At 49.0% G+C, this 53,068-nt stretch overlaps 1 protein-coding gene across 3 annotated transcripts; it reads left to right on the top strand.

Annotated features, from left to right (window-relative positions):
- Positions 1-399: 399 nt before the first annotated feature.
- On the top strand, positions 400-47,950 carry STON1 (stonin 1). 3 transcript variants are annotated; one of them, XM_062209416.1, is made up of 4 exons: positions 400-460; positions 33,128-35,095; positions 42,115-42,317; positions 45,115-47,950. In XM_062209416.1, the coding sequence occupies exons 2-4, from the start codon at positions 33,175-33,177 to the stop codon at positions 45,187-45,189; spliced, it is 2,199 nt and encodes a 732-aa protein (XP_062065400.1). In that variant the 5' UTR covers positions 400-460; positions 33,128-33,174; the 3' UTR covers positions 45,190-47,950. The 3 variants fall into 3 exon arrangements, with proteins under 3 accessions (XP_062065400.1, XP_062065401.1, XP_062065402.1); XM_062209417.1 differs by having other exon boundaries at positions 433-516; XM_062209418.1 differs by lacking the exon at positions 400-460 and adding an exon at positions 22,592-22,748.
- The last annotated feature ends 5,118 nt before the right edge of the window (positions 47,951-53,068 follow it).

Here is a 53,068-nt window from a genome sequence, read left to right on the forward strand (position 1 = left end):
CTCCTGATTCCACCTTCCTGCTCGCTGGGAGACAGCAGGTGACGGCTCAAGTGCTTAGGTCCCTGCCACCCACGTGGGATAGCCGGCTGGAGCCCGGCTGCCCCCTAAGGCCCAGCTGCGGGCGTTTGGAGCGCGCCCTCCCCCGCTCTGCTTCTTAAATCAGCAATAAAACTTCTGAAAGAATAACTCTGCCGTCCCCTTCACTCATTCCCATACACGCACACACCCTGGAGGAGGGCAGCCTCTCCCCGTCGCGGGGTCTGGAGCTGGAACGTGGAGAAACTCGGGGGCCCCGCGGGAGAGGGAGAGAGTGGAGAAGGGAGGGCCGGGGCCGCGGCGGGAGGAGTCGGAGCCGCCGCCGCCCCCTCCCCGCCCCGCGCCGCGCGGCCCCGGCCCTCCCCCTGCTCGTCCTCCCGCAGTGGACGGCGGCGGCCGCAGCCGGAGCCCGCAGCGCTCGCCCGTGAGTGACCAGCCCGCGGGGCAGAGGCGGGGACGCTTGGGAGACCCCTCCCCAGGGTGGGTGCCCCCCCAATCCGCCGGGAGAGTTTGTGGGCGGGGGCGCGGGCCCCGGGACTCTGGGCACCGTGTGCTGCGCCCCATCTCCCCGCGAGCCGCCCCGGACGCGCCCCGGGGCCTCGAGGGGGTGCGCCCTGACGAGGCTTGCCGCTCCTCGCCTGGGCCCTGGGGCCGCTGCTGTGTGGCCTGGGTCCGACTCGAGGGTGGAGGAAAAACAAGAGAGATGAATCTAGGCGCGGGTCGGTGGCTGGGGGGGGGGGGGGGGGGAGTGCTCGTCTAGACCCGTGCGCGGTCCGCGTCTTCCCGGTTCTCGGCTGCCACACTTGGTCCTTCGTCCTCCCCTGGGGGGCCCTGGACCGCCCATCCCCGGCACCCTGGTTTTTGTCCTGGTTCGCGTTGTTCGCTCTGCTGCGTGCCCCCACTTCCCTGCGAGGCGCGTGTCCCCCAGGCTCAGACCCCAGCTCTCGGCTGCTGCCCGGCGCCCCCGCCTCCCCGAGGGGCCACAGCCGCCACATGCACCCGGGTCTTTTCTGCAGGAATTTTGTTCCCTGGCATATGGTGTCCAGTCCACAAGCTAAACCCTGTGGGTGCAGGGACAAGTGGAAACATACTTCTGTTTGCTTTTTTGTTGGTTTGGATTTTATTTTTTTTTTTAAACCTCTCCAACTGTGCTTGTACTAGTAGTGACACATCATGTAGTTAGCCTTTGTAATTATGAAAGGAAGAAAGAGGAAACAAAATGATAGAGAAGGCATGCTTACGAAAAATGCCCTGCAGAACCTGATCTTTGGAAAGACTGGATTCAGGCCACGCTGAAGCCGCCGCGGCAGCTCACTGTAGCGTGTTTTCCAACTACCCTAAACAGGCCAGCTCAGCCTGCTCCAGGCTGCAAGTTCCAATTTGCCTGACTTGTGCCACAGCCCTTGTTGGCATTCCCTGCCTGCTCAAACCCCTCCTCTCACCTCTTCTCTCCAACCCTCCACCTTCCTCCCCACTCCTCCACTCCCCCACTCCTCCACTCCCCCACTCCCACTTTGTCTCTCATAAGCAGGAGTTGTGCAAACAAGGCAATGGAAGAGGGACCACGGAGACAAAACAGCCTGGCTTATTTTAACCCTGGGGCTGTGGCTGCAGCTGGACTCTGATTGGGTGGAGGAGCTGTTTGGTTCACTTGTGTGGTTTTTGTGTGGGCTCTGGTTAGGGTGGAATCAGTGTTTCCATGACAGGCTTGGTTCTGAGGCTGCTCAGAGCAGCTTATTCACTCTTGGATGGGTCTGGACAGATCAAGTGTGGAGTCTGGAGGGTTCTGTTTCGGTATCCATCTGGGCTGATTTTGCATACCTCAGCTCTATCAGACGCGAGCAGCCTTAGGCGGGATTGCTTCCTGATCGTGGAAGAAAACCCTTCCCGGAGGAGTGAGCTGTGCCGACAGGGTGGCCTGGTGTTGAGCTGTCGTTTTTAAGAACAGGCATCTTAAGAACTGGTTGCAACAGATGTATTAGATCAGATCTGAAACAGTCTCGTCAAATGAGGTATTCGGGACCATTTGAAATAGAGTTGTGAGAAAAGTAATTTCAGCGCAAAGAAAGTTTATTTTGAAAAGGATGTGATTATCTTCTGTCCACGGATTCAGTCCCACCCCATCTGACCCCCCCACCCCCCCCACCGGCCCCCGCTGAAGGTTTACGGTGGTCTCAGAACATCAGTGATAAGGAAGTGTTGTGCCTTCCGCTGCTCAAGTTTGTTTGGCCCTGCTGCTTAGAAAAACAATGTATTCAGATAAAAATCTTCAGTCTCTTCCTCTTCCTGGGAGTTTTTAAATAGTCCAGCCTTACACTGTTGGGACAGCCTTTCTGCCTGGGCCAGCGTTTGCACCACCTGCTCTTGAACTGGGTGGTCTGCTTCAGTCACAGAGGTGTGCTGGGAGCCCCATGGTCGCCTCTCCACCCCCATAGTGAGGGCCACAGAGGGCCCCTGACCTCAGGAGCGAGTGGTGCTGATGGGAGACGGAGCCTGCGTCCCCAGTTGTCACCTGGATGGGGCAGAAATAAGTGAAGTGTGGGAGCTGCTGGGGGAAGGAGGGTGGGAGTCATTAAGAAGTAAAATAACTTCTGTGGCCCTGAAAATATCATATTGTACAAGAACGTAGAATTACGTAGGACACAGGGTATGCAGTTGAATTTAAAAAGCAGGTTATAAAATAGCATCATTTCACTCCTGGAAAATACATTAAAATATCTGAATTATGTGCACCAAAATGGATGGTACAATTATATCATCCATTTTTTAAAAATTTTCTTTGTGCTTGCCTGTATTGTTCAACTTTTTTTACAGTAATAATATCCAACATTTATTAAGACGTAAGCACTTATGGGTGGTGTTTTATTGAAAAACCTCTTTGAGGTAAGTACTGTTATTATTTTCATTATGGAGATTCAAAAACTAGGATCAAAGGGGCAGCATGCCCAAGGTTGCGTAACTCCTGAGTACTGGAATCAGGTCTTGAATTCAGGTGGGTGTAGGTGCCGTCTGTACATCTCCATCGCCACTGTCCACTGTGTGCAGATTGCTGTTCTAAGTCGATAGAAAAGGGGATGGGAAGTACTTTATGCTTTGGTAAGAACTGGTATTTTCATTACTTGTCAAATGCCCTGCCTGCTGTCTTCTTGTCTCCCACTGGCACTTCTGTTTGGGAGTCCTTGAGAGCCGGTCAGAGGCGGCTCACCTTCTCCTGGTGAGACGTATCCAGGATTCGCAGACAGCCTGTAGATCCAAGAACCCCATGGTTTTAAAAGTGGATCAGCGGATTATCTTCAGAGCTGTGCTAGTGTGGGCTGTCATTGTTCTTCATGCTGTCAGGTGAGCGTGACAGGTGGAAAGACCTGGGGAGAACTCGTGTCCAGCTTCCCACTCACCTGCATCATATGTAGACTGTCAGGGCAGCTCAAGGGGCTACTGTGGAGCGAGAAAGACGAGAAGAGAAGCTCATTGTGAAAGCACTGAATAATAAACTGCTTCTGGGAGCCTGGCTGTGTAGGTGATTCTGAGCATCTGTAGGATTGACTGGTTCGTGGAGGTGGAAACATCCGTGTGTGTGCTCTTGGGGACAGTGCCAGCATCCTGTACTGCTGTGTGCTCTCACGGGCCGCCAGCCCGCGAAATCATCTTACCCCGCCTTCTCCTGGGAAGCTTGGACTTGCTAGCCATTACGATTACTTTTATATCTTTTGGGAATTTCTTGGCCTTCCTGGAGTTTACTAGTTCATATTATTGTTACTTTTTCTAATTGTACACACACACACACACACACAAAGTCCTGTTTATTGAGATTGTGATATTGGGTCTTCTCACCCTGTTTTTATTCAGAGGAGTGATAACTGGTGATTTCTCCTATGAATATCTTATATCCTGTTGCTGAATTTAATTCCTATAGATATTGTTGCTAATTTAGATGATCTCCTTTTGCTTATTTTATTTATAGAACCATGCCTGATATTTGAATTTTACCCCAGGATCCTAGCTGGCTTTTCTTATTAGTTCTAATAGTCTGCATGTAGATATTCTTGAATTTTCTGTGTAGACAATCACAAAATTACAATCCTTCATCAGAAATTGTCCACTGATGCAGGGTCTTAGTCCACCCATACAGGATGGACTGGGTCCGAGGAAAGGTGAGTGCGCCGCTCGCCCGTTCCCCAGCCTCCCGATCCCGGAGACAGACGCAGCGAGGAGCCGAGTCTAGTAGCAAGGACTCATTTACTTTGTGTGTAATAGTACCTTTTATAGCACAAAACTGCAGAGTCATTGGGGCAGGGCTAAGGACCAACCAATCACTTAAAAAATCACCTTATGGGGGGATTTCTATAGGACTAGCCCTATGTCTATACACTTGTTACTAGTTTTGTTACCTCCCCTGATGTTGCGCAGCCAATTAGTTTTAGTGGTAAACAACTTTGGATACCGCCCATCTTACTTCCTCTGGGCGCCATCTTACTCTGCTCCACGGGCTCCGTTCTGCGCAGCTTGGGCGGGGGCACCTGGGGCAGCTGCGCTTGCAGAGCCCTCCGGGCCGGGCCGGGCTGGGTCGGGCCTGGCCTGGCCTGGCCGCGCCTTGGCCGCACTCATGCCCCACACACTCCTGTGACTCCTACATCTTTTTCTTGTTGCATTGGGTCGGCCCTCCACAATGTTTGATAGTTACAGTGATGGAGGGCACCCTGGTCTTCTTACTGCCTTTGGTAAGTGCTCTTAAAGTTCCCCTGCTAAGTCTGCATTTGCTTACAGTTTCAGTAGATGCTGTTTAGAGATTTTATTAATAATTTATAATTATTGATTATAAATTAAGGAATTTTCCTCCATTCTTAATTTTTTTTAAAGATTTATTTATTCATTTGAGAGGCAGAGTCATAGACAAAGGGAGGGAGAGACAGAGAGGTATTCCGTCTGATGGTTCACTCCCCAAATGGTTGCAACAGCTGGAGCTGGGCTGATGTAAAGCCAGGAGCCAGGAGCTTCCTCCAGTCTCCCACGTGGTTGCAAGGGCCCATGGATTTGGGCCATCTTCTACTGCTTTCCCAGGCCATAGCAGAGAGCTGGATCGGAAGAGAAGCAGCCGGGGACTAGAACCAGCATCCATATGGGATGCGAGCGCCTTGCAGGTGGAGGATTAACATACTGCACCACAGCATCGGCCCTGCTTCTTCACTTTCAATCCAGTTTTCTGCTAATGTGCCTGGGAAGGCAGTGGAGGATGGCCCAAGTCCTTGGGCCCCTGCCCCCAATTTGGGAGCCCAAGATTGAGTTCTTGGTTCCTGGCTTGAGCCTGGCCCCACCCTTGTGTTGTGGCCATTTGGGGACTGAACCAGTGGTGGAAGATATTGAGATCTCTGTGTGTGTGTGTGTGTGTGGCAGGGGTTGGTGGTGGCTGTCTTTTCCCTCTTTCTGTCACTCTGTCTTACAAGTAAATAAGTCATTTTAAAAAGCTTGATAAAACTCATTGTGAAATCACCTGAACTGATGGACGATTTAATGTCATGAATGATTATTGATGAATGCGGGTTTTCTGTTTCTTCCTAACACCACACTCAGTGATGTGATGACGCAAGATTGCTTTCTGCAATCTTGTGGAGTTCAGAATCTACTACAGAGACTCTCAAGGACCATGAGTAAGTGAACACACACATATTCAGTCTTGGACCTGAGACGTGCTGCTACTGAGGGATGCAGGAGCGAAGAGACCTGGGTACCAACGTGCGCCAACACCACCGTCACAGGCCCTGCAGCCTTGCTGTGGTGCTGTGTTCTCTTTCTGGCCACATTTTCTTGGTCTGGAAGAGATCTGAATTTCCCAGATTTCCAGTCTTCAGTGCTGCCCTTCAGGTTCTCTGGGGTAGATTGACATCTCCATGGGAAGGCTGCAGAAAGCACGGTCACATCCTCTCACCGGGGAGTGGTGTGAGCATCCAGCGTCTCTGTGCAGACACGCCCTGTGGCACGCTTCCTGTTCCCCCGGGTGTGCCGATGGTGCCGTCTCTGCTGGGCAGCGTGTTTGCTTGGGTCTCCAACAGCGCAGAGGGGTTTTCATTGAACAGTGGATTCTTGTGGCCAACACCATCCCTGGGATAGAAACTATGAAGAGCAGCAGAGCCTGCTTGGAATAAAGAAATCTATAGAAAGAGATTTTCCTCATCTCTCCCAGTGAACTCTGTTCTTTTAAGGAAACTGAACCAGCGACAGTCCTTGGCCTTGCCCTCTGGCCCTAACTTCAGCCCTGAGTAATAACGGAAGAGAAATGGGCTTTGGAGTCCGGTCCTGGATGCATGGCCTGGGGCAAGTTGTGCACCACTGCTGAGGCTGAGTTTCCTTCTCTGTAAACCAGTAGGAAGGGAAATCTCCCGCAAAGGCTGTTGTGAAGATTGAGCGAGGTGGGGGCGGGCATTTGGCGTGGTGGTTAACACGCTGCCTCGGACACCTGGGTCCTGTGTTGAACACCTGGTCCTGGGTTTGAGTCCTGGATCAAAGCTGATGCCAGCTGCCTGCCAGCATGTGCCCTGGGAGGCAGCAGGTGGTGGCTCGAGTACCTGGGTCCCTGCCACCCACATGGGAGACCCAAGTTGAGTTCCTAGCCCCTACCCCTGCCTTGGCTTCAGCCTGGCTCGGCTCTAGCTGTCGTGGGTATTTGGCGAGTGAACTAATGAATGGGACATTCCTCTCTCTTAGTTGCAAAAAAAAAAAAAAAAAAAAAATTAGTGAAATAATAGGAAATTGGCCGATGCCTCAGCTCACTTGGCTAATCCTCCGCCTGTGGTGCCGGCACCCCCGGTTCTAGTCCCAGTTGGGACGCTGGATTCTGTCCTGGTTGCTCCTATTCCAGTCCAGCTCTCTGCTGTGGCCTGGGAGTGCAGTGGAGGATGGCCCAAGTGCTTGGGCCCTGCACCCGCATGGGAGACCAGGAGGAAGCACCTGGCTCCTGGCTTCAGATCGGCGCAGTGCACTGGCTGTAGCGGCCATTGTGGGGTGAACCAATGGAAAAGGAAGATCTTTCTCTCTGTTTCTCTCTCTTTGTCTAACTCTGCCTGTCAAAAAAAAAATAATAATAATAGGAATGCATGCTGGGCATGTGTCAGTGCTTGCAAATGTTGGTCTTTTCCAAACATCTCCCCTCCACTGCTCAGATTTTCAATTAGGGATTGTGTTTCAGAAGGTCTAATCAGGGAGACTTCTGGGAAGAGGCAATGGGTATACCTCCTTTTTTAAATTTTTATTTATTTGACAGATAGAGTTAGAGAGAGAGAGAGAGACAGAAAGGTCTTCATTCTGTTGGCTCACCCCCCAAATGGCCGCTATGGCTGGAGCTACGCCAATCTGAAGCCAGGAGCCAGGAGCTTCCTTCTGGTCTCCCACGTGGGTGCAGGGGCCCAAGCACTTGGGCCATCCTCCACTGCCTTCCTGGGACACAGCAGAGAGCTGGACTGGAAGAAGAGCAACTGGGACTGGAACCTGGAGCCAATATGGGATGCCGGTGCCGCAGGCGGAGAATTAGCCAAGTGAGCATGGCACCGGCCCCAGGTATACCACCTAATAGCTTATGTTTTCTTGGTAACATTTTAGATTTTTCCTGGTTGAGTCTCCGTAACATTTGTGTGTTGCCATTTTGTGGCCTTTTCAGTCTATTGCTGGATCTTTCTATAGAATAACGATGTTGTTATGTAAGGAATAAATAACGTCTTAACTTTTGAAATCATTCTCTGCTTTATTTGTTGGTGCTCTGGTCCTTTAAGGGAGACAATGCCCTTCATTTCATTATTAAAGATAATGTTTGAAATGCAGAGACCCCAAGATGCAACTATTAGAGCTCCTTCTGAAGACTCTGGATAATTGAGTAGGTTGGGATAGGACATCCACAAAGAGGAGGTGGCCGCAGGAGATAAAAGAACTGCAGGTATCGCTTTAGAGTTTTCTAAGACATAAAATCTCCCTATTTTACAAGAATCATTTACCCGAGTCCTGTGGAATCTGCATTTGGCTCAGAGTGCGTCACTTTTTGCAGGTGTCTTAGAAATAATAGTAATGATGATAGCTGTGACTGTTCTTAAGTAGAGGGAAAGAGCGTGCTGAAAACGAAACCTGATTGGACTTACATATGTGCCTCCATATAAATCTCTGTGGCTCAGGGCACGAAAACAGCTTTTCCATTACAGAGCGAAGCCACGAGTCTCACGGAAGCAGCGTGGAGAGTTTAATGTAAAGCAGCCTGGCCCAAAAATTCAGAGGCGGGGCTGCGCGTCGGGCTGCGTTCATTCCTTGGACTATTTTTTTCCTAGATCATGGTGGCTCCTATTTGGGACTGGTTTGGAGGGCCTGGGAGATAGTCATTAACGCTGCACACCTTGCTTTTGTTGGCTTCAGTTTAATGTTACCACAAACATGGAGAAATGTTTGCATCTCAAATCTTTGCACCTGAGAACCTCCCTCAGTGCGGCTCCAGGCCTGTTGCTTGTTTGTGGCTGGGAGCCGAGTCCCGAAAATTTTGTGAAAAATCCAGCAGCTCTGTAAGTGATGGTGTCGGTGGAAGGTGCCCAGCTGGGGTCATGCACATGCGCACACTGGGTCAGGTGCTCCGCATTTTCAGAAAAATTATCCTGTTAAAAAAAAAAAAAAGTGAAGCGGCTTTGCTGGGAACCAAACTAGGTGGTAAAGTCAGAATCCTCCAATTCCAAAAAGGCTCAGGCTTGGCTCAACCAGCATTTTCCCCTGGTAAGGAAAGAAATGATTATTTTGGGTTTCGACATCATCCTCTTTATGGGTCAGCTTTGACTATCAACTCCCAGAGCGTGGCTCCATTGCACACCTAATGGGGTTTCGACTGCTTTAAACAGCCCACAGCTTGTAGAGATCTGCCTACTTCTCGCCCACGTGGTCCCACTCCGGCTCCCGCCAGATGTTCCCGCTTAACGGCTCACACATGCACTTCCATGTGGGCCAGCCCTGCTGCAAACCCTCACCACGTGTGGCCTGCTTGTGCCTGCGTGACCAGAGGGGCTGCCTGCCCGATTCATAGCAGGGCACTGGGTCGACTCCTCCAAGTGGCCTCTGTGTGTGGAGCATGTGGGATCTCCCCACCTGAGACAGAGCTGGCCGGCTGCTTTCCTGGTTTCCTAGCCTGCCTGGAGCTTCAGCCTGTGTTCCCGGGTGTCACCTCTCCTCCCCTGGCACTTGATTTGTGTCTCATTTGTTGCCTCCCTTGGGCGCGGCTTCCTGGGCTATGACCTTACTTGGTGGAGGACTTCGCCCCAGGCCTCTTTCCTTGTGCACTCAGTCACTTTCTGATCAGTGGCTCTGTTTGAGACTCCTGCATCTCACAGTGCTTGTGACCACGGGGCCACCAAGTTCCTGTGGAGAATGATGAGAGTGGTGGCTCAGTACTGCAAAGCTTTGGGGAAGTTGCCCTGTGCCCGGAGAGATGTATGCACAAGACAATTTCTCTCCCCTATTTTACACCTTAAAAATAACCGTGGGGGTGGGATTTGGCCTGGTGATTACGATGCACACGTTCTACATCTGAGTGCCTGGCTTGATCCTGGCTCCAGCTCCTGACTCTGGCTTCCTGTTAATGCACACCCTGAGAGGCAGCAGAGATGGCTCAAGTAATTGGGTTCCTCCCATGCTCATGGGAGACATAAATGGAGTTTCCAGCTCCTGGCTTCAGCCTCCAACCTAGGCTGTTGCAGGCATCTGGGGAGTGAACCAGGGGTGGGAGCTTTCTCTCTCTGCCTCTCAAATCATTTCTTTTTTTTTAAAGTGCACATGAGCAGTGCCATCAGATTCAGCCCTGGTTGCTTATCCGAATCCTGAGTGTAGCTTCCTATCTGCTTTGCCTGCCTTTGGTCTTACCAACCTCCAGTTTGTCCTTTGCTCTGTCACAGTTTACTTTCTAAAATTCTGATTTGCTCCTGTTTGTTTTCTTTATTATAATTTTCATTACTTCTCATTTCCTTTGGGATAAAACCAAACTCCCCAGCAGGATACAGAATGGCTTCTAGGACCTCACCTGGTGCCTCACCTGTACCACTTGCAACAGTAGCTCCTGGCTCCTGCTGTGCCTGTCCACCTGCAGGTCAGGCTCGGTCCTGCCTGCCTGGCTTGGCACACACACTCGTCTCTCTGCATCTTGTTCTGCCTGATCATTTATACCAGCCTCCGAGATTCAGCTCGGAAGCCTCCTCTACCCGGAGCCCTTTGCAACCCCTGGGACCAGCTGCCCCAGCACCCTTAGGGCAGCGACACCCACCCATCTCAATCGGGCATCTGGCTTTGAAGCCCCCAGAGCTCTGCCTTCAGCTTTCCCACCTTAACATAGCATTTGAGGATTGCCCCGCTGGGACAGAGTGCGCTGGTGGAGTGCACTGTGGCTCTTCACCTGCAGCAGTGGGAAGCGTAGCTTTCAGAGTGCTCAGTTACCATTGTTGAATGAGTGCATGCAGGCATGAAATAAGTCACACACGTGCACACTGCGGGGTCACACTCCGCGAGGCTTAGGTCCCTCTGCAGAGTTTCATACTAGACTGGGAATATTCAGAAAGCACATAGTAGGTGCCTTGTGAATGTTGAGTCTGAAAATGAGTGTACAGGTACGCACACTGTGCGACGTGCCCCGAAATGTACTCAGAAGAGAGGCCAGAGCTGGCCTTGTTTGCCCTTGACTGCAGTGGAAAGAATGTAGAAGTGGGGAGTCAGAGAGGTCAGGCTCTCTTAGCTGTTCCCTGCTAGCATTTTGCCTTCCTGGACTTCCTGTGCTCACCCGTCCAATGAAATGCTAGGGAAGAGAACAAGGAGAAACAGCAAGGCCCGCTGAGCATTCCAGCCTCATGCAGCCTTGGCCTGAGACAGACAACCAGCTGCTTTCCATTAAGTGCCATGCACTGGGCACTTCTGCTTCTTTGGCCTTGTCATGGAAATGCTCACGACGAGCCCTTAGCACCAGGCAGGGCAGCCATGCCTAGACCAAGAGACTCAACTGGGGGCAGGAACGCAACACCTGCTTACAAAGCAAACTCAGAGGCAAGGGGATGAGACACCCTGAGGCAGGCAGATGCAACGGTCAGCATCCTGGCAGCCTGGGGTTCAAGCTGGCCCGAGGTCATCAGGAAGGAAGCCTGCCCCAGGCAAGTGTGGGAAGCCCCAGTGCTGGTCAGGTTATCTGAAGGATGCTCGGGGAGCAGTGTTACCTGGAGTCCCCCAGAGCCTCGATGAGAGCCCCAGGAAGCTAATGTGGGGTTAGGAGAGAGGAGTTTAATCCTGTCCGGATGATAATGAGATGAACTCAGGAAGCAATGAGGTCTCCATTGCTGCAGGAGTTTACATGGCAGCTGGGTAATCCCTCATCAGGGATGCTGTGTTAAAAATTCCTAGATTGTGCAGGTTGGATAATACTGTTTCTAAGAGAAACACATCCTTGCTTCTCACATCCTCATGAAATCTTTGTGTGTGTGTGTGTGTGTTAAAGATTTATTTATTTAATTTGAAAGGCCAAGTTAGAGTGAGAGAGAGAGGGAGAGAGAGTATCTGGAGTTGGGCCAGTCTGAAGCTAGGACACACTTCTTCTTTTTTTTTTTTTTTTTTAAGATATATTTATTTGAGAGGTAGAGTTACAGAGGGAGAGACAGAGAGATATTCCATCCACTGGTTCACTCCCCAAATGACCACAGTGTTTGAAGCTGGGCTGATCTGCAGCCAGGAGCCAGGAGCTTCTTCTGGGTCTTCCACGTGGGTTCAGGAGTCCAAGGACTTGGCCATCTTCTGCTACTTTCCCAGGCCATAGCAGAGAGCTAGATCTGAGGAGGAACAACCGAGACTAGAACCGGTGCCCATATGGGATGCCGGCATTGCAGGCAGTGGCTTTACCTGCTGTGCCACAGCGCCGGCCCCACCAAATCTTGCCTTGGTCAATACTTTGCCATCTCGTGGCTGTGATCACAGGTCACCCTGCTGGCCTGGGAACCCGCCTTTGGGAGCTACAGTCTTTGTCCCCATGAAAGCTGTGTTCCCTGAGTTGGGCCTCTTTGGGGATGTCCGCGGCTTGAATGGCAGTGGGCCTGTTCCTTCCTCTCTTGATCCATGCTGAGCTGTGAGAGCACAGAGCCGTGAGCCGTGGCTGTTTCTCGCCAGCGCGGACCCTCTCGGATGATGGGAGACTTCACTTCTTCCCTTCCCTTCCATCTGGCTCGGCCGCGGCCTCTGGGCTGAGGCTAACCTGACTCTCACGTGTGGGAGACTTTCTGAGCTGGAGGCTCCCCTGGCATTCCATCCTTGTTTTCTCCTATCCAACATGTTTGCTTTCTCTCCCTTCTTTCCCCCTTTTATTTGTCTTCTTTTTTTTTTTTTTTTTGACAGGCAGAGTGGACAGTGAGAGAGAGAGACAGAGAGAAAGGTCTTCCTTTTGCCGTTGGTTCACCCTCCAATGGCTGCCGCGGTAGCGCGCTGCGGCGGGCGCACCGCGCTGATCCGATGGCAGGAGCCAGGTGCTTCTCCTGGTCTCCCATGGGGTGCAGGGCCCAAGCACTTGGGCCATCCTCCACTGCACTCCCTGGCCACAGCAGAGAGCTGGCCTGGAAGAGGGGCAACCGGGACAGGATCGGTGCCCCGACCGGGACTAGAACCCGGTGTGCCGGCGCCGCAAAGCGGAGGATTAGCCTAGTGAGCCGCGGCGCCGGCCTATTTGTCTTCTTAAAATCTGTTTTTTTTCTACTCTCCCCGCTTGCTAAAAACTGCAGTATTTTCACTTGTGCAATGATTTTCTTTGCAAATTCTTTACCCTCCTGGCATCCTGCTGAACAGGAATGTGTAAGCTCCGTCGTGCATGTGAAGAAAACGTTCAGAGAGGTTAAGCGACACTTGATTCACTGGCAGAGCCAATGAGGCCGGAATCCGGGTTCCGGGGCTTCCCTGCCAGTCTCTGTCCTGGAGGTCACACTGCCTTTGCTAATGGTGCTGGAGTCACAGAGCACATCAAGTTCCTTTGTGTGTGGTCATCACACCAGAAGAATTCCCCCCAGGAAACAATCCCAGGCCGCCGGAGACTCACAGTCTGAACCCACAAGAGAAACAAGAGCAACAGAACTCACGGGTTCGTCGTTTTCACAGAAACTTCCAAGGCCGTTGCCTTAGACGATGCCTGCCGAGGCCTGAGGTGGGAGAGCCGTAGGACTCTCCTTGCACAGCTGAGGGTCAAGGAGGGAGTCCAGGCTGGAGAGGTTGGCTCCTGGTCCTCACCTCCTGTGTGACCTTGCTTCAGGAAAATAAGGTGTGTGTGTGTGTGTGTGTGTGTGTTTCCCTACTTGATGTCAAGGTGGTAGAGACCCTGGGGGCAGACCTAGGTTATGGTGTCGGCAGTAGGTCCCAGGTGGGACAGGGTTGGTGAGCAGGCTCCAATCCTTGGGATCAGTCCCACTCCAGCTGAGTGGATTGGGAGAAAATAAATTTCCAGAGGAAGGAAGGGTGCAGGCCTGTGGAGCACTCGTGAAGCCCTAAGGGAGACAGGCCTGGACCCAACAGATTCTCTAGGTGGGGATTCCACCGTGGAGAGAGACCTGCTGTCACCACGTGGGAGTCTTGTTGTAATCTTTAGAGCTTCTTCTGGATCTCCCACATGGGTGCAGGGGCCCAAGGACGTGGGCCATCTTCTGCTGCTTTCCCAGGCCAAAGCAGAGAGCTGGATTGGAAGTAGAGTAGCTGGGACTTGAACTGCCGCCCATACGGGATGCCGGTACTGCAGGCAGTGGCTTTACCCGCTACACCACAGTGCCAGCCTCCATGTATGTATTCTTATGTGCATATAGATATGCACATAAACCATGGGAATACCTACTGTTATTCTCCAATCTATAGATTAGGGAACTGAGGCTCAAAGAGGAGAACTGGTTTGCTCAAAGTCTCATCGTTAGAAGACGAGTCAAGTACAAAGCCATCTTTTCTGAGTACTTTCTCAGGTGCTTGTAGCTGCTTTCCACATACTAAGCAGGACCTAGACTTCAAGTGTATGCCTAGAAGAGGCATAGAAACTCCTTCAGAATTCTTGCTCAAGGTGTCACTTGGTCTTTAGAGGCTGGAAAAGGTCCACGCAGAGTTGACATTCACCTTGAGTTTCTTTTGCTAAACTTCCAAGTGGGCATCTGTATGCTTGGTCTAAGAAGCAGGGACAAATCTTCTTAGACCTGGCATCGGTGCCCTGGTGCACACTGACCGGTCCAGCACCCTGGTTTTGGGGGCACTTCCAAAAGTTCATGGAAAATGGAACTAACAGATCAATTCATTTTGGCCCCCCCCAAATTTAAATTTATGCATTTTTTATTTCCAAAACATGCATTTCCCATGAACTTTGTACAGATTTCGTGGTTGTGGCCACGTGGGACAGTGCAGCAGGGAGACTGGGTTGTGCTGTAGACAGGGGTTTCTGGGTGAGGCGGTTATGAGTGGGAGGGCTGGGATGCAGGGAAGTCAGCTACCTGGGTTCCCCTGCAGTGAAGAGAGGCCGCTGTTCCCAAGCTCTCAGAGCTCAGGTGTGCTGGTCAGCTCACCATTCAAGTCCCCTCTCTACCTTTGGCCTGTCCCAGGACCAAGGCCAAACCCCTCTGAACCCTGTCCCTCCCTCTAATGGGTACATGAGGCTCTGCTGCCCCTGTGCCCTGGGAATTGGTTGCTAACAAACTGAGCAAGGCTGATCCCTGTGAGACCTCATCCTGTTGGCCTGGCCTGCTGCCCTGCACACCTTCCCAGCCAGGCCTGCAGCCCTCCAGAAGGCGAAGTCTCTGCTCCCAGGTGCCTGTCTGCCTGGGTCTTGGCAGGTGCGTGGGTGGCGATCCTAGCTGTCTAGCTCAGTGTCCTGCTGTTGCTTTCTCCGCCTTTCCTGTCCAGCTAGAAGCCTTCGCTCCCTGTACTTTTCTTGGCACTGTTCTGGCCCTGTGGGAAACATGTGAAAAACTCTGGAATGAGTCAGAACCTGGCAAGAGTCTCAGCTACCTTTACCAAATGCTGATGGGACTCCCAGCCCGCGGCCTACATCACAGCTGGAAAGCAGGCATGAATCAGATCCAGCCACTCTCTGTTATGGGGTTGCGCCCTGCCTAGAGTGAAGACACTAGGAGACAGCCAGCCTGATGTGACAAGTGCTGTCTGGAGCTCCAGCCTGGATTCCTGACCAGGCACCAACTTTACCTCCCTGGAGGTTGAGTGCCCTGTGCTCTGTGTTTCTGCCAGACTCCAGGCCGTGGCCTCTGCCTGGGGGCCTTGCTCTGCTGTCACATAAATGCGTTGCCCTCTGTCCCCATTCTCCATTGCTAGAGAATAACCACTTCAAGTTCTTCATCAAGAGATGAATGGGCATGGCTGGCACTGTGGCACAGTGGGTTAGGCCACTGCTTTCAGTGCTGGTATCCCATGTGGGCACCCATTCGAGTCCTGGCCATTGCACTTCTGATCTAGCTCCCTACTAATGCACCCTGGAAAGAAGTAGAAGATGGCCCAAGTGCTTGGGCCCCTGTACCCACATGGTAGGGTTGCAGCCATTTGGGGAGTGAACCAGCAGATGGGAGCGCTCTTTCTCTTTCTCTCTCTCTCTCTCTCTCTCTCCATCCCTCACTCTGTAACTCTGCATTTCAAGTAAATAAATAAATCTTAAAAAAAGAAAAAACAACAAAAAAATAAAATAAATGAAAGACACAGAGAGAGATGAATGGATAAGCAAAATGGTAGTATATCCAAACAGTAGAGTATTTTTTTTTTTTTTGAGCTTTGTTTATTTATGTGAAAGGCAGAGTTACAGAGAGAGAGGGAGAGGCAGAGAGAGATCTTGTATTCGTTGGTTCCCTTCCCAAATGGCTACAGTGGCTGGGACTGGGCCAGGCTGAAGCCAGGAGCCCAGAACTCCATCTGGGTCTCCCACGTGGATGGCAGGGACCCAAGTACTTGGGCCATCTTCTGCTGCCTTCCCAGGCACGTTAGCAGACAGCTGTGGAGACCTCACCCGGAAGGACCTCTGTGTTCTCTGAGCAGGAAAATGAACTCTGGTGGAGAGAGGAGCGTGGGAAGAGAGAAGAGCCGTGGGAGTTGTCCCATGGAGACCAGCCAGCACCGCGGAGGCTGGGTGAGCCCTTTTCTCTGCTGTGCTGGATCCCTAGGGAGTTTGTTGGTCTCACTGGGCAGTTTGTGCAGAGGCACCTGGATAGCCATGGCCCTAGGAGGGGCTTCTTGAGGAGTCTCGGAGTTACTTCAATTAGAATCAGGATTGGGAAGAAGAAGAGAGTGGGAGAGGGAGAGAGAGATTAATCTTCCATACCCTGATTCACTTCCTAAATGGCTGCAATTGCCAGTCTGGGCCAGCCTGAAGCCAAGAGCCAGGAACTTCATTTTGGTCTCCCACATGGGTGGCAGAGGTCCAAGCACTTGGGCCATCTTCTGATGCTTTTCCAGGTGCATTAGATGGGAGCTGGATTGAAAGCGGAATAGCCAGGACTTGAACCAGTGCTCAGATACAGCCAATACTGATCTTCTACAACTGGTTTGTAAATAGGACCTTAATCAGTGATTAAAAAAAAAATTTCCCTCATTTTGGAATTATTCAAATTGTTATATGTAAGAAATCTTTAGGGGGTGGTGCTGTGGTGCAGTGGGTTAACGCCCTGGCCTGAAGCACTGGCATCCCATATGGGCGCTGGTTCGGGACCCGGCTGCTCCACTTCCTATCCAGCTCTCTGCTATGGCTTGGGAAAGCAGTGGAAGATGGCCCAAGTCCTTGGGCCCCTGCACCCGTGTTGGAGACCCAGAAGAAACTCCTGGCTCCTGGCTTTGGATTGGTGCAGCTCCGGCCATTGCAGCCAATTGGGGACTGAACCATTGGATGGAAGACCTTTCTCTCTCTCTCTGCCTCTCCTCTCTCTATGTAACTCTGACTTTCAAATAAATAAATAAATCTTTAAAAAAAAGAGAAATCTTTAAAAAGTTCATGGAAAGTACATACTAAGAAAAACTAGACTTGGATTTCAGCAGATGAAAGCTCTCTCTCTCTTTCAAAAGATTTATTTGTTTATTTGAAAGTCAGAGCTACACAGAGAGAAGGAGAGGCAGAGAGAGAGAGAGAGAGGTCTTCCATCTGCTGGTTCACTCCCCTGATGGCCGCAACAACTGGAGCTGTGCCGGTCCGAAGCCAGGAGCCAGGCACTTTCTCTGGGTCTCCCGCATGCGTGCAGGGGCCCAAGGACTTGGGCCATCTTGTACTGCTTTCCCAGGCCATAGCAGAGAGCTGGATCAGAAGTGGAGCATCCGGGACTCGAACCGGTGCCCATATGGGATGCCAGCATGGCAGGTGGCGGCTTTACCCGCTATGCCACAGTGCCTGCCCTTTAACGAGCAACTTAACTGCTTGGCTGAACGCCTGTCCCCAGGTCTCACTTCTTAATACTGTTGCATTGGAGGGTAGATTTCAGCATGTGAATTTGGGAGGGCCCATGAATTCTGACCACAGCAGTAACTAATGTTAGCTTCTTTTCACACCAGCAGAATCCGCGGGGCAGGCAGTCGAAGTGACTTGCTCCATGTCACATGTAAGTGGCAGGGCTGGGACTGAAACCCGGGGCCCAGCGTTCATCTGTGTGTCCTGCATGCTGCTGGTCTCAGGACCTGGCACTTGGGAGACGCCCTGTAACCACCCATGGAATGCCAGGCAGTGGCTGTGTGGTACAGGAATCTGCATCAGACCATTAGGCCAACAGGAGCCTGGCATCCAAGGGTTGAGATCGTGGGTGGCTGTCCTCACAGGCAGTGACCCCTGGCTTCTCAGACGGGCCCTTCCAGTCTGAGTGCAGCTTGTTTAGTGTGTGGGAAGGAGTGAGACTTCAGAGACCTTTATGGGCCAGTTAGCTACTTGTCCTTTCTCAAAACATTAGAAGCAATCACGTGGTAATTGGGATAAATTACTTGACCAGTTGTCACAGCAATGTGGTTGATTGTGGTTATCCCTGCAGGAGAGCTGCAAGTGCAGAGAGACCCCTTTTACAGGTCTTTGAACTTGCAGGACTTTGTCTAACCATCGAGAGGTGCAGTGGCCCCTCAAGGGGGAGAGAAGCGGATGTGCACATTTAAGAGTGAGCCCAACCAGGCCTCCTTTACTCCTTATCATTTGCAGGGTTTCCCTCAGGTCAGCGTCTGGGAGGCACCGCCCCTTGTGGGATAATGCCCGTTCTCACTCCACTCCCTCTCTGGGGCCTTGCTCTTTCCACTGCAGAGCCCATGGAAACACAAATGCCACCGGGCAGTCCTGAAAGCAGGCCTTGTTTGCAGGCCCCCACCCAGGCTCAGGCTCGCTGATCTCCTCCTGCTGAGGGCTGGGGAGGCCGAGTGCTTTGGAGAGTGGGAAGCCTGGGGCCCTCTTTGTGCTGCTACTAGGGCCAGGCTGGCCAGACGGGACCAGACCAGGATACGGGAGTTTCCTGGAAACCAGTGTCCCCAGGAAAGCACCCCAGCACCCCCGCTGCAGAAACCCGGGTGGAGTGACATGGATGGGCAGGAGCCTGGCCTCTGCCGTGGGCCCCAGCCTCCACCTGCTGTCTTTGCTTCCAGACTGGTAGCCTGGCTGCAGCCCCGCTGGCTGCTGAAGCTGACTTGGCCTGTGAGGCAGCTCATCCCTGCCCTGGGGTCTCTGTGTCTTCCCTTCCCTTGGCCTTCCTGGCTGTGTCTTTCTCCTCTTCATGACATCTTCCTGCTAAGGCCTCCATCTTTAGCCATGGGTACTCGAAGACTTTGCGCATTCACCTCTGAGCTCAGCTGTCACCCGGCCCTGAAAAACCCCAGCTCAACCCCGCTGCTCCCCGATTGTCCCGTAAGGGGCCATCTCTGGTGTGCAGCTTCCCGGCTGCACCTGAGACTAACAGTGTGTGTGCGTAAATCCAGCTCCTCCTCTGGCGCTCCTGGGGCTCTTCTGTTGCGAGGGCCAGACACCCCTTTTCCTTTGCCTGCCGGATCACATGTGGTGCCCACGTCTTGCCAAGTCGTGCCAAGTAACATCCCTGCACCCTCAGCTGCGGCAATCAAAAGTCTCTGGACACCTGCAGAAGTCCCCTGGGGAGTTAACTCGCTCCTGCCTGGGAAGCACTGGGTTGTGGTGAGGTTGAGTCTTGGGTTGCAGGTGATGAGCCTGGGGCTCGGCTTTAGGTTTTATCCTCTCAGCCGTCAGCCCCAGTGAAGGGCCGTGCTCCTCTTGGCCAGCCTTTCTTATGATGTCCTCGGGGGCCGTGCGGACTCGCTTGCTTAAGTAGTGCTTTTCATGCCAGGACTCAGCACACACTGGGGTTGCACCTTGATTTTTCTCTTGCTGGACAACTGGTAGGCTTTTCCGGGACCCCAGGGACTGTCACTGAGCGCCCCCTGCAGGCCTGGGCTGGCTGGTGGTAGCAGCGGCACAGGCAGATTTGCCAGCCCTGCACGTGTTAGCGCTCTGGTTTTGGGGGTGCCCGCTCTGTGGCGTTTCACTAGCATTTAACTTCTTTGGTCCTTATGAAGTAGTTAGGATTTGTTTTCAATTTGCAGGTGAGGAGTGAGGCCAAAAGATGCTAAACCACGTGCCTCAGAGGCAACAAGACAAGGGACGGGAAGGAGTGGTGGTGGTGGGGGAGCCTGGCAGGAGAGCGGGTGCCGCAGCCCCTCCCTGCCCCTCCCTGCCCCGCCATCTTGTGGGCTGAGCCGCCTGATGGGAGGAAGCACAGGAGCCTCTGAAGGAGGAGCTCCTCTCACCCCAAGCTCAAAAGGTCCCAGCTGGGGATGCGGAGGAGGTGGTTGGTTATTGAGACAGCAGGCCCAGCACTGGGTGTGGCCCAGAGGAGCCCCCTCTGACCCCCCCATTCCCGCCGTTTTCTCCTTCACAGCTCGGACAGATCTTGCTTGTGCAGTGCTGGGTGCTCGCATTCCCCGGAGAGAACAGCCCAGGAGTTCGTTCAGATCACAGAGGGGAAGCCGAGCCCAGCTTCAGAGCCCGAGGTGCTGTCTCCGAGGCGAGTCCCGCAGGCCTGGGAAGGGCCTGTGCGCAGGCTCAGGGATGTGGTGGAGTTGGAGGGAACGGGGCGTGGCCCTGTGGCCCCAGGCAGAGCGTCCTACAGCGCTGCCAGCTCCCAGCCCGTGGGAGGACTGAGCCCTGTGATGCACTCCTGTCCTTGGCCGGGAGAGCAGGGGCTGGGGGCGGGAGGCTTTAGTGCTGACAGTCAGAGGGGCAGTGATGGGAGCTGCCCGGAGGATGTTCTGGGCGAGAGAGCCCTTGCGCTTGTTCTCCGAGGTCAAAAGCAAGAGTTGGTGCCAGCCGGGTCTTCTGTGGAAGCTGTTGGATCCTCTGCCTGGGGCAGCCAAGGCGGAGAGGACCCATTGTGAGGACTGCGGGGTCCCACGGAAAGAACCCAGGGCTGCTGCTTTCTTGAGAGCCATGCTGAACCTGCCAAGTCAAGGAGGCAGCTTCAGGCCCAGAGCCAACGCTCGTGGTCATGGCAGAGGCTGGTGAGAGAATGGCAAGGCCAGGCAGCAGGCTGTGTGCCCCCAGCTCCAGGCCTTGACCTCAGAGCAGCGTGTCCCAGGGCGTCCCTAGGCACACCTCCACTGGGATGCAGAGGAAAGCTGCCTTGTTCTGTCCCGTAGAGGCCCCCAGAACCTTGGTGTCCCGTAGGCCGAGGGAAACATGGCCATGGGGAGATGTCAACCCTTTCCAACCACGGTTTCTCCCATGTGTTTCACCACGGGTCTTTTTAGGCCATCTTCTGCTGCTTCTCTGGGCACATTATCAGGGAGCTGGATAGGAAGTGGAGCAGCCAGGACTCGAACTGGCTCCTATATGGGATGTTGGCATCGCAGGCTGTGGCTTTACCTGCTGAGCTACAATGCCAGCCCCAGTTGGTATCTTTTCATATTGTTGCCAAAGATGACACACTTGGACATGAGTTCAAGTGGTGGGAACAGATTTCTATTGGTCATAACTATTGCAGTAGAGGAAAGAGCCCGGTGCAAACTGAATGCAGCTTTGATTCGTACATGGGTGAGGAGTGTGTGTGTGTGTGTGTTTTCAAGATGTATTTTTTATTTATTTGAAAAATGGAGTTACAAAGAAAGGAGGAGAGACAGACAGAGAGAGAGAGAATCTTCCATCTGCTGGTTCACTCCCCAAATGGCCACAATGGCCAGGGCTGGGCCAGGCAGAGGCCAGGAGCCTGGAGCTTTTTCTGCATCTCCCACATGAGTGCAGGGGCCCAAGCGCTTGGGCCATCTTCCACTGGTTTCCCAGGCCATTAGCAGGGAGCTGGATTAGAAGTGGAGCAGCTGAGACTTGAACTGGCACCCATATGGGATGCCAGCATTGCAGCCAGAGGCTTAACCTGTTATACCACAACATCAGCCCCATGAGGGGTGTTTTAGAGGGATATTGAGCTTAGCAGGGTGAGGTAGAAAATGACAAAAATAGGAAGGGGCTTGGTTCACACAGAAATCCATCTGGGTTTGCATACTGGGCTTCACAGAAGTTAGGTTCCTACTCTCCCAAAGAGGCCGGGAGACAGGAACCTTATCTTCAGGTGTTGGCTGAAACAATCAGGAAATTCCTTAGGCAGCCTTGAGTTTTCTTGGGCAGACACTTTAAGGGGGGACTAATATCATCATTCCCGTGTGGCCTTGAGCCATTCCGAGCGATGCTAGCATTCTTGCAAGTCCTCATAGGCCCAGGATGAAAGGCCTGTTCATGAAGCAGGCTGTGAGCTTGGCCAGTGTTTGGTCAAAGACAGTCTTTGTTACTACACTCTAAATTTAGGATATGAAGAGATTATGAAAATAAGGTTTTAAAAAAATAGCTGGCACCCACATTCTTGCTGGAAAAGGAAAGAATAAATGCCACAGACGAGGGGCGGGGAGTTGAGCTGGAGCCAGCAATACTACTTGAAGGCATGGGTAGGTTTTGCTGTGGTTCAGTATTTTACAAATGGCATTTCCTGTCTCATAGCTGCGCTGAATGCCACATGTGTTTGTGACCGAGCACTGTGGGCTACAGGACAGACCCGCATGTGCTAATAGCGTGGTGCCTGCCGCCCTAGGCTGTTCTCCTTGACCCCAGAGGGCGGTGAAGCTTGTTCAGTTTCCTCAAGGTTTTGTGCTGTTACCACTCCTCTCTGCTTCCCCTTTCGAGGGAAGACGTCTACAGCAATGAGCTTTGAAACTCTGTCCTAGTTCTTCATGGATGCGTTTCTACCCACTGGCCTGGCCGGGACTCTGGCTTCGGGTCCAGGGTCTACCTCCTGGAACAGCAGGGAAGGCCACTGGATTGCAGCGCTCTGACTGCACAAAACCCAGGAGGCTTTGCCACAGTCTGAGTATTTCTTATTTGGGGAGCAGCCAGTGCAACCGCACAGATCCCAACGTGAGGACGTTCTCTCTCCACGTTGTGCCGCGTGGTTAGAGGGCTGCAGAGTCACAGGCAGGAGGCAGTGAGGTCAGCCCTCTGTGGAGGGGAAGGCGGTCCTGGCATGGCCGCTTGCCGAGAGCTGGCTTGGCGCTGATACCAGAGGCTGCCCAGAGAAGCCGGCCTTTTGGGAGCACGGCGAGGGAGGTCAGGTTTCCCATAGACACACCGAAGCGGGGACTTCAGTGCAAGTGACCTGGCGTGCTTGCTGCATCACCGACCAGGTGCATCCGATCTGATTCCAAGCGTGCAGGAGAAGGTAGAGCTTCAGACCTCCATCTTCCTCCCGTGGCTTCTGAAGACGAGCACAGAGAACAGCAGCTGGGGACCCCGAGACCCGAGTAGGCTGTGCGGGGGCGGGGAGTTAGGCAGAATTTGGAGAATTAGGATGCCAGGATTGCTGCTCGAGCAGAGGGGGCACCCAGGGATGTTAGATGAGTTCTGAGAAATGGCTCATTTTGAAGGGTCAGTGGCCAGAAGACACCGGAAATGGCGTGAGCCGAGTGCGGCAAGCCGTTCTCAGAAGTGACTCGACTGCTACTGAGCCGCTGGGTTCTTGAGCAACCTGGGGAAAAATCGTCTTCCCACAGCCTCGTGTCCAGGGCCAGGTCTGTGGGCTGAGCTTGGTGGGGGAATAAGCTAGACTTGAGTGAGAACAGCATCTGCAAGTTACAGAGTTCCTGGCCCCAGGAGGGGGTGGCTGTTTCCTGGGTGGAGGGAAGTGGGTGGGAAATGCTCACAGATGGCAGGACAGTGCCTCCAGCCACACACAGAATTCCCCTGGGTCTCTGCTTTGGGGGCTGGGGGTGGACTTTGAGTTCAGACAGACCTGGTCACAGTGCAGGCTCTGCCTCTTCTGGCTGGGCTGCTTTGGGCAAATAGCTTAACCTCTCTGGACCTTATTTTCCTCTCGGCAAAAGGATGATATTGTTATTACCTTGTGATTTTTGTATGGAATTAGGTCAGGCACACACAATCCTTAGCTTACACATGGTATTTGATAAATGTTTGTGTGATTAATTGAACGGAATACCTCCCTTTCATCCTAACTGTACAATTCAGCGCTTCTTTGAACTGAGGATAGTATAGAGATTTGCTTTATGGAAAAGACCATTTTAAATGATTTGGTCAACAATGTGTCGCGTTGCATACTTGTGTCAGGCATTGGCTCTGCAATGTGGAAAACGTCCTTATGAATGGTCCTCCTTGGCAAAGCTTCGCCGTGACCCTCAAAAGAACATATGGTCGTGTCCTGTGATAACCTGCAAATGTTTAATGCTAAATCCCACTTGCTGAGGGCGCTTTCTGATTCCTAAGGCTAGTTTGCAAGTAATTTGTGATATTTTACCTTTTAAAGCAATTTTTAGTCATTTCATGAAAACCTTCGTCGTCCCCTGCAGGGATCCCCGTGTGACTCTGAGCTGGAAGAGAAGAGCCGAGGGCAGGTTTGGAAGGGCAGTGCCCCTGCAGGTTTGCAGTGGCCTTGTCCCCTCCTGCTGTTGGCCCAGCGCTTAGAAGGGTGATGAGGACAGTTCGTTCTTTTAGGGTTTCCCTAAATATGGGAAGGGGGTGGTTAGCTCTGGGTGCATCCAGGAGCAGTGCAGGGCTCTTCAATGTCGCCGGCCACACCTGGAGCACCGGGTTGATGGCCACAGTTTCCCATGCTTGGTGTGAACAGGCCTGTGCTTCTACTTCCGGTTCATTCTTGACTCCAGTGTATTCTCCTGCTGCTTTGACACCGGCTGCTGAAAAGCGAGTCTCTCAGTCTTATGGGCAAGAAGCAACTCCCTAAACACCTCCAAACCTCAGAAATGGATTTCTAAAAGTTTTGACTCTAATACGTTTCCCTTTCCTGTCTGTGCCTCGCCCAGAGTTTTGGAGTCTGTCCCTGACTTTGGATCCTGTCTGGAGTTGTCTTCTGGGAGTTGCAGGATAACACGCATGGCTGGAAACAGAGCTGCAGAAGGCATGGGGTGTGCAGTGTGGGGTGATCTCCGCAGCTGAGGACGAAGCTTGCCAGGGAGTCAGGCTAGGGAAACCCTTGCCTCTGAGCAAGGCTGGCTGGGGACTCAGCGCCCAGAGGCCGGAGTGCCCAGCTTGGTGCTGGCTGGGCCCTGGCCTTGGGGAAGGCAGCTGGATGCTGTGGTCTGCTCTGGATTGCTGTGGACTTGAAGTGAGCGGGCCTGCGAGTTGTGGGGTCCAGAGCTCTCTGGGAGTATTAGAACTGAGGGCTTTTGGATTCTGATGTGGGGGACAGATGGGATGAAGCAGCAATTGCCCGACGGGAGATGCGTGCAGACTGCTCTGAGCCCTCGCTTCTCTCCTGGAACCTTGGTGGGCTTCTGGCAGACCGAGGCTCTGGGTGGGCCCTGGCCCCCTTTCCCTGCGAGGGGGTTAGGAGGGAAGGAGAGGACCGGAAAGAACTGGATGGAACTGCATGAAGTTGTTGAATTTGGCCCAGTGGACTCAGGGGGGCTGTGAGACCAGACTGGAAGGGTGAGGTCACATAGAGGGAGGGCAAGAGAGGAAGAGTGAAAGGGAAACAGGGTGAAAGGATTGATGAAGAAAGGTGGCAAGAGAGCAGAAAGAGGAGCACGCTGGGAAACAGCGTGGGGAGCCAGAGGTCAGCCGCTCCCTCCAGGGCAGCTTCAGCCTCCTGCCTTTGGAGCAGGGACGAGGGTTGGGCTCCGTCAGGCACAATACAGGTTCCCGTCCATCCTGGTTAAACTCCCATCCCCTTTGCATGTGCCTCCCGTGGGAGAGCCTGCGTGGGGTGGGTGGGGTGCAGAGGTGTGCCCTTTGCCCAGATTTGGAGTCGGCAAGTTTGTGTAAAGTGTGCTTTGTCTGGCTAATGGAATTCAGTCTGTCTCACAATGAGTGAACGTTGAGGAACGCAATGCCACTGTTCTCAGTTTGGAAGCTATCAGGAAAATGGGTGAGACAGAAATGTTTGGCGTGGAGCAGAGCGGGATTCAGTGGGCTCTTGCTCTTCTCTCTTTCCTTTCTTTTTCATAAACCTGACTGAAGTAAATTTTTCACGGTCTTGCGCCCTGTCTATATAAGGAGTTACTTTGGCGAGATTCCTTCGCAGAGGGTGGGCTGGGGGTGGGTGAAGAGATATTGCTGCCGCTGAGCCTCCTGGCGGGCTCTCATTGAAATGCTGTGCTCTCTGCTCCCAAGGGGAACGTGCGCTGTGGCCACTTCAGCCCAGGGGCAAGGACAGTGCAGGGCCCTCCAGAGAGCCCGCCAGGCGGGGCTGCTGCCCGGTGTTGCTTTTGTGACGCCAGGAATGTGTGGACGCAGCAAATGAGAACACCGAGCTCCCTGGCGCCCGCGGAGCCCCGGGCCCTCGCTCTCTTTGGGTTGGCTCTTTTCCAAGCCTGAATGATTGCATCGGCTGAACCTTCATTATCCACAAGGGGAGACATGACAGCAGGCTGGAGCAGCAGGCTGGCCCGTTCCCAGGGGCATGCTTCCAGCAGATTGTGAGTTTTCACATCAGTAGATTTCATGGGGTTTTACTTTCTGTCACTTTGCATGTCTGGGTCCATGTCTCAGCGCTGAGCCCCTGCATTTAGTGGTAACACAATTTCTGTACTTGAAAACATTTTCAATTGGATGTGGACCACCCAGAATTGTCGTAGGCTTGGAAAGGGACCCCAAATATCATTCTGAATGTGCCGGAAGGTGTGCACACAGCTGGCGGGCGGCAGGCAGTGTCCGCATTCCATCACCCAACTCCAGCTCAGTGCTGGGACCCCAACAGCTCACTGCCTTTGGGGTAATTAGAACAAGTTCAACACCTGATGTTGTATCGGAGTGGGATGAAGGGACTTGGGTTCCAATCCCGGTTCTTTCAACCCCTGTATGTATACTCAAGAGAAACGATGATACAAAACTTAAATTCAGATGTTCATGGCAGCGTTATACCTTAATGAAAAGTCAAAGCAAACAAAATGTCATCCATCAACTGATGAATGGCTAAACAAGTGTGGGGTATAACCCACAGAATGGAATATTACTCCGCCGTAAAAAGAAATGGAGGACCGATAAGTGGTAACACATGGATGAACACTGAAAACACTGTCGGATGAAAGACAGCAGATGCAGAACACAATAGTATATTATATGATCCAGTTTTTATGCAGTTCCAGGATAGGCAAGTTCATAGACTCAGAAAGTCAATTAGTGGTTCCCAGGGCCTGGAAGAAGAAGAGAATTGGAGGTGGTGGCGGGGAGGGTAACTTATAATAGATATAGGGTTCATTTTATGGGTGATGAAAACGTTCTGCAATTAGATAATGGTGACGGTTGCACAACACTATTCATATACTAAAACCCAGTGAGTTGTATGCTTTTTTTGAAAGGGTAAATTTTATGGTGTATGAAGCGTACCTCAATAAAATGTGTTATTAAAGAAAGTCCTGGTTCTATCTCTTACTGGCTGGATGGCTTTAGGCAATGAAGCTAAACCCAAGTAATTTTCAGCTACAAAATGGGAATAATGATATACACTTCACAGGGTCATTTTGATAAATGAGATCATGAATTTGAAAATGTTTCTAAACTATAAAGCTCATATAATTTTGTGCTGTCAGTGGGTTATGAGTTTATTATAAATTGGATTTTTTTTATCTTCTGTATTTTGCACAGCACTAACAAGGTCTGGCTACATAGTAATCACTCAAAGACCTACTGGGTTGATTCAAAAGTATTACAGTTACTGGGTTAAAAAACCATGTAACATGAAATCTGTCCTTCTAATAAATGTTTTAAGTGTACACTGCAGGCTAAGTGTAACTATAAGCACACTGTTGCCAGCAGATTTCTAGAACTTCTCCTCTGCACCATTGAGATTCCATACCCAGTGAATAGCAGCTCCCTGTTGCTCTCCCCAGTCCTTGGCAACCACATTTTGCTTACTGCTCTGTGAGTTTGACAACTTTAGATACCTCATGTGAGTGGAATCATATAGTGCCTTGCTGTGATCGGCATATTTCATTTGGCACACTATGGTCAAGGTTTATCTATATTGTGGCCTGTGTTAAAATTTCCTACCTTTTTAAAGGCTGAGTAATATTCCTTTGCACGTGTGTACCATATTTTCCTTACCCATTCACTCATCAGGGGACATTTAGGTTGTTTCCATTGGTTGGCTATCCTGGATAATGGTGTCAAACATTTCTTCAAGATTCCACTTTCAATTCTTTTGTATAAATATGTAGCAGTGGGCTTGCTGGATCATGTGATTGTTCTATTTTTAATTTTTTGAGGAATTTCTTTGCTGTCTTCCATAGTGGGTGCACCAGTTGACATTCCCACCTGTATTGCACAACTGTTTCAACTTCTGCACATCCTTACCAGCATTTGTTATTTTCCTTTTAACAAATAGCAGCCATTCTGACAAGATTGAGGTTTTGATGTGGGTTTCTCTGATGATTGCTTGAAACTGACCAACTTCTCACGTACTCATTGGCTATTTGGATATCTCCTTTGGAGAAATGTCTATTCAAGTCTTTTGCCCACTTTTTAATTGGGTTGTTTTCCTGATGATGAGTTGTTTGAGTTCCTTTTATATTTTGAATATGAATCCCTTAAATGTATGGCTTGCAAGTGTTTTGCCTCACTCTGTATCTTGCCTTTTTCTCTGTTGATATTTCCTTTGCTATGCAGAAGCTTTTTAGTTGGAGGTAGTCTTGCTTGCCTACTGTTGCTTGTTCTTTGATGTTGAATCCCAGAAATCATTGCTAACAACATTGCAGATTTCACCCTGTGTTTTTCTTTTTCAAGATTTATTTATTTATTTGAGAGGCAGAGTTACAGACAGAGGGAGGGAGAGACAGAGAGAGAGGTCTTTCATTGTTGGTTCACTCCCCAAATGGCTACAATGGCTGGAGCTGGGAGGATCCCAAGCCAGGAGCCAGGAGCTTCTTCCAGGTCTCCCACGGCACTTGGACCATCTTCTGCTTTATTTTAGGCCATTAGCAGGGAGCCAGATCTGAAGAGGAGCAGCCGGGACTTTAACTGGTGCCTATATGTGACGCTAGCATTGCAGACAGAGGTTTATCCTACTACGCCACAGTGCCAGCCCCTCACCCTGTGTTTTCTTTGAGGAGTTTTATAGTTTTCAATCTAATGGTTAGGTCTTTTATCCATTTTGAGTTGATTTTTGAGTATAATGTAAGAGTCCACTTCCATTCTTTTGCATGTGAATATCTAGTTTTCTGAACACCTTTGCCATCGTATAATCTTGGCACCCTTGTCACGGATCATTTGAGCATTGATTTGGTGTTGGCTTTCTTTCTGGGCACTGTATTCTGTTCTGTTGGGCTGCATGTCTATCTTGATGCCAGTAAGACACTCTTGATTACTGTAGCTTTGTAACATGCTCAGAAATTAGGAAGTGTGGCACCTCCAGCTTTGTTCTTCTTTCTCAAGATCATTTTGCTATTTGAGAATCCTTTGTGTTCCCACATGAACTATAGGACTTTGTTTTCTACTTTTGAAAAAAAAAGAAGGTCATTGGGATCTTGATAGGAATTCCATTGAATGAATGTAATTCTTCCAATCTATGAACATGGAGTGTCTTTACATTTATTTGTCGTCTTTAAATTTATTCAGTGACATTTTGTGCTTGCTGGTACACAAGTCTTTCACCTCTTTGGTTATGTTTATTCCTAAAGATTTTACTTTTTTTTTAATAAATGGGTTTGTCTTTTTAATTTCCTTTTTAAATGATTCATTGTTAGTGTATAGAGATGCAACTGAGTTTTGTATGTTGATTTTATGTCCTGTGACTTTGCTGAATTTATTAGTTCTAACATTGCTTTTGGTGGAATCTGTGAGCAGAGATAATTTTACTTCTTCCTTTTTGGTTTGGAAGACTTTTTTTCTTTTTCTTGCCTAACTGTCTTAGCTAGGAATTCTAGTACTGTGTTTAACAAAGCACCTTGTTTCTTATATTAGAGGAAAATTTTCAGGCTTTCACCACTGAGTATGATGTTAGCTGTGTGGGCTATTCATATATGGAAATTATATTAAGGCAATTTCCTTCTATTGCTGGTTTGTTGAGAGTTTGTTGAGTGTTTGTGTCATGAATGGATATTGAATTTCATCAATTTTTTTTGCATCAGTTGATTTGATCATGTAACTTATATCCATCATTCTGTTAATATGGTATATGACATTGGTTGATTTTCCAGTGTTGAGCCATGATTGCAACCCATGGGTAAATCCTACTTGGTCACAGTGTGGGATCCTTTTAATGTGCTATTGAATTTGATTTGCTAGTATTATAAAATGAGTTAGGGTGTGTTCTAGCCTCTTCATTTTTTTTTTTTTTTTGAAAAGGATTGGCATTAATGTTTTTCTGAATGTTCAGTAGAGTTCAGCTGTGAAGCCATTTGGTCTTGAGCTTTTCTTTATTGAAGGCTTCTTGATTACTGAGTCAACCTCCTTACTAGTTATGACTATTCAGATGTTCGATTCCTTTATGATCTAGTCTTGGTAGATTGTATGTTTCGAGGAGTTTCCCTGTCTCTTCTAAGTTCTCCAGTTTGTTGGTAAGTGACTATTCATGCCATCCCTTATAATCCTTTTTAGTTCTGCGGCATCAGTTGTCTCTTCTTTTATTTCTCATCTCATTTCACTCTTTTCTTCTTAGTGTAGCTTGAGTTTTGTTGATTTTGTTGAGCTTTTTAAAAAGACTCTCACTGACATTGATTTTTTCCATTCTTTGTCTTATTTCTTTATTAGTATATAATTTATTTGAAAGGCAGGGTGGGGAGAAACAAGAGGGAGAGGAGGAGGAGGAGGAGAAGAGGGAGAGTTTTCCATCTTCTGATTCACTCTCTGAATGGCTGCAACCAAGCATTTGGGCTATCTTCTGCTTTCACAGGCACATTAGCAGGAAGCTGGATCACAAGTGGAACAGTTGGGACTTGAACTGGCACTGTGATATGAGATGCTGGTGTTGCAGGCAGGGGCTCAGCCTACTGCACCACACGCCAGCCCTATCTCATTTATTTCTGCCTTAGTCTTTATTGTTTTCTTTCTTCTGCTAAATTTGGGCATAGTTTGTTCTTTTTTGACTTCCTTGAGGTATAAAGTTAGGCTATTTCCTTGAGGTCTTTCTTCCTTTTTGAAAAAAGTATTTATTTTCAGTTTATTTGAAAGGGAGGGAGGAAGGGAAGAAAGGAGACAGAGACATAGAAAGAGAGGGAAGGAAAAAAGGGGTTGAGAATCTACCTCAATCTATTGATTCACTCCCTGGATGGCCACAATAGCCAGGCTTGGGCCAGTATAAAGGCAGAAGCCTGAAACTCCATGAGTTTCCCAAGTACTTGGACCGTCATCTGCTGCTTCCCAGGGTGTGCATTAGCAGGAAGCCGGTAGCATAAGTGGAGCAGGAGCAGAAACTCAAACCCTGCAGTGCAGTATGGGATGCAGGCATGCCATGTGGAGGCTCAACTGCCGTGCTAAGTGCTTGCCCCTTTCTTCTTTTTTAAGTGGGCATTTGTGGCTGTAAACTTTACTGAGAGTTCTGTTTTTATTGCATCCCATATGTTTTGCTGTGCTGTTTTCATGCCATTTTTCTCAAGATATTCTCCAATTTCCTTTTTGATTTCTTCTTTGACCCATTGGTTTCCATAAGATTATGATGTTTAATTTCCATATATTTGTGAATTTTCCAGTTTTTTTTTTTCTGCTTTTGATACCTGTATAATTTCAGTCCTCTTAAATTTGTTGACTTGTGGGATCGGTGAGGTGGCCTAGCAGGTTACGCCGTGGCCTTCAACCCCCACATCCCATATGAACACTGCTTCAAGTCCCCACTGCTCCGCTTCTAATCCAGCATTCTTGCTAATGTGCCTGGGAAATCAGCAGAAGTTGGTGCTTGTACTTCGACCCCTGCCACTTATGTGGGAGACCTGGATGGAATTCTAGGCTCCTAGCTTTGGCCATTTGGGCAGTGAATCAGCAGATGGAAGATCTCTTTCTCCCTCTTTCTCTGTCACCTTCCCTTTCTCTATCACTCTCTTTGCCTCTGTTTCTCTCACACATATACATACATACATGACTAATTTTGTGACCTACTGTGTGCTCTCTTCTGGAGAATGTTTTGTGTGGACTTTATTTATTTTAAAGATTTTATTTATTTATTTGAGAGAGAGAGAGAGAGAGTTACAGATAGAGGGAGAGAGAGAGAGAAAGGTCTTCCATCTGCTGGTTCACTCCCCAAATGGCCACAACAGCTGGAGCTGGGCTGATCCTAAGCCAGGAGCTAGGAACTTCTTGTGGGTCTCCCCTATGGGTGTGCTATGGGGAAATGTCGGCGGAGAACATGTTATTACCTCAGTACTTTGTTCCACATGGAAGAAGAATTTCCAAGTGGACAAGCAGAGAGAGTTAAGAGTCAGGGACCTCCAGCCAGGATGGTGTGGAGCAGGGGCTTCCAAAGTGACTTGTGTCAGTGGGGTTTTAAAGCACAATTTTGGAGAAGAAAAAAACTTGACAATCAGATTGACATTCAGTTACAGGGCTGGACAAAGCCCATCAGACCCGGTTTGCAATCTTTATCCTATCTGGCTTGCTCCTATCTGAAGAAGAGTGGGCTGGGGAACTTGCTTACAGTAAACTGTGAGCTCAGGAGGAGGGAATCCCTACTCCCTTGCTATTCTTATGGTAAAACTGGAAGCTTTCAAGGAGGGCAGGCAGGCACTTTTTGACCTTGCTGAAGATAACCTGTTTGGGACAAGGAAGCATCTTGCAAACCCAATTTTCTACCAGCTGACCATCCTGGCTGCCTATTAACCCGTTTGTCTCCTCACAAGTGCAGGGGCCCAAGCACTTGAGCCATCTTCTACTGCTTTTCCGGGCCATAGCAGAGAGCTGGATTGGAAGTAGAGCAGCCGGGACTTGAACTGGTGCCCACATGGGATGCCAGCGGTGCAGGTGGAGGCTTAGCCAACTATGCCACAGTGCCAGCCCTTTCTGGGCACTGTATTCTGTGGCTGTGGGTGGAATGTTCTGTAGTATGTCTGGTGGGTCCATTTGGTCTATAGTGTTTTCAATCTCTTTCTTTCGTGATCTTCTAGATGGATGTTCTATCTATTTTTTGATAGTAGAGGATTGATATCACCTACTGTCACTGTATAGCCATCTGTTGCTCCCTTTAGTTCTGTCAACGTTTGTTTTGTGTATCTGAGTGCTTTGATGTTGGGGTCATATGTCTTTGCAATTGTTACATCTTCCTGGTGAATTTCCCCTTGAATCATAAAATATCTTTCTTTGTCTCTTGTGACAGTTTTTGACTTAAAGTCTATTCCATCTGATACAAGTGTGGCCACCCCTTCTCTGCTTTGGTTTCCATTTCCATGGAATATCTTTTTCCATTCTTTCACTTTTAGCCTATGTGTATCTTTAAGTCTAAAGCAAATCTCACAAAGACAATATGTAGTTAGAGCTGTTTTTTTTTTAAGTCAATTCAACTATCGAAAGATTTATCATTTTTAAGCATTTTTTTTAACTCAGTTAATCTGTAAATCTGAATGCTTTTACATTCAGAACCAAAAACGTCTAGTAACTTGAGTTTTCCCTTTCATTTTATGTTCCCATTTTCTCTTTCTCTTTTGACAGAGAGAACATTCCCAATTCCTTGAGAAGACCACAGTCTGACCGCAAAGATGTGCTCCATGAACCCAGGCAACTGGGTCACCTTTGACGATGACCTTGCTTTTCAATCTTCTCAAAAGCCGAAGAGCTTACCTCTGGAGAGTCAAGGTGTCTGTAGACCCAATGGGCTTAAGCTGAACCTTTCTGGCCCAAAGGAATTTCCCAGTGGAGCTTCTTCTACCAGCAGCACCCCGCTTTCCTCTCCCATCGTAGACTTTTACTTCAGTCCAGGACCTCCGAGTAATTCTCCTCTTTCTACACCTACCAAAGACTTCCCAGGTTTTCCTGGTATTCCCAAAGCAGGGACTCATGTACTTTACCCTATTCCAGAATCTTCTTCAAACAGCCCACTCACAACAGGTTCCTCGCTATCGCCTACAAAACCAACCTGTGTATCCCATGCTTTCTTACCCAGCGAGCACTCAGATGCACATCCAGCTCCCAGAGGAGGCCTTACAAATGAAACCAGCCCTCACCAGGCCGAAAGCCAGGAGTGCCAAAGTGATGCTCCCCAGTTTCGGTACTCTCATGAGGACTGCGCTTTCTCAAGTCCATTTTGGAAGGATGAAGGCGGTGCTTCCCAGGTCAGCCTTGACCTCCCCGGAAGCAGAAAGACATTCTCATCAAGAGACAAGGAGATGCCTATTGACCAAAAAAGCCTCAATAAGTGTTCACTCAACTACATCTGCGAGAAGCTTGAACATCTCCAGTCAGCCGAGAATCAAGAGTCCCTTGGAGATTTGTCTGTGCGGTGTCTGAGCGCTGAGGACGCCGCCTCTTCCTTCGTCCCCCATGCCCTCTTCAGGAGCCAGCCCAAAGCCGGGTGGTCGTTCATGCTGAGGATCCCCGAGAAGAAGAACATGATGTCCTCCCGGCAGTGGGGACCGATTTTTCTGAAAGTTTTACCTGGAGCGATTCTGCAGATGTATTACGAGAAGGGTTTAGAGAGACCTTTCAAAGAGCTGCAGCTCGATCCACATTGCAGGCTCTCTGAACCCAAAGTTGAGAGCTTTAGTGTGGCAGGCAAGATCCACACTGTGAAGATTGAACACGTGTCGTACACAGAAAAGAGGAAGTACCATTCTAAGACAGAAGTGGTGCATGAGCCCGACGTGGAGCAGATGCTGAAGCTGGGCACCACGGAGTACCAGGACTTCCTTGCTTTTCTGACCACCGTGGAGGAAGAGCTCATGAAGCTGCCAGCCCTTTCAAAACCAAAGAAGAGCTACGAGGAGCAAGAGATGACCCTGGAAGTTGTGGACAACTTTTGGGGGAAAGTCACGAAAGAAGAAGGGAAACTGGTTGAAAGCGCAGTGATAACACAAATCAGTTGCCTCTGCTTTGTGAATGGGAATGCGGACTGCTTTTTAACCTTGAATGACCTTGAGCTGCAGAAACGAGATGAATCCTATTTTGAGAAAGACCCCGAAAAGAGGGGAATTGATATTCTTGAATACCATTTTCATAAATGCGTGAAGGTACAAGAATTTGAGCAATCAAGAATCATTAAGTTTGTACCTCTGGATGCCTGCCGGTTTGAGCTGATGCGTTTCAAGACCTTGTATAACGGGGACGATCTTCCGTTTTCTGTGAAGTCTGTCGTGGTCGTGCAGGGGGCATACGTGGAACTGCAGGCCTTCATCAACATGGCCCCGTTGGCTCAGAGACCATCCCCGGCCAGCTCCTTGCGGTCCTGTGACAATGTGATGATTCACTTTCCTGTCCCGTCGCAGTGGATCAAGGCTCTCTGGACCATGAACCTCCAAAGGCAGAAGTCCCTGAAGGCCAAGATGAACCGCCGGGCATGTCTGGGGAGTTTACACGAACCTGAATCTGAACCTGTCATTCAGGTCACTGTGGGCTCAGCCAAGTACGAGAGTGCCTACCGGGCCGTGGTGTGGAAGATAGACCGGCTTCCCGATAAAAATTCTAGTAAATATTGAGCAGTGCCCGTTGGTTTGCATGGGAAATTGCCTAAATGTTTGCACTCTCCTTGGGTGGAACGAGGCAGACACAGACGGCCACTTGTCGGCTGAGGCCATGCTTGCTGAGTTATTGTTTCCTTTTGCACCTGTTTCTACCAGATGAGTTTAACCTTTTACATTTCTTTTGCTATCGTAAGAAATGCCATCTTCAGCTAGGAATTTGTTGTGGATGTGGCTGGCAGTAAGGGGAGATGTATAAACATTCGTGGGTGGACTCCTTGACATCAACCCATCTGCTGAAATGCTATCCAGGTTTGTAACATAGCTCAGATTCCCTGGTGCATCCGTAAGGACCCATCACCCCTGAGCATCCCTGAACTTCCGATTCTCTCAGCCAGAACCAAGTCTTTAGGTTTAACCACCTGTTCCTTGAACTAACACTAGTTTTTTTTCATTTTGACTCAAACTTGGTTCTTTGTAGAGGGCAGAATGGGGTTCCATATCTCCCCCAGTCCCTCTGTCCCTACTGAACCCTCTGTGCTCCTCTCTCAGAGCCATAATTCTTCAAACTGATACATGAACTACACTTGGTCCTTTGTCCCGATCCCAGTGACCGCCTCTAGGACCAGTGGGAAGTCCCAGGAGTCAGCTTATCACTCAGGCCCCGGGAGGTCCCAGGAGGCGTTCCAGCCCGTTAGACTGTCTCCACTGGTGGTTTTAGAATTAGGCAGACACCTTGTAAGCATTAAAAATTAACTAAAAAAAAATTACAAGGAAAACATTCTAGAAGTCCAGAGCTTTGAGAAGACAGTCCTAGCAGCATGTGCGTTTTAGAATAGTGAGATAGGAGAATATATTGTGATAAAGCAGGGAGTGCTATAATGTGGCAAAAAGGCAAAATCTGCAGTTAGCACTGTGTCCTGCTTCCATTGAGTTTTTCCTGGCAGAACACTGGGCTGAGGAGCTGGACTGGGGGATGTGAGCTGTTGTGTTCATTCATTCAGTCATTCATTGATTCAGTGAACCCTTCAGTGGGCATGTGCTGAGTACCTAGTACTGCAGCAAGTACCGGGGTTAAAGACGTATAAGACCTTATCCCTGTCTCCGAAGCGCGCACAGCTGCTCTAGCCCTAGAGGGGGATCTAAACTCCCATGTGGCTGAGGCGTTCAGAGGAAGTGTTGCTATTGGAGGTGGTCCATAGGAGTTCCTCCTCTCTGAGTGTGCCTTAGAGTAGCCTGAACGCTTTCAAATAGTCGTGATGTTCAGGCCCCTCCCCATTCCACCTGGACTGCATCGCTGGAGGAGGGCCTCATATACCCATAGGTTTTAAGAGCTCCCCTGGTGAACCTAATGTGTATCCAGGGTGAGGACCGTGCAGAAGTCCGGAGCAGGAAGAGCAAGGCCCAGCCCGCGATACACTTGATGGGCATCATGGATGGCAGCCTGGAGGCCATGGGCCCTGGTGTCACGTCTGCCAACTGACTGACGAGTGAGCCATGGGCAGGGTTCAGCGGGTGGGAGACACAGGCCTCTCTGTGGCAGGGATGACCCCATACTGTATCCTCCCTGATGCCCACAGCCTCCTTTGCTCAAATCAGTTCCACTCTGTGGCATTCTTGTGACTCCAGGAATAGCAGGAACAGCAAGGCCAGGTCAGACTGGGGCAGGTGAGCTGGGGATGGTGTGGTGTGGTCACCATGGATGGCCTCCAGGGGAGCCTGCTGGTCAACCCCAGTGTGAAAAGCTCAAGGTCAGCCTCTTCCAGGATGTAACACTCAGAGTCACGCTTCCTGCCTTTTTCATGGCTTGGCTGGAGAGGCAGTGTAAACACCTCTTAGGTCATCTTCATGCAGGGGAAATCAGTTTTGAGGGCTTGAGGTTCCAGATGATCTGTTCTGGAAGTTCTTTGTGCTGCAGTTAGGCCAGGGGGCTTAACGAATTGACAACATTGGCTTTCACTCTGCTAAACAAGAAGAAAGGCGGGCAGGCAGGTGGGTTGGAATACCTGCGGGGACCCTGTGGCACTAGAGACCTCCCCGTGCCCCAGTGATAACCTGACTCCCAGGATTTCCCTTTGGTCCTAGAGATGGCCGTTGGCACTGAGACAAAAGGCCAGCCGTAGCTTTTTGCATAGGTTTGCAGTAAGAATTACGGCTCTGAGAGAGGAGCACAGAAGGTTCAGCCTGCTGGCTTGTGTGGGTGGGGACAGAGGGGCAAGAGGAGCCCATTGGGAGCCCATCACTGCCCTGTGCTTGGAGCAGGAGAAGCTAAGTACTCAGCTAGACCTGGCCAGGAAGCTGCACTTATTTTTCAAACCGAGAACCCATACCAATGATCTTTGTAAATTTTCTATGTAGAACAACATAGGAAGCTCCTTGGGAAAATGATCCTGTTGATGATAGCACTGCATTTTCCCAGAATGAATGGTGTAGTTGGCTGATTGGGTCATCAAGAATTTATTGAGAGGAGGGCTTGCTCATTTAGGCATTCATTCCACAGCCGTCCGCTACATCTCTCAGTGTACGCTCTGTGCTCATGTGGGGGAGAGAGAAACTCAAACTCCAGCAGCCTAACTGTGCGGTAGGTGAGGTGGCCCCAGCAGAAACTCCCCAGGCACCCAGCGTGCTGTTCCTCCCTGCTCCAGCATTCACAGCAGGGATCCCAGAGAAGGGGCTGATGGTGCCCTGGGACTACAGCAGGCATTGCTGCAGAGCTGGCGGCTAGCTGGGCACGGGAGAGGCAGGAGGATTCCACCAAGGGGAGCAGCCTGAGGGTCTGAGAGGTGGCAGAGGAACCAGCGCATCTTCAGACCCTGTGAGCCGTGCTGGGGAGGGGCTTGTTGGTCCACAGGGCTTGAGGGTGTCTCCGGGAGCAGCTGAGAGACTCCTCTCTCGCTCTGGGAAGGCAGGCAGAGGAGGAGCGCCTGGGCAGTGGGAGGCTGGCAGAACAGGGGCAAGGGCAAGGGCAGTGGAGCCATGTGCAAGGGTGGTGCGGGCGGGGAGTCCAGACGGGTGCCCCTGGGTGAGGGGAGAGAGGACTGTGCTCAGGGCACTTTGCTTTGGTGAATAGGTGGGTGATGGTGCCGTAAACTGAGATGGCCCCTCCCCTTGTGGCCCATGTCATTCATTTGTCTAAAATCTAAGCCAGTTTCTCAGGCTTGGCTGCATGTTCAAATCCTTAGAGCTTGAAACATAAACAAGTTGGGCACCCTGCTCTGAAAATCTGAAATCGGAAATACCCCCAAATCTGAAATTCTGAGCACCAACCTGACACTGCCAATGGAAAATTCTGTGCTGTGGAACTTTATGTGCAAAATTATTTAAAAATATTATATAAAATTACTGCCAGGCCACGTGTACAAGGTATATATGAAATATAAATATATTTTATGTTTACACTTGGGTGCCATCCCCAAGATCTCTCATTGTATATATGCAAATTCCCCAAATTAAAGATACTTGAAATCTGAAACACTTTGTTAGTCGAGATGGGTGGGGTAGGTTCTTCACACAAGAAAGAATTCAGACGTGAGACAGAGAGCAGTGGTAAGCAAGGTAGTAGGTTTAATGGGGTAGGGCGTCCCTGAGAACGGATGGGACAGAATCCGAGAGCAAGTGCCCTGTCACTCAGACATGGTTTACTGGAGAGAATACACCTGCCAGACAGTGCTCAGGAGAGAGCTGAGAGCTGAGTGCGCAGTCTGTGTTCAGACTGGGCTTTTAAGGGAATGGGCTCTAGTTCTCTCCCACACCCCCCAGGACTAAGGGTTTGCTGAGTGTGCATTAGGTGAACTTCCTCCCAGGGTTTCACTACTCAGTGCTGTCAGAGTGGGGAGCCCATCTGGGCTGGACAGAGGAGCCTCCCCTAGGGGGCCTGGGGAAGGATGTAAAGGTTCTATTGCTCAGTGCAAGCCCTTTGGAGAAAAGATGATCCTGGAGAGCTTTCCTTGGGGGAAGGCTGAGACCACCTGGAAAGTGATCAGGGTCCGGGCAGGACTGTGTAGTGAAAATACGGGGCTGCTTCCCAAGGGAGCTTCTGCAGGTGCTGCGTTTCCCTTAGGCCCCTCTCACACCCACAGGCTGATTTCTGACTTCCTACCTAGCACCTTCTGGATCAGGGACACTCAACCTGTACCTCCTTTAGGGCCAGACTTGGGGGTGAGGCCCCCGGGAAGGGCTCTCCCGTGCAGCCAGGATGGAGAGCTGCCGACCTGGTTGTTCTGTGAAACGGGGTGTGGTCCCCTAGGCAGACTCATTCCTCCACTCCTCTGTCCAGCCCAGATGGGCTCCCCACTCTGACAGCACTGAGTAGTGAAACCCTGGGAGGAAGTTCACCTAATGCACACTCAGCAAACCCTTAGTCCTGGGGGGTGTGGGGGAGAACTAGAGCCCATTCCCTTAAAAGCCCAGTCTGAACACAGACTGCGTGCCCAGCTCTCAGCTCTCTCCTGAGCACTGTCTGGCAGGTGTATTCTCTCCAGTAAACCATGTCTGAGTGACAGGGCACTGGCTCTCCGTGGGAGGGACCGCTGGTCCTTTATATGTCTCTCCTACCAGCTCCTCAGTCTTACAGCTCCTTCAGCAGGGCGTGGTCTTTCATTTGCCAAAGAGGATGGCCCAGGGTCATTCTTACTAAAGTGTGAAGGACTCTAGAGGGGGCTAGGCTTTGTTGGGGGAAGGGAGCGGAGAAAGAAGGAAGGAGAGGGAGAGGGGTGAATAAATAGTGGCTCAGAATTAGACAGTTTCCGACTGCATCCATGTCTGACTGACTCGGTTGCCTCTGCTCTGTCGTCAACGCATTTGGTTACTTCTCTCCTCTCCCCTTGTGGCATTCTCTGACCACTTATGTCCTTCGGCCCTCAGCGGTTGTTTCAGATGTGATGGATTTTGGTTCAGTAAGGATTGGATGGCAACCAGTCTTAAGATTTTGTGATTTGCCACCCCTGTTCTAAGACCAGCAGTTGTGGTGGGAGCATAACAATTACCAAAGCCCGAGTGTGCCCCCTGGTGGTCAGTCTGGTCACATGCTTTTCGCCTGTCCTAACTCATTTAATTTGTGAATTAATCAAATCTCTGTTGTGCTCCAAACATGCCAGACATTGTACTAGGGACAGACATGATATCTGTTCTCACGGAGCTCAGAGTCTAGAGGGAGCGTGTTATTATGAGACACTGCAGAGTATTTAGAGTTTTCAAAAGTCATAAAAAATAAAACTTGAAAGGGAAAAATGCTCTCTTTTGTCTTTTACCAGTTTTTTAGGAAAGCAGCAAAAGATTTTTCTTTTGGAGTTCTAGGTCTTCAACTGGGGTTGAATTTCTTTTCTTAAGTGTTTGCTGCAAAACTTCCAAAAATCGTTTTTCTTAAATCAGATCATCTCCAATCTAAATGTGTGGAATCCACAGTCCCTTTATTATGAAAACTTAGAGTAATTAAAAAACACTATCAGGCTTATAGATGAATAGCACCTGCAAAGTGACCCTGTGCGACCAGCCTGTCCGTGCTGGAGGAGCGTGTCACTCTGCACCAACTGCTCTGTCCTCACAGCATTCTTTCAAGGGTCGTCATCCTCATTTTCGGATGAGGAGACCAGGGCTTGGGGAGCCTCGGATAACACAGCCCCTAAGCAGCAGAGTGGGGACTGGACCTGGGCAGTCTGGGTCCAGGGTTTGTGTTCATCACCACGGGGCCATCACGGGCCCAAAGCCTGCATTAACAGTGTGCAAGGACTTGTCAGGCTGGCAAGGTCATGGCTTGTGCACTCGGGCACGTGTGTGTGTCAGTGAAGTTACCACTGCAGAGGGCCTTGGAGGCTACCTTGTCCCACCCTGGGCATCGGGGTGGAGATGGCCACTGAGCGTCTGCTGCTTTGTTGATGGATGACTTCTCAAGGCCTTTTACAGCCGTAGAATTCCATTAGTGTCTCGACAAGAAATGGGTTATAAATAATGAAAGGCAATTTATCTTTTAAGAATTAAGTGAAATCCTCTCAACTCTTGTTTTTGTGCCTAAAGCTATATTCTGATGAAAATGTTCTTTCTTGAGATGTGTCAGTGGTACAATAATTTAATATAGCTTTTGAAATGACTGCCATCTCATATTTATTTAAGTGAAGACAGCTGCATTGGGTATGTAGATGCTATGAACCATGCAACAGGATCATGGATCATTTATAAAGTCACTGCAGTGCTCACAGTGAAAATATTTTGTGTTCCATTATAACACTCACACATTTTACGATTCCACCTAAAATCAGGGTATATCCAATGTCGCCGAGTCTGGCCCAGAGCCTGGCCTGGCATAGTCTGGATGCTTGACAAATGGCAAGCTGAATGGAGTGGAAACAACTATTACATTGAAATATTGAAGTCCAATATGCCCATCTCTACACTGTACATCTGCTCCAATCACAGCTTCTCAGAAGGATGGATGAGAATGATGGTGCTGAAACATAGGCTCTCCTACTGAAAGAGAAAATTCTTGACCCAAAATATTTTCTGAAATATAATAAAATTTCATTAAGTTTTCCGCTCTTAAAAAACAGAATTTTTTCATAATATGACTTAATTTGGGCTGAAGTTTGTCTTTGCATTGTCCACAAATAAGCTGCATGGTAGTGTAATGAGTTAATAAAGAATTCTTGGAGGGGTTCATTCAGGCTACTAGAGAGAAAGAAGTTTCTGCAGGCTTCAAGCACATTGTTGCCAAATGTGCTTACTATAAATATTGCTCGTATATTTTAGTTAAAACTTTATAATACTTAAAATTGAAAACATACTAGGAGTTAATTTATGCACATATACAGTAATAAGATTATACTTTTTTAAAAGAAAACATTTAAGAAATACAGACTCCCTTCTAGTTTGTACAAAATTGTGGATCTTGATGCGATGTTGTTTAAATGGAATTTGTCCCCCTGTGATGCTAATGGAGTTGCTTATTAAAGAGATGAGTGCTTGTTATGTTCTAGAACAGTGTTCAATGGCCATGGAAGTATTTTGACCATTTGATTTTTCTTCTCCCCTGAGGTCCTGATCATCCCCATTGTCTGTCCTACAAACTAGAACTTGGATCAGACCAGGAGATCCCCTCTGACTGGTATCCGTTCGCTACCGTGCAGTTTGTGATGCTTGACACCTGTGCCTCCAGGACAGAGGTCCGGTCTCTAGGGCTGGAGAGTGATGTCCAGCCACAGAAACATGTCCACCAGCGAGCCTGCTACAATGTCCAGGTACGCCCACAGACCCTGGGTTCAGGTGGGGGCTCTCAGAGCTCTTACTGCTTTGCCATCTTACATGACCTTGTGTGCATATGTGTGAGTGTGTATGTGTGTGAGCGTGTGTGCATGTGTGTATATGTGTGCACGTGAGTGTGTACATGTGGGTGTATGTGAGTAGTACGTGTGTGAGTGTGCATGTGTTGAGCATGTGTGTATATGTGCACGTGAGTGTGTACCTGTGGGTGTATGTGAGTAGTGTGTGTGTGTGCATGTGTTTGAGTGTGTGTATGTGCGTGTGTGATGATACCTGATTTAGACAAGAGCTCAGTCATATTAACCTGGTCACCATGGAGCTTAGCTGTTCCCCTTCATTTAGAGAAGGGGGAATACTCAGTGAGGAAATAGGGCATAGAAATCAAATTCATATTTTAGAAGCATATTTATAATGAAAGCTATCATATTAGAAGAGCGTTTGTCAACATGTGTTCTGTGGAACGTATTCCCTGTGTAAGTATTTAAGAAAAAATAAGTTGAGGAATGCCATAAATTAGAGTTGAATGAAGGTTCTGAGAAGTCTTATAATAAAGAAACTCGTTAAGTAAGCTTGTTACTTGGCCTGGTTTAGTCCAACTTCGTGAAATCTTGCCAGGTGGGTGTGTGTAGGTGAAACACCTGTCAGTACCTTGGGGCATAGTATCCGAGGAGCATCAGTTACTCCATCAAAGACTTCTGTGTTCACCACTGGGGCAGCTGTGTGGTGCAGTGGCGGAGTTGCTGCTTGCAATGCCTGCATCCCACAATGCAGTGCCACATGAGTCCCTGCCATTCTGATTCCGGGCCGGCTTCCTGCTGATGTAAACTCTGGGAAGCAACAGATGGTGGCTTAAGTTTTTGGGTTCCTGCCACCCACATGGGAGACCTGGACTGGGTTCTGGGACCCTGACTTTGGTCTCTCCTACCCCTGGCTGTTGGGGGCATTTGGGCGGTGAGCCAGCAGAGGGATCTCTCCATGTTTCCAATAAAATGAAAATGAGTCAAGAGAAATTTAAATGGTCACTGTCAACTGTTCTGCATTATTAGGCTAACTGAATTAGAGTAATGTCCACCTCGATCTGTTCCTAAATTTGTGTTTTCTTTCCATCTTTGAGGTTAATAGATACCTAAGGTTAACAGATATATTGATAACATCTACCACACATTGCCCATCTTAAAATGATGACATATGTTGCTAGTGTTGGCTAAAAATGTTTGCAGTTTGAAAATATTTCTGCATTACAGAAATCAGGTGGTGGTTAAGGTTGGAATGCATCTGTTTTCTTTTTATCTGGCACATGAGCAACACTTTACACTTTCTCGTAGCGTTTCCCAGTCTACCTGTTGCTTGAATCTCAGTGATGATTAAGGCCATTCTGATTTTCTACCATTTATTCCTGTGAAGCATATGTGCTTGTGTAAGACGACCTTGCCACCAACGGGTGATCCTAAAGTATAGTGAGAGAAGCCAGAATTTCTTTTTCCTTTGGGGCCATTTGTGTAGATGTTTTGATTGGGTCTTGTGAGGTTTTTTTTCCTATTGATAAAGTTAACGACGTGTCCATCTGCCCTGTGCAGCCTACCAGCACTAGTGACTGAGGCCCCAGCAGCTGGAGGGGCCCTGGCTGCAGAGAGCAGCCTTGTCTAAGGTTGTTTCCCCATCTGGAGTCAGCCAGTGTCCAGTGATGGGTGGATGGGAACAAGGACCCCTTGGCTTGACTTGGGCTAACTCTGCAGGAGCAGCCCAGCTTCAGCTGTCCTGGGTCATGGACTGAAGCTTTTATTATATGGCCGTGGCAGCACAGGCCGGCCCTCTGCCCTTCCGTTTCCTTCCCTGCCTCCACATCACTCTGCCCCCAGCAATGTAGACCCTAGCAGCCTGCTCCAGGAAGCTTTGTGCACACAAATCTCCCTCAGAGTCCGCCTCCTAGGAATCTGACCTGTAACCCTTGGTATGTAGGTACGAGATGTGGCTGAATTAGGGGTGCACACGGAGACTGCACGTACACCTGCTTTCTTAGCCACAAGATGTGCCAGTTTCAGACAGTTTTAGGGAACAGTTCAAAATTATTTAACATAATATTTTAAAAAAATTTTCATTTTATTTGATAGGCAATATTTTTAAAAATTATTTTCATTTTATTTGATAGGCAGAGAGAAGAGAGGGATGGGGGAGAGAGAGAGAGAGAGAAAGAAAGAGAAAGAGAAAGAGAAGAGAGGGAGATCTCCCTTTGATAAGTTCATTCACCAAAAGCCTACAACATCTGGGTCTGGACCAGGCTGTGAAGCCACGAGCCAGGAACTCAGTCTAGGTCTGTCTGTCTGTCTGTCTGTCTCTCTCTCTCTCAAGGATCTATTTATTTATTTTTGAAAGTCAGAGTTACAAAAAGAGAGGGAGAGACAAAGGGAGGTCTTCCATCCACTGGTTCACTCCCCAAATGGCTGCAACTACTAGGGCTTGGCCATGCCAAAGCCAGGAGCCAGGAGCTTCATCTGGGTCTCCCATGTGTGTGACAGGGGCCACACACAGAAGAGAAGAATGGGCCAGTCCTCTTCAAGAATTCACCCTAGAGGGCAGGATCTGGGGGGCTCTGTGGTGCACAGTGGTAGCAGAGTGCCTCCTACGGGGCTGGCACAGGAGGGTGGGTGGGCTGTGTGTGTGGCCCAAGAGGGAGGTGGCTGCAGTCCTTGTCCTTGTGTATAAAGCAGGACTGAAGAGAGACTAGTGCTGCGTTGCATTTGTTAATGCTGCCTGTGTTTTGCTTTTGTGCAACAGGTTGAAATAGAAAAGAAATGGGTTAAAATCGAAGGAGAAGACCCGGATAAAGCTGGCGACTGCGTAACTCAGTAGGGTAGCAAGGGGAAAGAGTGACGTCACGCTGGTCGGATCTGCAAATCACAGAAGCCACACCAAGTTCTGCTGCGGCACCTCGGACGGGAGTTCTGCACGGCGGGCTGAGCACAGGCCAGAATGCCGTGTTAGAGAAGTTTGAGACCTACAGCCGAACCACCTGTGCTTTGTGCTGCTGATGTGTTTTTGCCCCAGGGGTTGATCTAAGCTGTGTCTGTGCTTGTGTGATGCTCCGCTTCCTCCTAAAACTCAAAGGCACTGTTTGACGTGTGGCCTGGCAGCCAGTGTGGCTGAAGGGGTTTTGAGTTTTGGGGGCCTGGGGGCTGATTGTTTTGCAGTCTGCATTACACAGGTGCTGTGTTTAACACCCCTCAGCCCCAGTCTCTTCTTGCTATCAGCACCTGTACCAGCAGGTAAGGCAATCAACGGAGACGCAAAGCACGTACTTAATTCTCCCCGTGCTCGTCTCTGAAATGTGGCTGGGCGTAGAATGGTGTTGAAACCGCAGGCTGAAATGGAGAGTTGGAGGTATCTGTGGCTTTGAATTATTTATCTCCTTGTCCTCTTACCACACTGGTAAGTAACCCGTGGCTGTGTTTGGGTCCCTGTCTTTCCCCTACCCTATTATCATTTTGGAAATCTGTTTGTATGGTGTGGGCTGCGAAGAAGCCATTTCTGTTGATAATACAGACTTGAGTGTGAGTCACTAAGATTTACTGCTTTTTGCTTGGTGAGATTCCTTTCAGGATGCATTTTGGAGTATTGGCCACTACGTGAAATATTTATGTACATTAAAGATGAATTTTTAAAATTCATGGATATTGTTTTCCAAAAGTAGCGATTTCAAGACTGTATTTTGATAACGTATTATTTGTAATCAACACAAGCTTCTTTTGAGTAGAAGTCTAAATCATATTATGATTATTTTATGCTAGTTCTCTTTTATGCTAATGCTGCTTAATTTAGAGTATTTTTCTTCCAAAGATGAGCAAAGTGAAACACTAGATTATTTTACCTAGATTGCTAAGCAGTGATGTTGCTAGTCTTCAGAGTTAGATAGAAGACTAGAATTGTTTGATTTCTGATGAAAAGCCAATGGTATTCAGTTACGGCTATTTAGAATTTCAGTATTTGCAGTGAGAGGTCAGAATTAGAAATGCTATGGAATCTATATTCTAGATATTTTTGGCCTGAAAAACAAATTCTTCCCTGTGGTATTAATACAGCTTCCATTTATGTTGAACCTGAATTTTGAGTAAGATCTCTTTTCTTCATTTACTAGATTCATTTCTAATCAAACCTGATATAATGTTCTTCCGAGCAACATTTACTGGTCGGCCTGTAGAACTTATGTCATATGTTTTAGTTAATATTGTATTACATTCATTTCAGTCTGTGCAAAAACAGATTAAAACAAACATTTATGATGGTCCTTATCCATCAGCAGACTTGTTGGCTTCTCGTGAGTTTACTGTAAAGGCAAAGAACGCAGAAGTCAGCAGTTAAAACGAATCCCATTGCTCCCTACCCTCACTCGGTGCAAGGCTCACGTTGCCACACGCTCAGGACTCCCTGTTGATGTCTGGGAGGGCAAAGCTGTGTGTGCGCGCCCTTCCTGAAAATCCCACCATCTTTGAATACTGTCTGGCGTGGGCGCCCTCAGGGGGACTTTGCCTGCTCAGAGCAAATCTGGAGGCCAGCCCAGCGCGGCCTGCAGGGTTGATGGCTGCCCTTGCTTTCTGAGAGTGTTCCGTAGCCTCTTGCCGGGGAGAGAACGCGCGCTCTGATTCAGATGAACGGAATGAATATTTATACTTCAAAATAAATGCAGCGAAAGGTTCAGCGAATCGCCCCTCGGGCCTCACGGGTTGACTGGTGTCTGCTAGGGTCTCAGGATTCAGCCTTGAAAACAGAGCAGCAACAGACTGACCAAAGCTCTAGAGTTGAGTTCTGCAGCCCGGCGAAGGTGGATGGCATTACCAGCGGGTGCTACCGCATAATTGTTAATTTGCACATCTATTAGGACCTTAACTATTCATCACTTAGTGTTCAATTAGCATTCTGTGGAAGGAGAGGCTTTTTAATACAATTCTTCTGTATAAGTCAGACGTGGCTACGGCCAGAGTCCACTTAGACTTAGCAATTAAGAAGTAGAGTCTCCCGTGGCCGAAAGTAAATAGTGAAAAACTGCTTTGAAGGGAGGTTCGTTCCTTGGGAGCTGAGGAAGAGAGAGGCCTTTCCTGGCATTTCACTCCAGATTACTACATCAGGGAGTGGAGTGGAGTCAGTCACTGGACGGGCACTAGGGCCCAGGGCAAGGAGTTGACCCATTGGAGTCCGGTTGTTCTCTCCTTGGATCAGGATTGATCACGATGTGCTTAGTCATGCAGATCTGGACTTCAGGATGTTTCCTAGAAGGGATGAAGGAAAGGTACTTTCCAGCGTACACGAAGGCTGGAGCTTCTTACCTGACGCGTGCAAGCTGGATGGTTCTGGGGTTTTACTTCCATTCTGGCCCTCTGCTTGTGATACAGCCTTTGTTTTTTCTGATAAATTCAGTTAGAGGGCCTTCCTTCACAGTGGCTGTTATGTTTTGCTCAAGCTACGATTTTTGTGTCCTGTACATATAAAGATAAAACAGATGGAGCCTTAATAATCATGTAACAAAGTATTTTGTAGATTGCATATTGATTTTTCTAAAATTAAAGATGTATTTCAAATAATTCTTGCCATGCTGTGGACTTCTAGCTTCTTTTGCAAGGCCTGGGGCTATTTTTTTTATAAAGGTATCAAATCAATTTCAGTAACCTTAAACAATTGACTTTCCATCTGGCCTAGGTACACAGCTTCACTATTAAGGAGCTGGAGAACATGACATCTTGGCATACGCTGGAAAAATAGCACCAGCAAGCTGTAATTGACGTAAATAATAAAGGATTTCTTTTTTTATTTATTTTATTTTTTTTTTTTTATTTTTGACAGGCAGAGTGGACAGTGAGAGAGAGTGAGAGACAGAGAGAAAGGTCTTCCTTTGCCGTTGGTTCACCCTCTAATGGCCGCTGCGGCCGGCGCACCGCGCTGTTCCGATGGCAGGAGCCAGGTGCTTATCCTGGTCTCCCATGGGGTGCAGGGCCCAAGAACTTGGGCCATCCTCCACTGCACTCCCTGGCCACAGCAGAGAGCTGGCCTGGAAGAGGGGCAACCGGGACAGGATCGGTGCCCTGACCGGGACTAGAACCCGGTGTGCCGGCGCCTCAAGGCGGAGGATTAGCCTGTTGAGCCACGGCGCCGGCAATAATAAAGGATTTCTAAAAGAGGATGTAGTCATGACTCACTAAGATCTGAAGTGAGTATATGCCTAAGATTTCATTGAACTCCTGAGCTAGTGAGGAAACCTGAAAGATGTTAGAACTGGTTCCAAAGAGAATTCGGAGATCACAGCCAAGTCGATGCATAGTAGGTCTCTCTACAGGGCGATAACCAATCACCTCTCCATCCTAACACGGTACATTTGCAGTTCTATGGACAAGGATCATGTGCATGGTGGTTTTCTGCAGCTTGCAGAGTTGTAAAATAAAATTCAAAGACAATGAACTGGGTTGACAAGCTCGACGGATGTGCGACACAGGACTTCTGCTCTTCAGCGGCTCTCACCATTTTTCCTGACACCAGGACAAACTTGGTCTACAGCAGAAGTCTGTGGAATTCTCCAACTTCAGTCAGTAGTATAGTAGTACTAAAGAAATAATGTGCACTTAAGGCCGGCGCCGTGGCTCAACAGGCTAATCCTCCGCCTTGCGGCGCCGGCACACCGGGTTCTAGTCCCGGTCGGGGCACCGATCCTGTCCCGGTTGCCCCTCTTCCAGGCCAGCTCTCTGCTGTGGCCAGGGAGTGCAGTGGAGGATGGCCCAGGTGCTTGGGCTCTGCACCCCATGGGAGACCAGGAGAAGCACCTGGCTCCTGCCATCGGAACAGCGCGGTGCGCCGGCCGCAGCGCGCTACCGCGGCGGCCATTGGAGGGTGAACCAACGGCAAAAGGAAGACCTTTCTCTCTGTCTCTCTCTCACTGTCCACTCTGCCTGTCAAAAAATTAAAAAAAAAAAAAAAAAAAAAAAAAAGAAATAATGTGCACTTAAAGTTGTTGTTGTTTTTTTTTTTTAAAGGAGATGTTTATTGTCAAGTGGGGGAAACCCGACAGGCTGCCTCCCGGTGCACGAGAGAACAGCCAAAAGCAAAGTTTTTAAAGTGTAGAAAGCTATTTTACACAGTTGTTCAGAAATGTAGTTCACAAAAAGAGTATGTATATGGGATGGGTTGGGAGGGTAGGGAAGATAAACAAGAGCTGATAAAATCCCAAGCCAAGGATATCGCCACCCTCCCGTCTGTAAGAAACATGTGGTCAGTCTGAGTCTAGCGTGGTGAATGCTAGAGGCTGGGAGGGGTGGGGAGGATGCGGTGAGCTTGGATCACGGGGGCTGACTGCAGCCAGGTGGAGGTGAGGGCTCCGGTGCTCCATGGAACAGCAGGGAACCATAGTCCGTGATGAAAGAAGTGGAAGGGCTGCTTGCCTCTGATGGTGGGGCTGTGCTGGGTATGTCTGTGCTGGATATGATGGTTAAAATACTGCGCTGTAGCCCATAAAATGTACAAGTATTTCATGTCAATCCAAAATTTAAAAAGTCCAGTAAAAAATTAAAATAGAAAAAGTTGAAAACAATCTGCTTTGTATTGAAATGAAATTTTTATTTAGCTACTGAAGTCAATATTTCAAGGCCATATCACCAAGCACTAATGTTTTAGCTGTTTCTGGGATTAACATGATGTGGCTCTAGCAACAAAAGGATCAAGTGGCCTAAATGTATTTGTAACAACATTTCTCAAATCCCCATCCATCAGCGCTTTCTTTTTTGTCTCGGTTCTTCTCAGACTTCCCAACATGGACCCTGCCTGTTCTCCATTCCTACTCCATTCCATGGACCCCTCGGGCCTTCTGGAGCGTCCTAAGGCATAGGGCTCCGTGTGTGCCTTTGGCTGAGCTGTCTGCCAGTAGTTTCCATTCCTGAGGGCAATTTCATGGGGCTCAACCTAATTACCTGCCTATCTGACTGGGTAATGTGAAACAAGGACTTTTCTTGTTATGAGTATTAAGTTCCTGCTTAGAATTAGCATCAAAATATGAATTTTTAAAGCAAGACGGAATGGCTGGTTAGGAAGCAAATAGTTGAGTTACAGAAAAATACCATAGATAAAAAAAGCTGCAGGGATACTGTACTTTTAAAATCATGTTTCATCTGTAAGGAAAAGGGAAGCTGATGAGTGTAACTGCCCCATGTTTTAAAACACTGAAGTTCATTTCTGGGGGCAGAAATGCAAATCGCCATGGCACCTTACAGTTTGCTACTTCCGCTTCATGTATGAAAGGTCTTCAGAAAGTATGTGGAAAATGCATATTCTGAAAATACATGGATTTCAAAGTTATTTTACATCAAATTACATTTATCTTTTAATTCCATTTTCCATGAACTTTTTTTTAAAATATAGTATTTATTTGAGAGGTAGAGTTGCAGAGAGAGGGAGAGACAAATCTTCAATCTTCTGGTTCACTCCACAGATAAATGCAATGGCCACAGCTGAGCCAAAGCCAGGAACCAGGAGCTTCCTCTGGGACTCCCACGTGGGTGCAGGAGCCCAAGACCTTGGGCCATCTTCTACTCCTTTCCCAGGCCATAGCAGAGAGCTGGATCAGAAGACAAGTTGTGGGGACACAAACCAGCACCCTCATGTGAATCAGGTGCTGCAGGCAGAGGCTTAGCCCCTACGCCATAGTGCTGGCCCCTCCACGAACTCTTTTCTTTTTTTTTTAAGAATTATTTATTTATTTGAAAGTCAGAGTTACACAGAGAGAGGAGAGGTGGGGGGGGAGGGTCTTCCATCTGCTGGTTCACTCCCCAATTGGCCACAGTGGCTGGAGCTGTGCCAATCTGAAGTCAGGAGCCAGGAGCTTCCTCCAGGTCTCCCACGCGGGTGCAGGGGCCCAAGGACTTGGGCCATCTTCTACTACTTTTCCAGGCCATAGCAGAGAGCTGGATCAGAAGTGGAGCAGCTGGGTCTCAAATCAGTGCCCATATGGGATGCCAGTACTTTAGGCCAGGGCGTTAACCTGCTGTGCCACAGCTCTGGCCCCAGCCTCCACGAACGTTTTAAGGTACCTTTGTATATTGCACCACCACAGCCTTCAAACCCCCCAGAAAGTAGGGTGGATTATTCAAATAAAGCAATTGTGTAGTGTTACCATTTTCCTGAGACATCCCTTTTGTACTACCCAGAACTGCTGAGAATTCTTTGAACTGTAACTTGCAGTACACCCTTTAAACAGAAGAGGGTGCTCTCAGGCAAGCTGCTGCTACCCAGAATTAAAAATGGCCTTGGAATTTAGTGGTGTTGTATTATGATTAATAAAGATCTTGAGGGCATTTCACAAAGCATTTCAAAGCATTGTGAGTCCGATGGAGTATAATTAAAATTAATGTGGTAGACAAACACTTTAAAGTATTTTTAATTCCTTGTCTAAAAATGTTGAATACACTTTTACTCATCCTGAAAATTTTAAACACTATGCTTACCTGTAACCATTTCTAACTTTAAAAAAGACAGAAAGATAGTTTCTTCACAGCTTCCAAAGAAACATTTCCTAATGAGAGTTAATAAACTCTTAAGTCTTTTTACTTTAAAAGATTTACAAAGTATTATGATTAATCCATCCTGTTTTGGCAGGTATCAGGGTCAGTGTAGTCTCTTAAAAGCTGCAGGCCAGGATTGTATTTTCAGACTCAGAGAAGAGCAAGCAAATATGTGCTCGCAAGAGAATATTCTGTGCTATGTTGACTCAGGGACAAAGCCTTGTCTGGTTTCAGTTTCCAGAAAGTTCCCTTTCAAGATGGCCTCTTAGCCCTCACTCAGAAATCTTGATGGGCTGATGTGGTGATTCTTTGTTAGATCACTCTCCTTCCAAAACCTCATGAGTGCAGATCTGTGTGTGCAGCTGAACACACAAGGGATCCCCAAAGGCATCTTCCACATTCCAATGTACGAAGTCCTAAGATTATTGTCCACTATGATTGGACCCCTTGAATAACCTCAGGATTCCTTGTTGTTCCCGTTAACCACCTTGCTGATCGTTCTCATGTTGATTGAGTGCTTACCATGTACCTGTATTTTTCTAGGCACCGGGGATAAGCAATCACAAACACAGTGGATTCCTGCTCTTCAGAAGGGTCCCTAAGAAGAGGCCAGACAATAGACAGGTGTAAAGTTATGATCACTGCTGTAGATGGATGCTGCTTTAGGTACATTGTTCCGGAGGTCTTCTCTGGTGAGATGATGTTCTAGCCAAGAGCTGAAAGAGGGAGGATACCCTCCGGATCCCGCAGGGACAAGTGTGTCCAGTAGAGGGCGCTGCTGGTGCACAGGTGCTGAAGCAGTAGGTTCAGCCTGCAGGAGGATCACGGAGAGCAGAGCGCTCTGGTGGCAAGAAGGGAGTGAGCCAGGGGATGGGAGACCCAGGAGGTTGGAGAGGGCTTAGAGAGGTTGTCAGGAGAATGCCAACAGACTCCTGCAGGATGAAAAAAGCACGTTTTATTCATGGTTTTTATAGCTATTTAACAGTTTGAACTTTGTGGTTCTTTATTGCAATCTGATATGGTAATTTTCTATGTAAATACCAATACTAAGTGAATCAAACAATTACATGATGTCTAAAAGGTACAAGTTAAACAACTGCCAAATCATACTACTGTACTGTTTATTAATTTATTGCCTAGGTTTTTTTTAAAGATTATTTATTTAGTTGAGAGGTAGAGTTATAGACAGTGAGAGGGAG

This window comes from Lepus europaeus, chromosome 13, assembly GCF_033115175.1.
Source record: "Lepus europaeus isolate LE1 chromosome 13, mLepTim1.pri, whole genome shotgun sequence".
NCBI lineage: Eukaryota > Metazoa > Chordata > Mammalia > Lagomorpha > Leporidae > Lepus > Lepus europaeus.

Excerpts from the sequence above, each read along its gene's own strand:
- STON1 (XM_062209416.1), top strand. The coding sequence starts at position 33,175 with ATGTGCTCCATGAACCCAGGCAACTGGGTCACCTTTGACGATGACCTT. Across the intron at positions 35,096-42,114 it reads GCTTCCCGATAAAAATTCTA|GTCCTGATCATCCCCATTGT; the intron begins GTAAATATTGAG and ends TTCTCCCCTGAG. Across the intron at positions 42,318-45,114 it reads GAGCCTGCTACAATGTCCAG|GTTGAAATAGAAAAGAAATG; the intron begins GTACGCCCACAG and ends TTTGTGCAACAG.